The 52500-nt window shown below is 33.7% G+C and overlaps 6 protein-coding genes across 6 annotated transcripts in view; 2 read left to right on the forward strand and 4 right to left on the reverse strand.

Annotated features, from left to right (window-relative positions):
• HELRODRAFT_194042 (hypothetical protein) overlaps positions 1-8032 on the reverse strand; it is a gene marked incomplete at its 5' end in the record, with an annotated part of 9129 nt that extends 1097 nt beyond the window's left edge. Inside the window, 10 exons of the mRNA XM_009030127.1 lie at positions 135-1454; positions 1652-2690; positions 2857-3737; positions 4050-4168; positions 4280-4910; positions 5409-5492; positions 6261-6440; positions 6668-7126; positions 7278-7444; positions 7822-8032. Coding sequence (XP_009028375.1) covers positions 462-1454; positions 1652-2690; positions 2857-3737; positions 4050-4168; positions 4280-4910; positions 5409-5492; positions 6261-6440; positions 6668-7126; positions 7278-7444; positions 7822-8032 — 4764 coding nt within the window. The 3' untranslated portion in view covers positions 135-461. The remainder of the gene's footprint in view (positions 1-134; positions 1455-1651; positions 2691-2856; positions 3738-4049; positions 4169-4279; positions 4911-5408; positions 5493-6260; positions 6441-6667; positions 7127-7277; positions 7445-7821) is intronic.
• Positions 8033-11951: 3919 nt separating this feature from the next.
• Positions 11952-13441, forward strand: HELRODRAFT_194043 (hypothetical protein). Its single transcript, XM_009030128.1, has 4 exons — positions 11952-11986; positions 12113-12269; positions 12364-12523; positions 12664-13441. The coding sequence occupies exons 2-4, from the start codon at positions 12113-12115 to the stop codon at positions 13148-13150; spliced, it is 804 nt and encodes a 267-aa protein (XP_009028376.1). The 5' UTR covers positions 11952-11986; the 3' UTR covers positions 13151-13441.
• Positions 13433-23188, reverse strand: HELRODRAFT_115562 (hypothetical protein; the record flags this gene model as incomplete). Its single annotated transcript, XM_009030129.1, has 30 exons — positions 13433-13901; positions 14060-14152; positions 14617-14728; positions 14816-14998; positions 15095-15209; positions 15359-15506; positions 15782-15889; positions 15973-16071; positions 16144-16221; positions 16440-16562; positions 16988-17087; positions 17291-17405; positions 17653-17771; positions 18092-18201; positions 18299-18375; positions 18703-18795; positions 19307-19527; positions 19680-19759; positions 20154-20257; positions 20417-20537; positions 20800-20905; positions 21017-21099; positions 21333-21418; positions 21559-21661; positions 21870-21974; positions 22211-22270; positions 22472-22536; positions 22607-22677; positions 22774-22823; positions 23102-23188. The coding sequence occupies 30 exons, from the start codon at positions 23183-23185 to the stop codon at positions 13710-13712; spliced, it is 3204 nt and encodes a 1067-aa protein (XP_009028377.1). The 3' UTR covers positions 13433-13709.
• Positions 23189-32481: 9293 nt separating this feature from the next.
• On the reverse strand, positions 32482-37036 carry HELRODRAFT_88642 (hypothetical protein; the record flags this gene model as incomplete). Its single annotated transcript, XM_009030090.1, has 11 exons — positions 32482-32673; positions 32970-33080; positions 33388-33491; positions 33821-33936; positions 34783-34931; positions 35058-35093; positions 35226-35605; positions 35870-36103; positions 36341-36510; positions 36733-36848; positions 36959-37036. Coding segments are annotated over 11 exons (1686 nt in total), but the record flags the coding sequence as incomplete, so codon positions are not given.
• A 1373-nt stretch (positions 37037-38409) lies between these two features.
• On the reverse strand, positions 38410-42208 carry HELRODRAFT_88556 (hypothetical protein; the record flags this gene model as incomplete). Its single annotated transcript, XM_009030081.1, has 11 exons — positions 38410-38534; positions 38807-38866; positions 39037-39226; positions 39617-39717; positions 40291-40351; positions 40568-40659; positions 40793-41007; positions 41127-41343; positions 41497-41737; positions 41809-41987; positions 42094-42208. Coding segments are annotated over 11 exons (1596 nt in total), but the record flags the coding sequence as incomplete, so codon positions are not given.
• A 2266-nt stretch (positions 42209-44474) lies between these two features.
• Positions 44475-49835, forward strand: HELRODRAFT_194044 (hypothetical protein; the record flags this gene model as incomplete). Its single annotated transcript, XM_009030130.1, has 16 exons — positions 44475-44555; positions 45063-45107; positions 45240-45285; positions 45559-45627; positions 45735-45839; positions 45937-46057; positions 46151-46388; positions 46505-46592; positions 46758-46818; positions 47072-47154; positions 47496-47742; positions 47928-47981; positions 48089-48163; positions 49282-49376; positions 49591-49670; positions 49763-49835. The coding sequence occupies exons 1-16, from the start codon at positions 44503-44505 to the stop codon at positions 49833-49835; spliced, it is 1533 nt and encodes a 510-aa protein (XP_009028378.1). The 5' UTR covers positions 44475-44502.
• Between the last annotated feature and the right edge of the window lie 2665 nt (positions 49836-52500).

Below are 52500 nucleotides of genomic sequence, written 5' to 3' on the forward strand. Positions count from 1 at the left end.
CTTTCGGTAGAATTTATAGAATATTGTATATATATATATATATATATATATATATATATATATATATATATATATATATATATATATATATATACATGTACTAGTTAACGAAGGTTCTACAATTTGTGCAGCACAACTTTCACAAAAACTCAAGTATGTACAATTATTTATATACAGAGAAAAATAAATAATCGATCGAACCATCATCATTGCTATTACCACCATCGTCGCAATCATCATTATTGTTATTATTATTATTATTATTACCATCAGTATCACCATCATCATCATTATCGTCATCATCGCTATCTTGAACGTCACAAACGAATATAAAAGTGAGCCGCTAACAAAATATTTAGACTTAATTGAAAAAGAAACAAACAGTTGAAAAGAAAAATCCATCTCGAAGGAAGAACATTCAAAGAAATAAAAATTCAACTCTTTCTCTAAAAAAAAAACCATTAACAAAATGGCGATGTAGTGGGATCTATGGTCTTAAACATATCCTTAACGTTAACTTCAACAGAGGAATCCATTAGGTCGTCGTCATTTTCAGCAGCCGGAAAAAACGGTATTGAGTTAGGAACAGAGATGTGCGTCGCACCACCACCACCACTACTACTACTACCACTACCGCCGATGCCACTGCTAGCTTCATTAAGAGACGACGACGACGAGGCGGTTGACAATACCGACGGTTCTCGATCGATGTATCGGGAGTAGAAGCATTCGTCGATTTTCGATAGCGATGGTCCGGCAGATGGTGTCGACGGAGCGTTAGAATCGGTATCGTCGTATTCATCAATCATCATCGGATCTAGGTAGAACGTCTCGGGCTGGTATCTGGCGATGGGCGGGAAAAAATCCAGCGGTGGAGATGGGCTGTGAAGAAGCGATGACGACGATGACGTTGGTTGTTGTGAGGACGACGACGATGATGATGATGATGTCTGCGGCGGTGGTGGTGATGATGATGATGATGTTATCTGGGTTGTTGTTGTTGCTGCTGTTGATGGCGCCGTTGAGTTTGGTGGGGCTGCTGTTGTAGTTGGTTTCAGTTTGTGAAAATGGTTTATGTCTTCTCGGCCTTCGTAATAAGCTCCATTGTTCATCGCAACTTCCTTACCTTTAAAGGCTAAACACTCCTCAGTCTTAACCACACTACTATCATCATTATTACTATCAACAATACTACTACTGCTATTAGTAGCAGTAGTAGTAGTGGTGGTGGTAGCAGTATCACTTTTATCATTATCTTCTTCACTTTTACTCCTCAACTTTTTCTTCTTGTATCTGGGATCATTTCGATAGTCAATAACCTTCTTAGTGGTCTTGTCTGATGTTGGCGAACTTTTCGTTGTATCGCTGGCTTCGCATTCGAATCCGATGGCTGTTGGTCCGATGGACTTGGTCGTCAGCGGTGGAGCGTTCCATTCTATCAGTGCCTTGGGAATCTTTATGGATAGGATGATTTAATCAGTTATTTATTAGCTCAATTATCATACGAATGAATGAATGACTGACAGGATTTTTTAATAATAACCAGAATCTTACGTGGAAGAAAGAAAACACTTAATGAATCACAAAATAGACATTACAAAAAAGAAATAATTTAAGATTCTTTCGCTAATTCCTAACAATAAACAAACACCTGAAATGGTTTCTGCTGACTGATATTCAAAGAAGCAGACGGACTTTTGATGCCAGCAGCTGGTGGCGACTGAATGGATGAACTTCTCCTAACTTTCATTACGTCTTTACCTAATTTGCTTTCTTCCAAATCCGCCGGGAGAGTTGTCTGCGGTAGAACGATATCAGGCAGACTGTAAATTTTTTTGCTGGGTTCTGGTGGGAAGATGGATGGAGGAGACGAAATAAATGAATGAGAGGATGACGGCTTGTACGTATCTAATTTCACTCTTGAAGAATGCCTCTGGTTGTTAGATTTACCCTCCCCGGATGTCAAATTTGACGTAGGAGATGAGTGCATGATGTCAAAGTTCAACGGAAGTTCAGCTAGAGACGGTTTCAAATAATTTTTCATTCTTGGGTCCAAGTCAAACATTTCTTTGGTCTCCGGGGTGCAGCTTGCCAAAATGTCGATCGGAATGGTAGGTCGGTTTAATGTTTCCAAACTTATGGAGCGCAGAATGTAGGGAATCTTTGTAACTTTCATTTCTATGTCTTTATTTTCTTTGCTTGCTGTTGCCGCTACTGCTGCAGCTGCTGATGACGTTAAAGTCTTTGATGTTGTTTCATTGTTAACAACTTTACTGACTGCTGTTGCAGCTGTGGTGGAAGTGGTCGTGGCAAGAATAGTAGTAGCAGCGTCAGTTTTATTAGCCCTGTCAATAGCTGTGGCCATCTGGTTGCTGTTTCTAATGCGTGGATCAACGAATGCTGGTTTGCTAACATTCATATCTTCGTTATAGTTATCTGCTCTGTTAATGTCGCCAGCATTAATAATACTATTGTTGTTGTCGTCATTATTTGGTACATTGTCTTTGTCGTTTGATGGTTTAATGTCAAATTTTCTGAAGAGGTGGTTGTTGTTGTTGTCATCATCATAACCTTTGATGATGTTCAAATTGTTTCGTTGATAGTTGGATTTACTGCTGCTGCTGCTAGAAGCGCTGTTGTTATTATTGACCACCTCACTTTGAATGCCTTGCTTCGAGTTCAGAATTGACCTGAAGTGAAAATTTTTAAAGCTAATTTAAGCTACAGTAAATAATATCAATCAATGCAATTGTAATAATTACAGTAGTGAAACAATAAATGACATCAAAACATGAACCAAAAGTGAGCCCAGGCACAAAATCAACAAACCAACGCCAAAAAATTACTTTAACTTACTCTGCATCAACTACAGGATTGCTAGCAGCGGCTATTTTTGCAGCAGCGGCAGCTGCTTTTGCAGCAGCCACAGCAGCAGCAACGCTGCTATTACTACTGCTACTGTTGTTATTAACTAAAAAGCCAGCAGGCGTTTGGTTGGTTAGAGCAGCGACTGCTGTATTTCTAACAATGTTGCTAAGAATTTGGCCAAGATCGAACGGTGGTGGATTAGAAAATGGAGCTATCTGGCCGACTGGCTGCTGATTAGGCAGCTGGGGTAAGTTGGAGAAAAATCCTGGAGCTCTACCGAGCAATCCAGAAAAATTTTGTTGTTGCTGCTGCTGTTGTTGCTGCTGATGATGAAGCTGCTGTTGAAGTTGTTGTTGCTGATGTAGTTGGGGTGGTTGCAGAGGAGGTGGTGCGTGGATTAGTTGTGATAACTGAGGCCGCGGTGGGTTGAACGGGATTGGGAGGGGGTTGACGAGACACGGGGTGTTATTTAGTAGAGGCGGTCCCGGAGGTGCTCCCAACAATCCCGGCTGGTTGTTTGTTGACATGTTGTTGTTGTTGTTGATGATGATGCTACTGTTGTTGTTGTTTGGAAATCTGTTGATTAGCATGTTGGTGTTGTTGTTGTTGTCATTAAAGTTCACAGCGTTGTTGTTGCTAGTGTTGTTAATGTTGGAATTCATTCTCAAAATATTCTGAGCCAGAGTGGAGAACTGCTGCTGAGGTGGATATTGTTGCTGTTGTTGTTGTTGTTGCGGATGTTGTTGTAGCAGTAGCTGCTGTTGTTGTAGATGCTGCTGTAGAAGCAATGGTGGTGGCTGCTGTGGATATAGTTGATGCGGTTGTTGATTTAATGGCTGTTGCTGCTGATGATGTTGTTGTTGTTGATGCTGTTGTTGTTGATGTGGTTGTTGTTGATGTGGTTGTTGTTGATGTTGTTGTTGTGTAGAAATGAAGGGAGAATTATTTGCCAGGGTCGCACCTTGCTGTGATGCATTCTAGCAAAAATACATGGAGGAAATAAATCAGTGAGTTAAAGTAATAAATAATTATAAAACTATTAACATAAATACAAACAAAACATTACACGCGCGCGCACACACACGCAAACACGCACACAAACACCGAAACAAACACAGACAAACAAAAAACACACTTACACATATTTGTTGGTTTCTGATACTTTTCAGCATGCTAGAAACTTCTAATTGGTCAAAATCATCATTCAGATTTTTATCATTATCATCATCGTTATTATTATTATTGTTGTTGTTGACGTCATCAGCTGAATCGAATCTTGATTTTTTTCTTCTTTTCTTTTCTGTTTTAAAATGTGCATGTTATGAATGAATGTATGTATGTATGTATGTATGTATGAATGTATGTATGCAAGCATGTATGTACATAAGTATATGTGTGTGTGTGTATTAACCTTTGTTTGTAGCATCATTATCATTGTTCGCAATATCACCATCGCAATCGTTACCATCATCACATCTTGGGCGATTGTTTGTATTATCGGCCCCTGCCACATCTTTTTCATAATCTTTGGTGACGTCATCTGTATTATCTTTGTTACCATCGTCCATATCATTAGTAATGTTATTATTATTGTTGTTGTTGTTGTTGCTGCTGTTGTTTTCAATCGAAAATTCTCTATCATATTGTTGATAATCCCAAAAAGTCTCGCTATTATTATTATTATTATCATTATTATTATTACGATCATCATCATAACCGGGGCGGCCGCGATTGTTTTCATCACCACCGCCGTACTCGTTTCGATCATAGTAATAGTTGTTGTTGTTGTTGTAATAGCCTCTGGGCGAATTTTTCAACAACGGCTGTTTGTTGTTGTTACTGTTGAAATAATTGTCGTTGTTGTTGATGTTGTCAACGTTGTTGTTGTTGATAATGACGTCATCGTTATTGATGCTGTGGATGAATGTGGGCGGTGGTATTTCTAATTCTAAAAGAGACGGGATCTTTTTCCTGTCTGCTAACAATGGAGACTGTTGTTGTTGTTGTTGCTGATGCAGATGTTGTTGTTGTGGATGCTGTTGCTGTGGATATTGTTGTTGTGGATGTTGTTGTTGTGGATGTTGTTGTTGTGGATGTTGTTGTGGATGTTGTTGTTGTTGATCATTTTGTTGTTGTTGATATTGTTGTTGACGATATTGTTGCTGTTGTTGTTCATAGTTTTGCTGTTCATTCTGAGAGTGTTGTGGGTGATAATGTTGTTGTGTCTCTTGATGTTCGTAAAGTTGTTGTTGTTGTTGTTCATAGCGTTCATAATGTTTTGGTTGTTGATGATGATGACGTTGTTGATATTGTTGCTGATGATGATGCTGTTGTTGATACTTTTGAATTTTTTTCGTAATTTCCTTAGGTTTTTTATTGCTTAAGTCTGGTATGTTGAGCTGTAACGCAATGAAATTTTAAATAAATAAACTTATGCCGGCTCATTCATTCACTCATGAATTCACTAATTCAATCATTCATTCATTCATTTATTTTTTCACCTTTCGTTCGATCATTCGTTTATTCATTCACTCGCTCACCAGTTCACTGGTTTCAAAATCAAGAGCCTCATGACTGAACCGACACTTTTCGCCGTACTGGCAATTGCCGCGGACGTGGTAGTCCTTACACGGCCAGTCACGTGATTACGAGGTCAAATGTCAAGGTCAATTAGCGAATTGGGGTCAATTAGTGAATTAGGATCATTCAGTTTAACGTATAAACAAACGCGCGCACACACACACACATACACAAAGGAGCGTGCAAATAAAGGCATGAATGAATTCATTTATACATGATTTTTTCCGGTTTATTGAAAACTCATTCAGTCGGTCGTTCATCCACACATTCATTCGATCAATCAATCAATCAATCAATCAATCAATCAATCAATCAATCAATCAATCAATCAATCAATCAATCAATCAATCAATCAATCAATCAATCAATCAATCAATCAATCAATCAATCAATCAATCAATCAATCAATCAATCAATCAATCAATCAATCAATCAATCATTCATTCATTCAATCAATCGATCAACCAATCAAAAAAAACAAAGGATATCATGATAGTAGAAGCAGTAATCTTTATTGCAGCCGACACTTGAAAGATAGAACCGACAGAGCTCAGGTCTTTTCGGTGGATTCAAATCATGAACGTACGAACAATCATCACCCTGTATGTTTGTTTTCACGTTGGTTTGCTTGTTTGTCTGTTTGTTTGTCTGTTTGAACATATGTATGCATGCATGCATGTGATTGTGTGTCTGTGTGTGTGTTTGTGTGTGTGAGTTTGATTTTATAAGGATAAATCAAATAATAAATGATTAATCTTCATCATCATCACCATAATCATCACCATCACCATCATCGCTATCACCATCATCACCTTAATGCACTTGTTATCCAGAAAATACTTGCAGACCAAAGGCCTATCATCAAAATCTGACTTGTTCGCCATCGGGGTCGTCTTCCTTGGGCCCCCTCTCCGTCGGACCCCTCCCGCCGCACCCCCTCTCGCGGCACTTCCTCCCCTACCCCTGGACATATTCCTGTAGGTAGGGTGAGGCTGATGATGATGATGATGATACTTGTTTTGGAAGTTTTCGGATCTCCGGTTGTTGTTGTAGTTGTTGTTATTTCTACTATCATCACTTTCATTGCTGGTGTTCTGAAAAATTAACAATCATCATCGCCGTCGTCATCGTCACTATAATCATCATCATCATCACTATCATCATCATCGTCACCATCATCATCATCGTCATCATCATCATCATCATCATCATTACTCACGGGTCCAAGATATCCTTCTCCGTAACCATCGTCGTCGTTATAATCGTCATCATCATCATCATTATTTCCCGCATATTTCCTCTCTCTATCAAAACCGGCATTATTATTTTCATTATTATTATTGTTGTTGTTATTATTATTATTATTATTATTTAGACCATCCCTGCCGCTATTGTAGGGCGAACCGTAGGGGCCAGATGATATGGAGTGGCTCCCTTTTGGTTTTTTCAGAGGCGGTTCAACGTCGTCGTTCTTGTGGTATTGTTGATGTTGTTGTTGGAAGGTTTGTTCGTACTGATGTTGTTGTTGTTGTTGTTGTTGCTGCTGATGTTCATGTAGTTGCTGTTGTTGTTGGCCGTCGTTTTCACAGCGATGATGACGCCGATGTAGTTGCTGTTGATGGTGGCGATGTCGCCGAGCGGACTCGCGACTTCTGTGGCGTACGCGCGTCTTCAAATCCTGCTAATGTTGATCGTGCAACGGTCGTTTGTTGATTTTAAATTTTGAATTCTAAAAAAATGTATGTCATTCTCATCATATTCTTATCACTATTTTCCATCATCGTCAACGTCTTCATCGTCATTATCATAACAACTATCACTATCATTACCTCAGTATCAACGCCAATGTCTTCATCGCCATTTTTCCTCTTCCTCTTCTTTGATCTCCTCTTCTTTCCATCCTCTTCATTGTTGTTGCTGTCGTTGAGTGCCTGACTTGAACACCCCTCTAAAGATCGCTTCCGAGAATGGGATCGCCCGGCTGTCGTCGTTACTGCTGAAGACGATGTTGTCGTCGACGAAATGGTGTGGCTACTACTGCTGCTGTTGCTACCAGCTGTTTGGCCTTGTTGTTGTATTACGTTGGGTCGTTGCAAAAAATATTATTATTTTCAGTATAATTGCTATTTTTATTTTCACCACTACTAACTACTACTACCACTACTACTACTATTACTACTGCTACTACTACTTACTACTACTACAACTACTTTTATTATTGCTAAAAAGGTATACAAAGTAGAACTTAAACCACAAACAACACAGACATTCAATGTGACACATGCAAAACAATTAAATATCAATCAAACAAACATACAAACAAACATACATACAAACAAACATACATACAAACAAAAATACAAAAACAAGCACCTTTTTGTAGCATCAATGTTTGTGCCTGTAGCGACGACATTGTGGTTGTGGACGACGACGACGACGTCAGCAGCGACGACGACGACGACAATATGATTGGGTAATTAACTGAAGCCCCCTCTCCTTCATCCATCTCTAGCTCACCCTCTTCCAACTCGCCCTCCTCAAAATCTTCACGATCTCTCGCTCTTGCAGTGGCCTCGCTAGCCATTTATTTTCAAATTTGTGGCTGCAGTAGTAGTAGCAGAAGCTGTAGTAAGTATTTATAGTAATAGTAGTTGTAGCAGTAGCTGCGGTGGCTTTTGAAGTTTTAGATGTGGTGATATGGTTTAAGTTTCACTAATCGTGGTTCATATTACTCTGTGGGTGAAAATAAAAGAAAATAATAATAAAAAGAATTAAAATAATAATAATAATAAATCTTTATTAATGTAATAAATCAGCGTCAAATTGGATCGCTATACAGACGAAAAAAAAATCAGTCAGATCCGAACGTACATACCATGGATTTCTAGAACAAGGTATTCAAGGTATTCTTGGTTCATACCATATCACACACACGCACACACAGACACAAACTCATCATTCGTACAGATACACACACACACACGTACAAATACTATCAAAGTTAACCACCAGTTATTTATTTGCTTCAATCAATAGAAAAGTGATATAAAGAAAGCAATCACACACACACATCATGTATGTATGTATATATATATATATATATATATATATATATATATTCACATACACACACGCACATATATTATACACCCATTCATTGCAAACGCGCAAAGAGAAAGTTAAAGTAGTGAAGAGGTAGAGAAAGAAATAATATTGAATAGTGAAAGAGAACAAGGATGGAGAGAGAGAGTTAAAGAAATAAAAGGAAATGGGCGTGGTTATGTGGATGTTGCAACCAATTAGCAACGAGCGTCTTCAAGAATGACAAAAAATGGCAATAATTTATTACAATTTGGCCTCTAATATATTACAGGTTTACATCCAGATGTTAATGTTTATGTCGTTTAAATGCTATTAGAAGATGATCTGACTTAAGATGCGTTGCAAAACAATACCATACAATAAAATACCAAACAATAGAGCACGAAATTCTTCTAACAAAACGAAAAAACACAGACACAACGATAAAATTAAATGACATATATATGTGTATATACGGTATACATAAAATAATAAATCTATATATGTATAGAATATATATATATATATATATATATATATATACATACAACTACAATATGTGTTTGTGTAATATGTATTGTAATATGTGCTTAGGATATATGCTCCAGATCATCATTATCGCATACAATATGTACGTACATAAGTATACAATATGTACATAAATGTACATATACATTTGCAAATATACTGCATATATGTATATAAATATATATACATATAAACTATTTGCATACGCGCTAATACATACATACATTTTTTACTGACAATAATAAATTTTTCTATTTATTTATTTAATGTTTTATAACGGTACATTAGAAAATAGCAGTTTATACATAGTACACAAATGGAACCATTTAAATTTTCACACACACGCAACACACACACACAGACAAACACACTCACACACGCAACACACACACACACATGCAGGCTAGCATGATACAGCACTAAATTACAGGCATATAAAATTCACGTGTCGAAATTTTATCTAGAAAAAAAAATGTCATCAACTAGCGCTTGACATTTTGGCAGTGTGGTTTTGTAAATAAATTTATAATTTGTAAACAGTAAACCAAAGATAACAAAACATAAACAAAGTCATTTGCGCGCACAACAATAATAACAGCAAGAATGATAATTAACAAATAAAAAATCGCTTGTAAAATCAGGCGAAGCAAAAAACAGAAAAAAAAGCCCACCAAAGCATAATACGAACACAAGAAAACCATTTATCATGCCTGTAATGTAATCTTAACAAACAAACAAATAAATAATAATGATGATACAATAATATGAAATATAAGCAAGATATTTATTTATATCAAGCAGAAAGAAATTATAAGAGTAATCCAAAAATTCATGTCTGAACAGCAGAACTTTAATGTTTAATCATTCAATTTAGTAATAACATCCAGATTTATAAATGTATTACTACAAATAACAACTTTTTTCAAACTTCACTTTCTAACCTCAATTATTTATATATATATATATATATATATATATATATATATATATATATATATATATATATATATATATAGACAAGACTTACTGCATTTTAAATAAAATTTTTCTGAAACCAAGATGCAAAAATCAGAGTGTGTATCTATCACAAGAAGAAAACATACATTAAAAGATGTATATCCTAAATACATGCATACCTACATACACAAACTCATACACACACATACATACACAAACTCATACACACACATACACGCAAAATACATTCACTCATACATCCGCGTACGTACAAAACACACGTCAAATACGCACGTATAACGCATATATACCACTTAATTACAACACATTAACCTAGCAGCAATGAAATTACATCTAATAATAATAATTATTATTAATAATATAATAATTAATATAATATATTTACGTAATATACACAATAGGCAACATGTAACCCCACATGTGATGTATGCTTATATACAATTAAATATGTATTTATAGGTAAATATGTATGTATATAGGTATGTATGTAGGTATGTATGTATATACGTGCGTATTATAGACAGATAGCAGGCTTGCATTGCAGCGTTACAGCTAAAACCAACCAAATACAATGTAGGGCTATACCAGTCAATGAATGCAGCAACAACATACGTGGCAAGCGGAAGAGTCCATTCTGATCAACGAAGGGATGTCAAGTTGTGGTAAAACGTTTTCAAAAAACGCCTAACATTGAGCTTTTGAAAAGATAGCCAGTAAAACTAATCAATAGATGATGCAAAAAATACTTTTGCAGGTTTAATTTCAAGTCTTTAACTGACCAATTAATTAAAATGTACCCTTTTAGCTCTTTATGTAACGGATGATTACCAAGCCGTGCAATTGTAATGAACAATGAACTAATCACATGACATGATGCACCGTCTACGTATCGTAAATATGCATTCAGTCCAAACTCCGTTCTTTTTTTTGATACCACCTCCACAATTACATTTAATTTAATCCCTAACACAATTTGTTCATCTCTATACTATTCCACCGGAGCTGAAAAAGAATTATTACTTGAGAAATATGGTAAAAAAAAAGTTCAATTGCAGGATTTCATTCAACTGAGAAAAAAACAGAGCAGATGGAATGATTAAGTAACCATTTAATAATGGAACGCACCGTAACGCGTAACCGTAAATAACGCAGTAATAAACCTATATTATACATACATGCTTTGTAATATATATATAGCTACATACAATAGTTTATACAAGTATTGGTACTTATTACTGTGACAAGTACTAAGTACTGACAAATCAGCTACTCAGTTGCGTAAATTAAATAAAATCCTCTTAATTACGTACATTATCTAACAACTTACAAACATTTTGCAGCACAACTAAAGCAGAGAACTGAATGAATCATGTGTTGTGCGGATGATCAATGTTGTTTTTGTTGTTAATTGAATCAAATGAATATAAAAGAAGTCTGCACGAATATTTCACGCAAACTAACAATTTTTGGCGGTGTCTGCCACTTCAATTAATTTCAACCAGACTTACTTCATCAAATTTACTGATAACATTTAGGAATATTCACTTCAACACATTTGAAAACCACAAAAAATGCATTAAGGCGTCGAAGTCAGTCAGGAACATTTGTTAGCACAGTGAACTATATCAGTTATTTTAATTTCACAAGTTTTAATGTTTAATACAGTTCTAAATATCAAAAAAGGTGAACAAAATTTTAATTTGAAGGAAAAAACGACCGATTCGAGATAAAGAAAATGTCCGTTTTGAGCCGCAATGCAATAATTCTAATGATAAGCACTACGCAGCTATGTATTTACATAGAACGTCATAAGCCGATACCATTGTTCAAATACGAAGGGGTGTTCAAGTCACTGCGTTGTATCCGCATACGCATAAGGACACGCAAGCAACGCATTAGTGAAAGCGCGCAATAAAATGCGCTCTAACTTCATTTACAAAACGGAGTGACGGTACGGCGATTATTTTACGTTTAAATTTGTCCGTAATTTCACAAATTCAGATAACTTACCGGTGATTTTTAGTTGGAACGTTTTTTTTACGTTAATAACAGTTTTTTTTAATTTTATTAATTAAAGATGAACCTGGGTAAATGTTTGAAAGAGTTTGACGAGCTGTTGATAGTTAAAATTAAAGAAAATCCGTGTCTGTACAATCACAAATCGAAGGATTTAAGAAGTCAAACGACCAAACAAAACGCATGGCGTTCCGTGGCTAGAGATTTGGGAGTCGACGGCAAGTTGCCATATATATTTTTAATAACAATTTATTTTATATTAATAAAGCTTTTGTTTTGGTAGGGAAATAATTTTTTAAAATAATTTCTTAGAAAATAAGTGCCGGAGAAGATGGCGATTGATCCGTGACACCTACGTTCGTTACAAAAAAGCTCAAAGTCAAGAGAGTCCCAGCCAAAAACACTTAAAAAAAGAGGATAATCCTGTTATGGATTGTTTGAACTTTCTGGATGCTTTTGTAAAACATAGAAGGTAGCTCACATCACATTTTTAAACTCCAATTTACAAAGATTGATTCAATCAATCAATAATAGCCTAACTGTTTTCAGAAATTATTTTTAAATCACAAAGACTCAAAAATTAGTAACTGATTAATTTACTTCACTTAACAGGATGATTAAAAATGAGCAGTTAGATGAAACAAACAGTCCAGTTGATTATGACGAAGGGTTTGGCCAGGAGAACCCAGCCACAGCTCTGACTGGGGACAGTGACAATGACAACGATAATGTATCTTCCGATTCTCTCAACACGCCTTATGATGCCTTTACAGAAAACAGCTTTCAAGTGCCTTCCAGTGGAGACTATTTTTCATTTTCAAAAATAAAGCGAGAAGACAACTTGCTAACTGAAAGAAATATGTTTCCAGATCGAGTATTATACAACAGCTTAATGAATGGAGACCACAATCATCAAAAAAATATCGATGAGTTGGACTGCTTCGTTAAATCAGTATCTGGGACTCTGCATCGCTTCACACCAAAACAGCAAGCCATAGCTAAGGTGAAGATTCAACAGCTGCTGTTAGATATTGAATTTGGTGATGAGAACTCGACATCAGTATTGGAGCCTAACTTGCAGACTGCAAAAAACACTTGAATCATCTGATCACTTTTTCATTTTATATTGGCTCAATTACTAAATTATAATACTTGAACTTTCACGTTGATTCGTTTGTTCAAAGTTGGGTGGCTTATTGAAATTCTACTCTTCAGTTCTACATCGTTGTTTCAGAAAGTTATTTTCAATTTTCAAACATAGCAGTACATTAAATCATATGCTGCATGTCTGTCCACTATGTTATGTAGTTTATATTTTCTGTTAAATATTTATTGAGATTTTGTTTTCAAATGATGCTGAAAATACAAATAAAAAAAAATTGCGTTTAAATAGTGTTTTGATGGATCATTAATTTTTTTTATACAAATTAAGATACAAACATCAAATAGTAACAGTGATGGCTGTCAAGAAAAACGTATGAAATTTATGAGGATTTACTAAATTGATGTACAGAATATAAAATATTTACAAGAAGTAAAAAATTTCACAAATCATAATCATCATACAATTCGATACACAATTTTACAATTCAAAATAGCTCAAGTCCAGTATTTTTGCAATAATTAACCATAATTTTTAAACATTCTGATTCTACAATTTAAGATAGCTCAAATCCTGTATTGCTGGCTATAGAATATCTCAATTTTTCTCGAAGCGTACTCTTTTTTTGATAGTTGGGCAGCTTCAGGAGATTGAAACACGTCGATGAAGTTGGTAACCGACCGACTGGATCTTTTTTTCTTATATTGAAGAAACCCTTCAGGACACTGCCCACCGTGTCTCCAACGTCCTAATTTGTTAGAGGAATATCGTTAGTTATTGTAATAAAAAATTAAAGTTAAGAGCCATAATGATAAGAAATATTAATTTAACAATCTTTTTAATGCTAAAATATGGTTTAATAACAGAAACGATAAAATAATTAGACGAAAAATCATCTCTGCTCACCTGATCTTCACTGACTTCGACACACCTGATGGAGAACGGTGGCTCCAGATAAGCGAAACCAAGCAGTGGTCCTTTCGAACAACTTGTTACAAACTGTTATTATTATTAATATTATTATTTTGTAAAAAAGTTGATTTTAACAGCAATAACCCAGTCGTACAATATCTACTGTGAACGTAATAATCTATAACATTCTTTGATGCTTTTAAGCTTTTTCGTGCTTGCGTTAGGCAATGTGTAAAAAGTTTGATTATCGATAACTCCATTTTATCATTGTATAAATTTTAGTGATTATATTTTACTCACTTCATTATTAACTCAAACTAAATTTAATAAACATTACCTTTTAATGATTCCTCTTTTTCATGTACGTTTTCATTATCATTAATATTCTTAATATTATTACTGACTTGTTGCCATCTCGTTATAGATGTACAACGCGTATGGTCGTAACTTTTTTTGAGATTTTGACAACTGATCAATTACGTTTGAAATAATTGAAAGTGAATTCAAGAAAAAAAAAGGAACATGAAAGATCAAATAAGAAGGAGATTCACCTTCAGAAATGACCTTCTCTCCTCTGCATTGAAATCCCTCTTCAAGATGTCCCAGAGCCAATCGATGACTTTGTGATTGTTGTGGAAGCCACCATAGTAATGGGTGTTTTTTCTAAGAAATTATTATTATCTCAATAACCACCATTATCATCATCAAATCATCTTAAAAATCACCACAAATCGCCACCATCATATTTACCTCAGATCATCTAAATCAATATCATCGGTGTCCCCGGATATGAGTTTTTGTAGTTCCGGCCCTGAAAACATGCTCAACCAGTCAGAGTTGACTATGGATTTGAAGCCGCGAATGAAGGCGTTTGATTGGTCCTTGATGATGACTCTCATTTTGAAATGAGCCATTAGATGTAGGTAGCTGATCCTTAAATTTAACAGATTTATTTTGAAAAAAATAGCAAAAAAGAAATAAAATAAAAATGGACTTTGAGAAAATGAGAAAAAATGAACTTTCACTAACTTGTTTTCATTCGTCACAGACACCATTTTACCGCCGGGAATAAGTTCATGGGTCACGACCTTGCCCAGGATATCTTCGTTGTATGAAAAGGTCAAGTCAAGGTCACTCAGGTCACCTGATGTTAATAGTGGTATTATTATTAGTAATAGCAATAGCAGCAGCAGCAGTAGCAGTCATAGCAGACAACTCCACACAAACACATATACACAAACAGCGCACGCACACACACAAACAACACACACACACACACAAACAGAAACCAACCTTGATAATGTTTAATGTATGTGAGATTTTTATAGAGTTCGGGGTCGAGAGATGGTAGTTCGTCGATTGAGCTATAGGTGGCCGAGTGCGTGTGTCCCAAGAGCTGAGAGAGGAAGAATGAGGCGAACGGCACGTCAACTACAATTCCCTGGTTGTTGTTCATTTGCATATGTCAATCAATCAACCCATCTAACCAACCGATCAATCAATCAATCAACCGATCAATCAATCAATCAATCAATCAAGCAATCAATCAATCAAGCAATCAATCAACCAACTGGTTAACCGGCCTATCAAATATCAATCAACCTCTAACTCACTTAACAAACCAATCAACAGACGAATAAATCAACCAACCAACCATCCAATCAACCAACCAATCAATTAACCAATCAACCAACCAACCAATCAATCGTTGCTAACTTCATAGACTGCTTTACCAAGCACTCGACCAACAAATTCAAACAGTAGGAGATGACTTTCTTGCAGGTAGGACGTTGGCGAGGGGTACAACTTCTGCTCCCCAGTGGCCTACAATAATAAAAATAATATATAGTTATAATTATTATAATTATAATAATATATAATTATAATTATTATTGTAACAAACTGACTTTGAAAAGATTTAGAGATGGATCAAAAACCCTTCGTATAGTTTCTTCAAGGAATTCTTTAAATACGCCATCCTGATCTATGCCCGCTTCGTCTAGGCCCTTCATTATTATTATTATTTCTATTATTATTATTATTATTACTACTACTACTATTATTATCATTATCGTAACCTGTTCGTTGATGAACTTGACCCTGATGACCCCTTTGAGGGCAGTTGAGGTCAAGTTTCCTAACTGCCTGTACCCGTCCTAGAGCGAAGTATTTTTCGTATTTGTGAGCGTATAACACACACACACACAAACAAACAAACATACAAACAAACACACACAAACAAACAAACAAACATACAAACAAACAAACACAAACAAACAAACAAACATACAAACAAACACACACACACAAACATACAAACAAACACACACAAACAAACATACAAACAAACATACACACGTACGTACATACATACCTCCACAAGTCTATTCCTATGTACAGTTATAACAGTAGATGCTGGTGCTAATGAGTGCGGCGTATTGCACACGCCTAAGCTTTCCTTATCTTTTGTTACAAATTTTCTAAACAGGGCTACTCTCTGGTCAGATATATGTGTATGTCAATCAATTAATCAATCAGTCAATCAATTAATCAATCAGTCAATCAATTAATCAATCAGTTAATTAGTCAATCAATCAGTTAATCAGTCAATCAATATATCAAACAACCAGTCAGTTAGTCAGTCATTGAACCAGCGTTTAGCCAACCAGCAAACCAACCAACCAATTAAATATTCAATAAACTAACCAACCAATCAACAAGCCAATCAACAAGGCAATCAATCAATCAATCAATCAATCAATCAACCAACCAACCGATCAATCAATCAATCAATCAATCAATCAATCAATCAATCAACCAACCAACCAACCAACCAACCAACCAACCAATCGATCAATCAATCAATCAATCAATCAATCAATCAATCAATCAATCAATCAACCAATCAACCAATCAACGAACTTCTCTATGCGGTATAATATGAGGCATGTGATGCAGTAGGAAGGTCGGTATGGGCTTGTTGTGCGAGAGATCGTTCAAAAATTCTTTGCATTTAATATCTCTGACGGGATAACCATTTTCAATATTATTATTAGCATCATCATCATTTGTAATAACCACCTCATCATCATCATCATCATCAATATCGTCATCGTCGTCATCATCATCTACTATATCATCATCATCCTCATCATCACCATCATTATTATCATCACCATCATCATTATCGTCATCATCGTCATCATCAGCATCATCATCACAAACTTAATAAGCCAGTGGCCATCGTGAGCAAATTTCCTCCTACAATCTCTGGAATGCAAAAGTTCTAGCAAAGACATCGTCGAGACGAATAACTCATCTGATACTGCTTTTTTGATGTCTGCATGCATGTGTGTGTTTGTATGTGTTTGTATGTATGTATGCATGTATGTATGTATGTATGTATATATGTATGTATGTATATATGTATGTATAATAGTAGTGATATCACAACCAGGCTTGCAAAGGCTTCGCAAAAGCTATATTTACTGAATTTATTGTATGTATGTATGTATGTATGTATGTATGTATGTATGTATGTATGTATGTATGTGTGTGTTGTATGCATGCATATCGCACTTTCTAACCGATATAACCACTAGCAATGCTTCCGTACGTGAAGTTGTTGAGGAAATAACTGATCGACATGAGCATCTGCATTGGAAAGGGATATTCTTGCTCGTACATTTCCACCTCATCTACGATACTGAGTGACGTGTTTTGTATATTTCGCATGGTTATTGGGTATTGGATATTAGGTATAATGGATATTTTAAGCGTATTTTTGATGTATCTTGATTGAAATTTTGGTGTATCTTGATTGAATTTTTGATGTATCTTGATTGAGTTTTTGATGTATCTTGATTGAATTTTTGGTGGCTAATGCTATTGATTGTATGTTGTCTATTTTGTATTTGTTATTTGTATCTGTATTTGGTATATTGAGAATTGTGTATTGCACTGTGTGGTATTACGTATTGGGTGAATTATCATCGTCATTCATGCGCCATCGCGATGATCACCAACGTCATAACGTGTCTAGCCATGTCGCAAGCCAACTGCAGTAGGTTGAATAACGGATGCTGAGGACCCACCGTCGTCGAACTGGTATGGCCCGACAACACTTCAATAAACACCTGATTATTATCATTATCATTATTCGCTATCATCATCATCATTATTTATTATTATTATTTGTTTATTTATTATTATTATTGTTGTTGTTAGGATCACCTTGAGCCCACATTGTGGTCCTAAATGAGTAATCAAAGTCCACAAACGAGGAAGAAGTATGTCTTGAAAACAAAGTCCTGGCGATGGTGACGATGGTTTTGGTGATGATGATGTCGCTGTTGTTGTTGTTGATGGTGATGTTGACGTTGTTGATGATGATGTTGTTGTTGTTGTTGATGATGTTGACGTTGTTGATGATGATGATGATGTTGTTGTTGATGATGTTGTTGTTGTTGATGATGATGTTGTTGTTGTTGACGATGATGCGATGTTGTGGTTGTTGATTAGAACATTAATAATAATTAATGACATCAATAACCATGGTTACTACAAATAATAACAACAACATCAGCAACAACAACAACAACAACATCATCAACATCAACAACAACAGCAATAATAACCAGCCATTATTTCCATTTTGAGTTGAGTTAGACACGACAGACTAGTCATATACACCTTGCAGGCAGAGCACGTATCGGAAATCAAATTCGCATCTATCTTTAATCTTCGATAAATTTGAATCATAGTTCACTTTTAAATTTACATTATTTTCTGGCGCTTAATTAATTGTATGCAACATAGAAATATATATATATATACCGAAGTATATCTTAAACGTGATCATACACAGATGAGACCAACATGTTCACATGATACAAAACACATAGGCAACAACAATACAAAAATACCTCAAAACGCTATCACTTCCGAGATTATTGCAGTTACAAACGCTACTGCTGCTACCAGAGCCACCACCTATGTAGCCAGCGTTTGATAATTTCTCCATGACTTTTTTCAAGAAAGTGGCTAGGGTGAGTTTGTCATTGTTACTATTGTTATGATTGTTGTTGGTAGTAGTATATCATTAGCATTAGTAGTACAACAACAACTGCAACAACAGCAGCAGCAACAACAACAACAACTGCAACAACCACAACAACATCAAAATTGCAAATTACATACAAAAATACATACATCTTGATTTCAGATTCTGGTCATTACCACTGCAGCCAGTAAACCCGCTGCCAGCAACAACTACATCATTATTATTGCTTATCTTAAAGCTTGTTGCAGCTGTAGCAGCAGCTGCAGTGGCAGCAGGTGTAGTAGCAGCTGGTTCGATTGATAAGGCAAATGTGAATAGCGGTTCGAAGAGAAGGTGAATCATTCTAATGTTCCACAGCTCTGAGATCTGCTTAATCACTGCTGGCATTGCTTCGTTTAAGCTGTGAATAGATGGATAGATAAATGAATGATGGTTTGAATAAATGAATGAATGAATGAATAAATGAATGAATGAATGAATGAATGAACGAATGAATGAATGAATGAACGAATGAATGAATGAACCAATCAATCAATCAATTAATCAATTAACTTTGGGTCAGTTTTCTGGGCAAACCAGCCCAAGATAGGATGCCAATGTGTGAGGAAGGATTTTTTATTTTCAACGTATAGCTTACAGCAGTTTAGAAGTTTTACGGAGACATTCTGCGATTGTAAAATTTAGTTATTTTATTAATTATATTAAATATTAATAAATAATTAAATAAATAATGAATAATATTATCATCATCGGCATCATAATTAATTGAGAGAATGAAAAGATTATGACGACTGACCATAAATTTTCTAGTAGATTCGACCAATCCCTTATAAATAATTATTTTCAAATTAGTAATAATAATAATTATAATTATTATTATTACTATAAGTAGTAGTAGTATCATCATCATCATCATCAGCAGCAGCAGCAGTAGTAGTAGCAGCCTTATCATAATCAGGACTGACAACAAATCAACTACAACAACAACCACACCAGCAACAAAATCGTCATAAGCGCCACCACCACCATCATCATCATCGCCATCGTCATCATCATCAAGATCGTCGTCATCATCATCAAGATCGTCATCATTACCTCTTTTTCAGCATTGCCCAGCTGTATCAGATTAGCTGCCAGAAAATATTTTTAGAAATGTAAATGATATATTATATTATTATATTATTATAATATTAATATATAAAATAATATTAATAAAATTCATCAACATCATCATCATCACCACTCTCATCATCATCATCACCAACAACAATATCATCATCAACACTGACCCAGCAGACACAGAGCATAGTTCCCTTCAAGAGCGTGAAAAATAATTTTGGCATTCTGTCTCTCGTCTAAGACGGTCAAGGTCATTGAAAAGATTCTCTGTGACATCATCAAGGTCAAACTCTAAAAATAGATTTGTGTGTGTGTGTGCGCGTGATTATTTATGTGTATGCGTGTACGTATGTGTGTGTGTGTGTGTGTGTGTGTGTGTGTGTGTGTGTGTGTGTGTGTGTGTGTGTAAGATACAGATAAGTTACAGCCATGAAAACAACGCCACTGTCAACATTGAAATTAATTAAACAATGACAAAAACATAACCAGCAACAACAACTACTGCTACTGCTACTACTACTACTACTACTATTCCTACTACTACTACCACAACCTCAGCAGACATAGTAATTATGTGGTGAACGAGAGAGGGAACGGATAAAATTTCAAGGATGAATGAAACGAACAAACTCTCTGAATATTCAGAAGCCATTAAGGGCCTTAAAAGTAAAAAGAAAAATTATTCTTTTATTTATTCATCATCATCATCGCTTTCATCATTAACATAATAGTAATAGTAATAATAATAATAATAAAAATAATTCCCAAACTTGATGGCGATAGTAATGATGGCAGTGAGCATTGACGGCTTTAGCAATGGTTTTGATTTGCACAGACCAGATATCAATAGAGTCTAACAATGTATGTATGTATGTGTGTGTATGTATGTAAGTATGTGTGTGTGTGTATGTATGTGTGTGTGTGTATGTATGTGTGTGTGTGTGTGTGTGTGTGTGTATGTGTGTGTGTATGTATGTGTGTGTGTGTGTATGGATGTATGTATGTGTGTGTATGTGCGTGTTTGGTTGGTTGTTTGTTTGTATGTATGTGTGTGTGCGCGCGTGTATGTGTGTGTGTACAACATACCCTTAGAAATGAATATAAGCCATTAGATGTAATGTGTCCCATGCAATTTTTGCATAGCTGTTCCATCCCAGGTTTTAACTGATCTCCTGTTATACAAAAGAGTTATTTGTTACATACAACATACATATGTACTTGCATACACACACATACAAACAAACAAACATACATACATACGTATATACAAATGAACAAACATACATACATACAAATGAACAAACATACAAACCATTTTTCGAATTGTTCAAGAATTTCCAAGTTGAGCAGCTTGTGAATGTTATTTGGAAGTGTAACATTGCCGTTATCATTTTCATATCCTTCACTCTATCACACTATAATTTTGTTTCATTCATTCATTTAGTTATTCGATCATTCACTCATTCATCTAAAAATTCATCCATCTATTCATCAATATCCAAACTCACTTTCATTACATTGAAATACCACAAATTTTTAATTAACTCAATTATTCATTCATTCATTCATTCGTTCATTCAGTCATTTGTTCATTCATTCATTCATTCATTCATTCAAACTTACTTTCAGTACATTGAAATACTGCAAACTTATTAACAGTAGTCTCTTCAATTGGTTTATCCACTGGATCAAGCTCTCTTTTGACAGTGCTACGGACGCATACACGTTCTAAAATTATGATCATAATTATTATTTTATTACATCAATAATAATAATTATTATTATAGTTAGTGATAATGACGATACTGATAACGATGATGAAGATGGTAAAGATGACAATACTGATAACCATAATGATGATGAAGATGACGATACTGATAACCATAATGATGATGAAGATGACGATGACGACAATGATGACGATACTGATAATGATGACGAGGACGGCGATGACGACGACATACCTTATTCAGAACCTCAGCACTCATGGAGTTCAGTATGTATCTACATATGTGTTCGAACCTCTGGTTATTTGAAAACATCGATGAGGATGATAATAAAAAGGAGATAAAGAATCATTGACAAACTATTTATAACAATTCATCAACATATCATCTAGAGAGAGAGAGAGAGAGAGAGAGAGAAAGAAAAGAGAGAAAGAGAGAGAAAGAAAAGAGAGAAAGAGAGAGAAGAGAGAGATATATAAAGAGAAAGACAGGAATGACCTGCATATCTTTCTGTTCTTTGAAGACCATTAGGAACCTTTCAACAGCATGAAAGAACTCTAAAGCTAAAATGAAATAACAAACAAATAAATAAATAAATAATATTAATAATCTAAAAAATATTATTAAAAAAACCTGGTCTCAATGCTGGCTTGTATTCATCATTGGTGTTTACTGGAATCTGAAGTATAGAATCAAGGTCTAATCTATAGAAGAAAAAAAATTATTATTATAATAAATAATTTTAATATTATTTTATTATACTATATATTAATGTTATAGTATATTAAATAAAAATATACCTTATAACCTTGTTGAATGTACATCTGGCTAAAAAGCCCCTTGCAACTGACTGAAAAAAAATGACTATCCGTCATTTAATATTTGTTTATTTAAAATAACAAATAAACCATTTTTATTGATTTCTTCACTAATTGACTAATTGAAATATGGCATGCTGACTCTGAGATATGTAGATTAAACATTTATTATTAATTTAATTAATTTTACTTAATTTACAATGATGAGAAGTTAATATTAATTAATTAAACAGTTGACTTTCAACACATACACATACCTGTCATATATATTTATAATTAATTTAAAATTTAATTAAATAAAATATTGAACCTGTATTTTAGTGGCGGCCAGTACTTTGTTTCGTTCGATGGCTCGATCCTCGCGAGCACTTTTTGCACTGTTGAGTAATTTCATCTTGCTTGTTGGTAGCGACTGTGGTTTTAGGACATTAACGAAATTTTAAAATATTCATTTTTATTTTATTAGCAAGAAAAAATGAAATGGTCAGCTAATTATAACTAATTAACTAATTTATAGTATAAATTTTAAAGCTTAAAATTTAAATTTAAACTAACTTAACTAAAAAATTGAACTTAATTCATTGGAATTTTGATTTTTTAATTGAATAAAAAAAATAGAAACATTTTTGCGATTACCGAAAACTTAAAAGTCTTTGTTACGCTCCTTAATTTAATTAATTAGCGTCATTAAAGTTTCATTTGCTAATTTAACTCACCATTTTAGTTTATTATTCTTTACTTTTTCAGGACATTTAAACGAATGTAAACATTGCGGTTGATAATAGGTGTATAAAAAGAAATAAAATCAATAAATGGATAAAAAAATCTTCATTATTGTATCTATGATAAATTATATAAACTTTTTATGTATATAATAATTGCATATTCTATATATATATATATATATATATATATATATATATATATATATATATATATGATGTGTGTGTGTCTTTTAAGTATACACTGTACTTTTTGAATATACACTAAATTGTGAAAAACTGTTAGATAAAACCTTTATTCATTTCAAATAAAAATTTTCAAATATTGTGAGCCATGTGCTACAATCGAATAAAATTTAGCAATCAATAATCAATCAATCAATCAATCAATCAATCAATCAATCAATCAATCAATCAATCAATCAATCAATCAATCAATCAATCAATCAATCAATCAATCAATCAATCAATCAATCAATCAGTCAGTCAGTCAGTCAGTCAGTCAATCAATCAATCAATCAATCAATCAATCAATCAATCGATCGATCGATCGATCGATCAACCAACCAACCAACCAGCCAACCAGCCAACCAACCAGCCAACCAATCAATCAACCAACCCAACCAATTAATCAATCAACCAGCCAATCAATCAATCAACCAGTCATCTATTCGTCCATTCTTTCGTCAATTCATTCGTTCGTTCATTCATTCATTCAATACAATTGAAAATTATAAATGAATGTTTACAAATAAAGCATTTTTATAATATAAGTTATTAGAATTAAATTTCTACAGCAGATAATAAACTACGGATCATTGAAAATAATGCGTTCAATCACATAAAACACGTCAATTTTGTTTTATATATAATAAATATATATATTATTTATATTATTATTCATTTTCTCTCTCTTTCTCTCTCACACACACTTTTCTCTTTATATCTGTAAACTACTAAAATTCCTAAAGAAACCAACATTTAGAAAATGTAACATGTTCGTATACCCTTATTGGAAAAAATTATTATATTGACAAAACTGCAATTAAAAAGCATATATAATTAACTAATTAATTTACCGTTTGTAGTGTAAAATGATGTTACACTTCATAAATAAATTAATTATAATTATTAATCATGGTTATTATAGTTTAATTAAAGTTAAAATATCCAGGGTCTCCTTTGACTTTGCACAAAACATTTCTTGCCCTCTTCCTAGTGTCCGAAACAACGGGCGTGAATGAATTCTTTGAGGGGAAAGATATCAAAGAATGAATAAAAACCACAATTAAAAATATTTCTTTACAATGTTTGCTAATTTTATTGATCAGATAGATTGTTTCAGGTGATTTATATGCTTCTATATGTGTGTTTGCGTGCGTGTATGTGCGTGTATGTACGAATGTGACTGCGGTTCAACTACTAGCATTAGTATCATAAATAATGGCATTGCTGATTAAAATAGTCTAAATCTGAAAAGAATAAATTAAAATTGGCTGGAAAAACTTACAGGTATATGAACATTAACGAGGCAACTTCCATAGGATTTAACATTTGAGGCGGGCTTGTAAGGCTTCACCTTGCTTCTAGCTTTATTTTCGTCATCATTTCCCTCTCTTCTAGAATGTTCACCTTCTACGACACCAATAACAATGAAAATAATAATCATAATTAATAATAATATAATAATAATCATAATTAGTAATAGAAATCATAATAATAATAATGGCCTTGACCTTGTTGGATATCATCGTCTTCAGCGTCAGAATATTGGGCTCTGTACTTTCCACCTCTCTCTATGTGAGGCATTCTACCATGGTTATTATAATCATTATGATTATTATTATTACTATTATCATCATCGTTATCACCACCACCATCATCATCGTAACCAGTAGCCGCAGCAGTAGTAGCAGTAGTTGGGGTGGTATTGAGTTTAATTTTCGAGTAACAAAATTGTCATAAATAAAAATAACTATTCAGAGAACAGAAGAAAAAATTGTAACTTTAAATTTAAGGGGAAATTAATTATCTTACCTCTCGACTAACTCTCCATATTTATTTTGTATCTCAAAAGCCACTTCCGGTTCCGGTCCCATTTTGATTGGCAGGTACCTATCAATAAGCATCCTATGTTTTCCCATCACGTTCCTAACTTCAGATGTCCTCTTCTTCAAGTCGGCCAGCGAGCCTAGCTGCTGCACCAGTGAAAATCTGTCCTCTCCGTTTGGCGTTTGTTTCGCAGTCTGTTTCTTGTTTGTTTGTTTGTTTGTTCGTTTGTCTGTTTGTTTGTTGGGTTTGTTTCATAAATTTGTATGTTTACCGTTACAATTTAAATTCACAATTTCACTGATGAGATGAAGATTAAAATAATATGATTACATATGATTTCAATTTTGTACCAACCATCTCGAAAGCATTGTTCTCCAGTAAAACAGTAGGCCCATTTGCAACCGACTTGACAACCATCGGTTCCCTTCGACCTCGATAATCGTAAAAAGTTTTACCGACATTAGCGCTGCTATCTCTAACAAACTCCAGGCCATCATTTGCTAAAATAGAGGACCGATTAATAACGGATCCGACTGTCGAGTCGCGATTGTTGACGACGAAAGAGCCTGGCCGACTACCACTGCCACCACTGACACTGGTTCTGACGGCCACAACTGAGGGACATCTTCCATCCGAACCAGCAGGCTGAACGACATTTTGATAATACGAAGTCCTCTGTCGCTGCTGAACTTGCTGCAGCTGCTGCTGAGTCGTTTGTTGTTGCGAGGCTGGTGTGAGCGATCGTCGCAATGAAGCTCGGCGAGAGGCCAGCGAAGCCTCCACACTCGGTTCCCTGCCGATAGATGTACGTCTCGAGACGACGTTGCTGGCTGCTACCACTCTGCCATCAGGAGCCGCTGATGATTCGCGAAGTTGTTGGACACGATGTGGTTCCTGTTGCTGATGCTGGTACACCGAGCCACGTCTCAAGTAGGTCAAAGGAAGGTTGCAAGAGGTCAAAGGTTGATATACGGAGGTCCTTTTTACGACCAGGTCACCTGATTTATGTTCGTCATCAACTGTGTAGTAAGGCTTGCTGAATGAATCTCTTCTTGCAAACCTTTGCTGTGGCTGATATGATAGGCCATCATTGTATGAGGATGGCTGTGGTGATGTGGTAGCCGATGGTGAAGCCGTGTAGTAAGCGATGCTACCGACGCGTGATAGTGGGCGGGATTGGTGCTGGTAATAAGAGGAAGATGATGGTGAGAAGTGGTGAGAGGTTGTTGGAGACGATGTGATGATGCTACTTCTGTTTCTCACTGATGGTTCCATCTGACGGTGTAGGAGGTGGTTGTGGAAAGTAATTAGTTATTAAGATTAGTAACACTATATTGTACGTTTTTAGGGTCTTCATGTTCATCAGTTGTTTGTCGTATCTATAAAATTATTCAGAACTCTTAACATTCTTATCGGGAAGAAAGTAAGGTTGTCGATTCAAATACTATTGTAAAATTATACTTTTTAAATGCAATCGTAAAATTATATTTTTTTAAATTGCAAATATTATATTCACTTTGTGTTTTAATCATTTCAAACATTCATAATCATTGAATACGGTTCCTTACCAAGTGAACAATCGAACCTCTGTACCCGCCAAATGCTGATGTCGGCTCTATGGACATCGATCGTCCTCTCGAACTGAATCCAGGATATCCCGTGTGGGATGATTGAAATCCGGAACTTGAAGATTGGGATAATCTTGACCGGTTGGTTGATTGTTAGTGAAATAGTTGATTGATGGATTGATGGATTGATTGAATGATTGATGGATTATTGGTTTAATTTTGATTAATTCATGCACACAGTTAATTCACACACACACACACACACACATACCACACACACACACACACTTACACACCTTCTAGTAACCAAACCGCCATCTTTGCTGACGTCTGCAATCTTATAGTTGATACTCGTACGAGATTTAGGGATGTGCGTGCTAATATTCGACGATGACGTCAGACCGACATATGGCGACGAATATTGAGCTAACGAAGGCGAACCCGAATACAAATACGTAGAGGCTGACGCCGGCAAAGATGGCGATAATGATGATGATAGCGAGTATCTGGGTGATGGTATCAAAGATGATGATGGTGATGGTTTTACGTACGAATAAGGCTGTTGTTGTTTCTGGTAGTGATGAGGACGATGATGATGATGATGATGTTGTTGTTGTAGAGAAGATGATGAGTAGCTGAAAGGGGGAGCTAGACTGGATGAACGTCTTTCAGTTATCTATCGTGTTGTTGTAATTATTCTTATTATTATATATATTCTTATTATTATATAATTCTTATACGGTTATTATTATATTTGTTATTGCTGTTGTTAATGTTGTCGATGTTGTTGTTGTTGTGGTTGTTGTTGATGTTGTTGTTGATGTTGTTGTTGTTGTTGTAATAAATCATTCATTCATTAATTCTGTCAATCAATCAACCAACCAATCACACATCAATCAACTACCCAACCAATCGATCATTCATCCAATCAACCAAATCAATCAATTAATCAACTATCCAACCAATCAACCAACCAATCACACACCAATCAATCAATCAATCAACTACCCAACCAATCGATCATTCATCCAATCAACCAAATCAATCAATCAATCAACTATCCAACTAATCAACCAACCAATCACACATCAATCAATCAACTATCCAACCAATCAATCGAACCAACCATATTTTCTTCTCTGATGATTCTTGGCGCGCTGATGACAGGCGGACTATAACGCTGTTGGCGATCCTCATTGTGGTAATAATAATCAGACATCATTGGCGCCATTTTCATCATTCACCAACAAACCTACCTGAATGAATGGGTGGGTGAATGAATGTGTGAAAGAATGAATGAATGAATGAATAAAAAAATGAATGAAGGAATGATGGAATGAATGAATGAGAGACATTGAGGTTATTTTTTACTAGCAATCAACAAGTCGGAGTTATGTAAAATAAATCTGTTGGATGAATGAATGAATGAATGAATGAATGAATGAATGAATGAATGAATGAATGAATGAGAGAGTGAGTGAATAAAAGAATGAATGAATGAATGAATGAACGAACAAAAAAAATCACTCAGTACTTTTTTTTAGATAAAAATTTGTAATGATTTGAAATGTAAATACGAAAAAAACAACGTATTTACAACATACTTCGAAAAGTATTTTTAATTATTGCAATAAGTTTATTATTATTATTATAGATTATAATAATATTATAAGTTATTATTATTATTAATTATTAATTATTATTACTATTAAAATTATTATTACTAATTGAAAGTTATATATATCGAAAAAAGTGGCCCAACAAGAAGGTGATGTGAATATTATCACCGTTTGAAAGGGTATTGTTTTAAAACCACTGCCTAAAAACGAGTTGTATACATACAATCACACACACATACGTACATACATACACATACGTACACACATATACATACATTCATGCATACACAAAAAAATTAACCTATTAATCAGATAAGAGATTAAAAAAACCTACCTTTTTATCGTTAATAATAATAATAATAATAATAATAATAATCTTTTTTAAATAATTTAATAAAAAAATAATATAATAAAAATAATTACAATATTAAAATAAAAGAATTACCAATCTTCCAGCAGCCTTCTTAACTCCGAGTTATGCATCATGAACTTTTGCATGCAACTGCTTTGCTCCTTTGCAAGGGAAGTTTTGTATGTATGTATGTATGTATGTATGTATGTATGTATGTGTGTATGTATGTATGTATGTATGTATGTATGTATGTATGTATGTATGTATGTATGTATGTATGTATGTATGTATGTATGTATGTATGTATGTATGTATGTATGTATGTATGTATGTATGTATGTATGTATGTATGTATGTATGTATGTATGTATGTATGTATGTATGTATGTATGTATGTATGTATTCATGTATGTATACATGTATGTATGTGTGTATGTATGTAGAATGTAGAAATATGTTATATATGCATTTATACACACGAATACATTATTTATACAAACAAACAACCATACACACAAATTAACGAACAAACAAACAAGCATATATCTACACATACATACGTATCATAGTATATTTTGAATGAAATTTAGCTTTTCATATACGAAAATAAATTTTTCTAATCATAAATATATGTGTATATGCATAATACTACTACTACTTTTGCTACTAATATTAATATTACTTCTACTGCTATATATATATATATATATATATATATATATATATATATGTGTGTGTGTGTGTATGTGTGTGTGTGTGTGTGTGTGTGTGTGCGTGAAAGGAGATATTAAGAATAACTTTATTTATGATATAGTAGTAACTCTTATGTCTCCGAAAAAGTTATTTCTGGAATATTCACCACCACCATCTTCATCATCGTTTGGTTAGTCATCATCATCGTCGTCATAATCACTGTTTATGACACGGCATCTCCATCATCATCATTTTCATCATCTTTGAAGCAAATTTGTCTGTTCAATATTAATCATATAAGGCCATTGTAACATTCCAGAAATTCGGTTGTTTAAAATCTTTATCGCTACCACAACAACAACAACAACAACAACTACTACTACTACTACTACTGCTACTACTACTTCTACTACTACTGCTACTACTGCTGCTGCTGCTACCACTTCTATATGTATAGTTTGTATACGTTTATGTATATGTGCAAAACACAATTAACAATGTGTGAATTTTTATTGGAAAAAGTTTTGACAGATAATTTCAAATAAATAATAATAATATTATTATTTGTTATTATTATTAATATTATAATATCAATAATAGTAATGATTATTATTATATTTTTTATTATTGTTATTTATTTTTTAAAAATTTTCTATTGAGATTCACGCTGAATAATTACAATTATGTAATGTCAATACGGTATTGTTATATCGTTGTTATAATGAATGAATGATTGAATGAATGAGTGAATGATTGATTGAATAATTGAATGAATGAATGATTGACGGACTGAATGAATATTTAAATGATGGATCAATAAATGACTGAAAGAATGAACATAGAAAACAAGACACGTAGAGATATATTAAATATTTGTATCTAAAAAGTTATCTATCACAGATAGTGTATCATCAAGTTGTAATTTATATAGCGCTAAACAAATGTATAAAATAACATATTATCTCATTTGTATAGCGCTAAATAAGTGTGCGTACAATAATAGAATTATTTATTTGTCAAAATTTTTTAACTCGTGAATGATTAGCTATTTTAATTACCATAAAAAAAGCTCCCTTATATACGCACCAGTTTGTTCATTCGTTTGTCAATCAATCGACTCACATATCAATCAGCCAATCAATTAATTAACCTACCAATCAGTCAATCAATAAATTAATTAACCAACCAATCAGTCAATCAATCAATCAAAAAATTTCAACTTCAATTCCAAACTTTTACTTTTAAAACATTTACACCGGGATATTATGACATACGTACGTACGTAAAATCCCGAATACGTGTCCGGATTTCCGAAACAATAGACCCCGTCCCATTATTATTATTATTTGAGAATTAATAATCTCCACCATAATTATTATTATAATTATTATTCTTTATATTTTTCTTCCCCTTCCTAAGTTTATTACTATCCTGCTGGTTCATTGGGAGTGCCTCAAGACGGATTGGCTTTCTCATGGTTAGACTTCCGTCATCATTACCACCACCGTTATCATAACCGGGCCTAGGCGATGACGTCATCATCTTCTTCATCGCCATCCTTCCGTTTCCTGTTTGGGTCATTATGGTCGGTAGCGGTGATGTGACGATGACGATGGTGAACAAATATCACTAAACAAATAAACAATAAAAACAATAATAACAATAAAAATTCCTTACCGCTATTGTTATTACCAGAGCTGCTGCCGCTATTGTAGCTGGTGTTAAGGCTGTCGTCGTCGTAATTACTGCTAGAATCTTATATGGTTGAAAAATATTATCCTTATTATTATTAAAATTATCATTATTATTATTAAAATTATTATTATTATTATTGAAAATTATTGTTATTATTATTATTAAAATTATTATTATTAAAATTATTATTATTATTAAAATTATTATTATTAAAATTATTATTATTATTAAATAGGATTTTATAATTATTTCATTATTAATATTTGGTATTTGGAGTTAGAAAATAAAAGGATGTTCCCCATATTATTATTTACACTAATTAAAAATTCATGACCGATTTCATTTATTAACAAATTAATTGACTATTATAATTAATAGAAAATTAATAAACTAATTAGGTCGATCTATGGCATTCATTGCGATATGAACACTTTAAAACCAATTTGAATATGTCACCGCTTTGCACTGGGTATGAGCATTGTGGTTTTTATTGAACATTACTACATTTTTAATTACATTTTTCTTTCATTTTAACGACTTTGGTTGAAATAAAACAGTTTCCATTATTGTTATTATTATTATTGTTATTATTATTATTGTTATTATCGTTATTATATTTAATATTTTTATTATTGTCATTACTATTATTGAAATAACTTACTCAGTATCTCTTCGGCCCTGGTCGATTTGAAGTAGTTCTTAGCCATCTCTTGTTCGTCACTGTTCTGAAGTTTCTAGTAAGAATGGTGATGATAATGATGATGACGCTGTCTTTGCTGCTGCTGCTGCTGATGATGATACTTAAATAATAATAATAATACCTGTTTGATTCTCTGGTCGTCATAGTAATCGGAGTTATTGGAGTGGTTGTAGTACGAGTCGTTTGATTGGCCGGCATTTCGCGTGCCTAATAATAATAATAATTAAATAATAATAATTAAATGATTATTATTATTATAAAATAATAATAAAATAATAATAATAATAATTCAATTGACATTCTCGTCATCACCATTGTTGGTAGGGGGTGTGGCAGAGGGCAGATGCCCCTTCTCCACGACCACCTTAGGCAGAATCCAGTTCTTATTTATTTCATCCCATTCCGCTTGGGATTTGATCTTATCCAGGTTCGCGAAGTTACAATCCTTACGGATTAGAGGATGGATTCTAGATAGAATTGCCTGATTGGTTGGTTGATTGAGGATGAGTTGGTTGATTGTTGGTTGGTTGATTGTGGGGAGTTGGTTGATTGGTTGGTTGGAATCGAGTTGATTGGTTGCTTGATTGGGAACGAAATGATTGGTTGATTTGTTGGCCAGTAAATTGTTATGATCTTTCGTTTAAAAATAATCAATTTTTTATCGTCAATTTTACGGTAATTTTCATTATCATCATCATCACCCTCGCCATCACCATCATCATCACCATCACAATCATCACCAGTAGCAGTATAATCATCATCATCACCACCACCAACTTGAAAATACTTAAGCTGTTGTTCTTGTTTCCTTATTGTATCTAGGTAGTCGATCCGATCGAATTCGAACTCTTGCTGGATGTCCATGATCTCACATCTCAAAGACTCAGACTGTCGTGTGGGGTGTTTGTGGTGTGTTGTTTGCCGTTTGTGGTGTGTTTGTTTGTTGTTTGTTTGTTGTTTGTTTCTTTATTTGTTTGTTTGTTTGCGTGTGCCGTCAGGGACGTTTATGTTATTTTATGTTCACGATTTCAAATCATAACCACTCAGATTGTCTTAAGGTGGGCTTATGAAGTGTAGGGCAAAATGAATAAACAAACAAACAAACAAACAAACAGACAGACAGACAGACAGACAAACAAACAAACAAACAAACAAACAAATTTTTCGATAAATTGGAAACAATAGCGAAAAATACCTTCTGCTTCTCCTTTTCAAGCAGTTTATTTTTGTATTTGAGCTCATCTTGAACGTTTTTAAACATGCCAACGACAATATCGTCGCCGTCCCGAGATAATGCTTCTATAAATAGACATAATCCAAAGAAGAATCCAAAAAAATATTTTAGTTTAAAAAGTTAAGCTTTCAACATATATTTCTTGAACTCTCGCGATATATCGCAACACCAATTACAATTAATTAATTACAATTAATTAATTATTATAATTAATTAAACCAACGTTTGAGTCATTTAATGAGTAAAATATTAAAACAACAATAATATAAAATCTACTTGCTTGGTTGTTTTGTCTAGCTAAACAATTAGACTTGAGCGTACACGCATACAAACAAAGACACACACACACACATACACACGAACACATACACACACACACACAAACACCACACACCTTGTAATTTATTCCTGGCTTCCTCTGCGTATTTCTTCTTCTTCTTCCTCTTCTCCTTAATCTCCTCATTATTCGAGAGCTCTCCACCTACGAAATTCTGCTGTAGTTCTTGCAATCTAAAAGTTATGATACACACACACTCACACACACATACACGCACACACTCACACACACATACCCACGTACCTCTTAACAACGTCATCTTTGGAGCTGATACCCTTCTTTCCACCCTTGTGAGTGCCTACGTGAACCGCGTGAACCGGGGTTGAACCCTGCGTGTATTTGCGGTCATCTTCATCTACGTCATCGCCATCTTCATTGTCGTCGTTCTGCAAGAAATTAGAAATTAGTAAAATATGATTGTATTTTTCAGTTAACGAATTGAAGTAAACAGAAACACGCGAGCGTGAATGTACGTACATGCAGTTGAGTTTGCAATGAACTGCGTTACATTCAAATTTACACATAACATTTTGATATAATTTTATTAATAATTTAATTATTATTTAATAATATTATATATAAAGAGAGAGAGAGAAAGAGAGAAAGAGAGAGAGAGAAAGAGAGAAAGAGAGAGAGAGCAATGATAGTATAACTTATATTTTACTATGATAGAAAGTTACGGTAAAACATTTACACTAACATCATCCTCATTGTTTCTTAACTTCTCTGGGAAGAAACATGTACGTAATTCACAATTCATCATAATTTTAATTCACTATAATTCACATAATTACGATTCATATTAATTCATATAATAGCATTAATAATAGTTGGTATAATTCATAATAATTCATAGAAATGTGACTTAATTCATGCAAAAAAAGTGTAATTCATAAAATTTGTAAGTCCATGTTTCGTTTAAGTTCTTAACTTTTAAATGTATGTTCATCTATTGGTAAAACTAACAGCTGAATAGAATAATCATTAAATATATTGTTAGTTATATTTAGAAACGAAACTGACTCGAGGTTTTTTCAGAACTTTCGATTTTAGCCACCTGTCTTTCGTAGTTGTTTTTCAATTTTCCAATTTCCTCTTCCATCTCATCCTTTGAAAGTTTCGCGGCTTTCAATTCTTCTTTCAACGTCTTCATTTCTAGCTCGAATTCCTATTTAAGTTAAAAACTCTCACTGAAATATAAAAAATAGTCAATATGCGAAATAAACTAAGTTAATCTCTACATTTTCTTACCAAAATTAATTAAAAGGTGAAATAATTTTGAAAGCCTAGGAACCTGGCGTAAGCGATTTTTTTCGTCTTCAACATCTTTCTGACTCATACCTCCAGTTTTACTGACGCCTTTCAAATTACAATAGCTTCCTTTTAGAGTTATGCTATGCTATGAATCATTTTATGGGAATAATTTCAAAAAATTCTAAATTTTTTGACACCAAGAAATGACCATCGGCTGACCATCAATCTGAACAGGCACCTCTCCACGAAGCATGGCCTTCAGACGTTCGATCTCACTCTGGTACTCCCTTAACATGGCGTCCTTCGGATCCTCGTTCACCTTCGGTTTGTTCTTTATGTTCTTCGCCCTGTTTGCGTACCTCAGCGTGCTCAACGTCTCGTCGTAGTTGTTGTCGGCAGGCGACAGGCAGGCGATCATCAGCGTTTTCGTGTTGCCGCCCAGTGAGTCCTGCAAGAGCCTCGTTAGCTTGGAGTCTCGATACGGAATGTGAGTGGATTTACCGTCGACCAGGGCCGAAATTACGTTACCCAGGGCCGAGAGGGAGAGGTTGATTTTCGTGGCTTCTTTCAATCGATCGCCAGTGGCTCCTGGTACGAGATTATATGTAATGCATGTTGACGGCTAGCTAGAAAAAACAGAACCCTTCATTCAACACAGGACTAAATTTTATATAGTCGCAAAAAGTACCAAAGAAATAACGTTACAAAAAGCTGTATAAATTTTTACGTAAATTTCACCTAAAACTTGTATCCATACATTAAAAATACGTACATACGCATACACCAACATACATGTAAGATAAAAACACACGTACACAAGTGCACACGCACACACATAAACAAACAACGTACCGGTTTTCGCCTGTCTCTCGCTGCCCGCCAGATCAACAAGATTCAACTTAGCCACTTTGATGTGCTCTTCACCGCGCTCATCTTGATCGCATCTTTCCAGATGTATGGTGAAGATGGAGTGACTGCGGGAGGAGTCAGAGTTCATGAGGGTCGCCCCGGTCGACCTGTTCTTCCACCCCCTCTCCATCACTGCCTGGCAGTCCTGTCCATTTTTGCAGGGGTTTTTTGAGAGGCCTGGAATGTTGGATGACGTTTGGAGTGGTGGATTCGTTTACGTGGATGCTTTTGTGCTGTGTCAAACTGTTGATGATGTTGTGTTGGTAATGTTTAAAACTGCTAATGATGCTGTTGTAGTTGTTGTTGTTTTGTTTTGTTTCAAGCTGTGCTATTAGTGTTGTTTTATTTTGTAGTTGCTATTGTTATTTTTGTAGTTTTCAAAAAACTCCTATGAAAAACGAAAGTGAAACAAACTCTGCACGTAGATTCCCTTGTCTGGATTTTCCTTCAGATCCAGTTTTTGTTTGATATCCTTGCCCAACAGATCCCGAATCTCCTCGTTGTATATCTCGAGGTAGGAGGCATGTACCAAGTACTTGCTGTGCTCCGATACTTGGATCGTCTCGAATATGTGGTCGAACGCTCTGCAAAATTATTTTAAAAATTAAAATTATCTTATTAGTAATAACAACAATAAAACAATTACAGCAGTATTACTACTGGTGCTGCTATGCTACTATAACTACTACTACTACTACTATCTTACTGCTGCTACTTCTACAGCCGCTGCTACTACTACTACAACAACTACTATACCTAGTAGTAGTAGTAGTAGCAGTAATAATAATAATAATAACAATAAGTACCTCGGTATAATACCTCTCTGGTTAGCCGGATCACTGATTCCCTGCATAGTGAACGACTTTCCACATCCCGTTTGTCCGTATGCAAAAATAGTCCCATTGTATCCTTCCGTCACTCCCTTAATTATTATTAACATTATTATTATTATTGTTGTTGTTATTATTATTGTTATACGCCATGGATAAGATAGTATAGTAAACTTATTATAACGAGCAAACTTCGACAGACTTCGACCAGAGGAAATCCAATATCGGCATATATTTGTTCTGTGGTCGAGTTGACGTCATAAGCCCCGTCAAAAGTGAATCTAAATACACAACAACAACAATAATAATAATAACAATAGCATAAATAGCTATAGAAAAAAATGCCGCAATAAGATCACGTTGAACTGTGTAACAAAGTTGAAATAAATAAATAAATTAATTAATCAATGGTTATAAAGAAACGACAATGTTCTTGAATTACCAGTCTAATTATTCATAATTATAATAATTTATGCAAGTCTAGCCTTTTGGGCGGAGCCTTTTGGTCAGCTGGGTTATTTATAGAGCAGGAGGCGGTCCTATTTTCAATGGTGATAACATTTTGACAGTTCAACCCCTTTTCTCGACCGTTCATTGGTCGACATCGTACGATGACCTTGACTGCTTCCGCCATTTTGAAAAATGATGATGATGATGACGTAGATGACGACGTAGACTAAGATTATGATGATGATAATGTGATATATTGCTTTTGTTTTGATTAAAAGTTTAATCTAAAAAAATAATTTATTCCAAATTTATTGATTGATTGATTGTTGTTGATGTTTTTGTAAGAACGCGATGATGATGTCAAATTCCATTATTATTATTATTATTATTGTTATACTAATTATTATTGTTGTTATTATTATTGTTGTTTTTGTTATTATTATTATTATTATTATTATTATTGATATTATTATTGTTTTTCCGGGCCACTATTGCTTTCAAAGTGTCAAGTTATCGGCATAGAATAAACAATACCGCTATTATCATTAATATTATTATTATTTTATTAAACTTTTAAACCACAGCAAATTATCAAATTAAATTAATAATAATAACAACAACAATAATAATAATAATAACACAATAAGAGTAATAATAATCACAATAATCCTGACAAATTATATTTACATATTAATCAACGGCTAATCTTGAAAGCTGCAGTTAAGAACATGCGTAAGGTGGCTGCATACATACATACATACATACATACATACATACATACATACATACATACATACATACATACATACATACATACACATACATACATACAAGCGGTTGGCATAACAACATACCAACAATCAATTATGAGGCGCTCGGTATACTGCAACATAGCACACACCCATACATACAAACATACGTACACATAATTAGATAAATACTAGTTCCGCAATATAAATTATCTATTTTAGTATGACCAAACAACAAAAATACCTAAATACAATCTAAATACCATAATTAAGTTGAAAAATCTCTATCGAGATAGATAATAAATGTCTAATGTTCAAGAAAGCAAAAGCGAGCTAATGTAGCAAAGTAGTTACAATATTTTTGTGACTTCTTTCATATTCATCACCCTCCTTTTCATCATCATCGTCATCATCATCGTCATCATCATCATCATCATCATCATCGTCATCATCATCACATGAGTACGTAGGTGGCGGAAGTAGTAACCCCGCAGTTATTATCTTTCTGAGAGATCAGTACATATCCATCATTGCCCCAGTAAGTGGACCAAGAATTTTTTATCAGCCAATAATCTTCGCCTGTTTAAAAAAAGGGGGCGGGGTTTAATTTTTAATTTATTCATATTTGTTGTATGTAGATATGCATAGTTATCTATTTGTAATATATCATGTGGATATAATTGTTAATGTTTTATTAAATTTTTTTATTTTTTAACAAAACATACAGTTCTGTATGTGTGTATGGTGTATGTATTTATATATGTTTTAATGTATGTACGTATGTATGTACGTATGTATATATGTATGTATGTTGGTATATGTTTGTGTGCACAAATGAACGTATAAATAACCGTTTAGCGTTCCATAACCAACAGCTAGAACCGCATGATCTATGCTTTCGAGTGTGTTTCCTGGTGAAGAAATGATGATGATGATCATTATCAACATCATCATCATCATTATCATCATCATCATTAGCAACATCATCATCATCATCATCATCATCATCAACATCGTCATCATCATCATCAACACCATCATCAGCATCATCATCATCAACATCGTCATTGTCACAACCAACCGCAGGCCGGTTCATAATAGACCCCGCTACTATAGAAGACGAAACTTTTGTGGGCGGCATCTATCCCCACGGAGATGGGCCCGTACCTCACCATGGCCTGTTTTAGGGCCGTGGCATTCCCAGGGGTCACGGTGACGTAATTCAACATAGCGGCCGTCGGTGGGACTGTTTTCATTTTGCAGTAGCCGTCCTAACGATCGTTACAAAAGAAAGGGGGTCTATCATTTTTCATCTCTGTCCTCGTCATTTCTTTCGTCCTCCTCCTCCTCATCATCATCATTATCATTACTACCTCTATTATCATCATCATCATCATCGTTATCATCATCATCTAACCACCCTCATATTCATCATCATCATCATCACCCTCATATTCATCATCATCATCACCACCCTCATATTCATCATTATCATCATCATCACCACCCTCATATTCATCATTATCATCATCATCACCACCCTCATATTCATTCTCCTCATCATCATTACCACCCTCATATTCATCATCATCATCACCCTCATCATCTTCATATTCATCATCATCATCATCATCACCATCATCATCATCATCATGACAGACCTGTCCCATATAGGTCCCGTAATCCTCCTCTGAGGCCAGCCCGTGCTTCATGACCCACTGGTAGGCCCTGAAATCCTCTCCACCATCACACCCGTTGTTGCCTTCATGATGATGATGATGATGATGATGATTATGATGGGAAAGAAGAAGATGATGATGATGGGAAAGAAGATTATTATTATTATTATTATCAACAATAAACAAAACTGTAGTGTAGAAAAATATTTAAAAATAACAATAAATACATTTGAAATATCTACCCTAGGTCTCTTTAAAACATTCGATCTTTTGCTAATAAATATTATTTGGACTGATTATTTTTGCAATAACCTTATAAAATCTGCCATATCATCATCATCATACGCTGTCTATTGCGACAGAAATGTGAAATAAATCAATTTTAAAACTAATTAACTCTGGTCTTACTCTCCTCTCTCGATTCGAACGATGATCTTCTCAGATTAATACTCTATTATATTTGACACTTTATTTTATTTCATTATTTTATTTTACTTGTACTGTAATTTTCAATTTTTTCATTGCTGAATAAAAGATCGTTCTCATTATCATCATCATCATCATCATCATCATTATTATTATTATTATTATTATTATTATTATTATTATTATTATTATTATGACGTAGATGACGATGATTGCAATGTTACAATTACTACCTTCGCCCCAGCTGCAGTCAATCAACTCTTGTTGGGAAAGCCTCACCAGTTCCTTTGTCTATAGCAATTAGTTATAATAATTTTTTATTATAAATATTATTTTGGCGACAAAAAGTTGTATTAAGTTGCAACAACAACAACAACGACTACAACAACAACGACGACAACATCAACAGCAGCAGCAACAACTATTACCACTACAACAACAACATCAACAGCAGCAGCCACAACTATTACTACTACAACAACAACAACATCAACAGCAACAACAAACTTTCAAAAAATGGGCCCCTTCTAGACAGCCAGTCGTACCGAACGACCAACACGAACCACAAACCGCCTGGTCTTTCACTGGTGTTACTGCTCCTGATGATGATTACAACGATGATGATGATGATGGAATGATGATGGTTGTAGCGGTAATGACGGTGATGATTAAAACACTTGAAAGATTTGCCGATAACAAACTAATACACTAAACCCAGAAACTCTCATCAACCTAGAAATCTCCAATCCCAATGGTCAGGTGGTGGGGAGACGTCGGAGAAGTTGGATTCATTAAAACTTAATCCACCATTACGTTTAAAAGTTAATTTATCGTTATTGTTCACTTTTTTGCCCATCAGCAATCTCAACTCATCGTCCGAATAGTCAGCTAGGTGATTAAGTTTCATAGTGTAACCGAGATTTTTCCTGTTTTGTGATTGCACGAACCTAAATTATGGATTAGGAATGATGATAATGATGATTATTATTATTACAAATATTATTATTACTACTATTATAATAATAACTATAATTATTATTATTGTAAATTTTATAATCCAAAAAACCTGAAATTTTGATGAAAATTTTTCTTCCTCTCCAAGACCTTGTCCTCTTCTCCAGCCTCACCTCCGTAATTCTTCCCATGGCGTTTCCGAAAGTCCTTGAATTCCTGATCGACGTATCCGACGTCGTTGTGGATAAACTCCCGGATTGGATTCATGGTCACGTGATGATGCTGGCCGCCGGAAAAACCCGGGCCCGGAAATCCGGAACAAGTCAGATCTATTTAAAAATATATTGTGCTATTAATTAACTTTTTAATTAGCTTTTGATTAATGCTCTTTTCGCCTGTGGCTAATGTTACTAACAATGTTGTTGTTATTATATTATTGTTGTTGTTTTTGTTAAAATTTATTATTACTCTCAGATACTAACTATTTTTAATGGTAAAGATCCTATCGGGAAATGACTTCCTGGCAGTAAAGTGAACGTAATCGATATAGTATCTATCGTAATGAGATATTAGCAAGGTATCGTATCCTGTCATCTCGTATCGAACTGGGGCAGATGTTTCGGAATTTTGATAGAATGTGTACGTGTTCTTCTTCCCACTTTCTCTGGTTACGTTTCTCCAAACTGTGCATTTGATTCCGTACATAATTTCTTCCCCAACGTTCTACAAATAGTTTTCTTTGTATTATATATACGTTATGAATACATATAATAATAATAGTCATTACAAACGACCTTGAACCCTTCCAAATTAGGCAGCAGACTTTGTGGTTCTACAGGGCTTGCCTCGGTGCCATTAAGTTGGAAGCATTGTTTTACATTCAGCAATTCCTCAGTTGTCATGGGGGCGACTTTTAAATTAACACCATAATCACCTGAAGTTTCGCCACCTAGCTGATAAGTTTGGACTGAATCTAGGAAAAAAAATTATGAATTATAAGGTATTATCAATTTTCTGAGAGGAACCATTAAAAAATTATAATTTTAAAAAATAAACTTAAGTTTCATATCATAAAAAACACGCACCATAGTAATCAACCCTGCTTCGGCTTCTCTTGCTTTCGAACCAGCCATAGAATGGTTCGTTAATTTCTGCGTAAGGCAGCCGAAGAACACCTTCAACATAGTAACAATCGGGCCAGATTGTTGTTGTTGTTGCTGTTGTCGTTAGGTGGAAGTTAGTGAATACTGCAAAAACTGTTGGATTGAGATTTCATAAAAATTAATAATTTAAAAATTTTTATTTCATTTAATATTAATACTACTGTGATTAGGAGGAGAGTAATTAGATAGGTGATATAAAGATTATAAACGTAAAAAATAGCAGGCGAAGATTGACTAAACTTCACCCAGAATGTAGATTGGGTAGTGATTAATTGATTTTTTAATTTTAACAATAAATCGTAACTAAAGCTAAGTGCTGTGAGCTAAGAACACGATAATTAGCGAAAAACATTTCGAAATGCAAAAAACACTTCAATTAATTCAAACTACTTACACAGAAAAATAATAATTTTCATTATTTGATAATATAATAAAATATTTTTTTCAGAAAATTAGAATAAAACCGCAGAAATAATTCTATCCGGGTTCGAATCAAATTTGAAATCAGCTGATCACATAGTCATATGGTTTTCAAACTGAATTGCGTCAAAAGTTAATTGTTACATGAAATAATTACAACATAATTATTATACTCATAACATCAAAAGATGATTTTTTTACTTGAAGTTTTTTGAGTCGGGCTATTTGACTTGCTTGTACTGTTGGCTTATCGGCTTACTTACGAAATCGGTTGCGAGGTTTACGAGGATTACGAGGATTGAACTATAGTCACTCTTTTTTGCATATATACAGTACCATGAAATACTGTTTAATACTGTACTATTAATTAACTATCCATTCAATTAATCAATCAATCAAATCAACTAAATACACAACGAATAAATTCTAATGTTCAACCAACCACACATTCATCCAAACATTTAATGTACGCACGAAATTTGAATTTTTTGATGGCCATCAAGTAAATGTGAAACCACCATGGAAACCACGCCTTACTTAACGTCAATTGTAAAACTTGAATATAAATTTATACAATAAGTAAATATATCTATTTATTTAGTTAGTTTTGAGTGCATATAATATTTTGTAACAAAATTTTGGTAGGAATCGAATATATTGATTATACTTGCTAATTCACTTAGTACAGTTAAATAACTACAGTTAAAATGACGTCATTTTTCCAACGACAAAAAAAGAAATTCTGATCGGCTGGTTTGATCTACTATATTTGATATGTTTTTGTAAAATGATTAACAGTAGCGCGATGTTCTGGTAGAATCATAATCATCATCGATTTTGCAAGAAATTTAATTTAAATTTTTTTAAAATGTCAAGGTCGGTTTCTTTGATATGTTTTTGCTTAATCAAAAACATCATGTTTATGCATGTGAGCATGTTAGCATGTATGTATGTGCGAATGTTTGTGTGCATGAAACAAAATTAAAAAATTTTTAAATGTCAAGGTCGGTTCCTATGGTATTTTTGTCAAATCAAAAACATTATATACGTGATTGTGTATGTGATTGCGTATGTGTGAATGTTGTCAAGTATTATGAGAGAAATGAGAAAATGAAGAGTTAAACAAAAATAACAACAACAATGCTAATCAAGCTAAACTGATGTTAACGAACGATCCTTCAAAACTTTCTGACATTATATAAATCCATCAACCAACAGTAATTAATTTTACGTATGTACGCACGCAGTTTAAATTTTTCTGAAAGAATTCAAAATAGTTTGAGACAACACAATTATACAATTTGAATGTATAAATATAACAATATAAAGGTAAAATTAGCTATATATGTTTATCTATCTATTATTGATAAAATTTATTTGATAGGAATCGAATAAAACCTTTATACGGACTAATTCACTACTAGGCAGTTAAATAACTGCTGTTAACATGACGTCATTTCCTCAAACGATTTCGCTACGAACTACCCATCCCATTTTATAAGTTTTATTTGATGTTTTTTAATTAGTCACAATCATCATCATCGATATCGCAATGAAATCAAATTGAGATTTTAGAAACAAAAAACAATATTTTCATTTAAATTGGCCAAAATGATTTCAAATTACATAATTTGATTTAATTATTTGTTTTAAAAATATTTAATCAAGTAAATATTATGTATTAGCTGTTTGTTGAAATCCATGCAATTTCGTAAGTAAACCAATAAACCAAGCAACCCAAATAATCCGACTCAAATTGTTGACATCTTAAATTGGTTAACATCTTTAATAAAGGTTGAATTTACTTTTAGTATGCTTAAAAGTAAACGCAAAACTCTCAACAATTCAGTGTTATTTCTCAAAAACATAAATTAAAAAAACTATTAGATAATTCAAATTAGAGCGATGAACATTTCAAAATTAAATCGAATCGTTCAAATTAACAAAATAATTTGCAGGTATTTATCTATTTTAGTGTTTTATCCTTACATGTCATGTTGGCCGCTGATTCACAGTTTCCCTCATTTATCCTTTTTCCCCTTTTAACTCTAAAAAAAAAGAAAAAAAAACTGCATTCAATCAATTGGTCAATCACTGCGTTTGTAATTTGTGCGTAAAATGCACTTACAATGCATCTTATTTAAGAAATGAATAGAATCACATTCAATGAGGCTTTTTATCCTTTGTGTAAATTTGAACCAGGTCATCTTCACTGTTTATTGCTGGATGATTTCAGCTCAGCTTTAAAATTTTACTTTATTTTTCTGACCTTATTTATATCAATTCTATCAATATTTTTTGTAACAACAGACCGTAAACTTTTTAAGAAAGATATTTACTTTTTAATTCAATTAATAATTGGAATAAAAATTAATTTGTTAAATTAAATTATTTATTTAATTAATTATTGTGTAGATATACAATATTTTACAATGTTAATTATTAACATTTATAATTTATTTTAGATTCAAAACAATTGGAAACATCGTCATACCAAAAAAAGTTAAAAGGTTGCCTGTTGCATATGTATAAAATATAAATAAACTATATTTTCATTATTATTTATCTATTATTTATTTTTTTTTTTATATATTTTTTAATAAACTCTTTTCAAATTTTTTATTTCTTCATTTTCATTTCAGAGATAACTTGTCAATAATCAAAGCATTGGCTTCTGTGACTAGAAAAGTATAATAATAATAATAAATAATAAATAAATAATAATGTTACAATTGTTACACACACACATACATACATACACATTCATACATTTTTACATATAATAATATTAATAAAGCATAATATGAAAATAAGTATATTTATGTAAGTGTGGTTGTCTGTGTGTGTGTGTGTGTGTGCCAGAATGTTTTCATTATTATTAGTTATTATTATCATTATTATTATTATTATTTTTATTTATTTTTATAAATAAATAAATTATGAATGCAAACTATGACAAAGGACTACGAAGCGCCATCGTATCAGTATATAGATGATCCTTACCTATTGCCATACACTGGGGTTGATAAGGTAAATAAAAGTTATTATCGGTTAAATATTCAAATGAAGAAAATGTCACATTAATTATAATAATATAATAATAATAATTAATAATAATAATACACACCATAAACAAGAAAATGTACAGTTTGTCTATGGCCTCCGGTCGAGAAGCGGCTAGATACGTCATGAAACGCTATCCTAATCTTTTTAAATATGCCCCAGCCGATCACCACATCAAAGTAATGAAATTATAATGAAATATTATCATCATAATTATAATATTGTTATTCTTTTTATTATTTTTCTGATTATTATTATACATGCATATACGTATAGGATTACATGCCTATCGAACCACCAGCATCGGCTCCTGAATCAGTGGATGGATTGAAGGAAAGAATTGAAAGAAGAGAGCCACTTGGGGCCTATGATTCTTATATGAAAAATCTCGACAATGGTGATGATGGTGATGTGAATATGGATGATGATGATGATGATTATTATATATATATGTATATATATATCATATATATCTTTGTGACGTCACTAGGTAACGAACTTCCCAGGCCAATCATAGATGATCTGCTTGATCTGCTATGTTTCACTAACTCCCAGCCCTTAAAAGCGCCTCTAGATCCGGAAATTAGGCATTTTAAAAGTGAATTTGTGAGCGAACAAGAAGAGGGGGCCGGCGGTGGTGATGGTAATAGTGCTGCTACTAGTGACCGCGTCGGTGATGATGATGATGGCAGCGGTTCGACTAATAGACACATTGATGAAATTTGGAAGTTAGTCTTGTTGGTGATGCTGCTGCTGATTGCTGCGTTGATGGTGGTGGTGGTGGTGGTTACAATATGGCAGGATAATTATAATAAATTATGCTAATTTATGTTAATTTATGCAGAGATGAAGGCCCAGCTGAGAATGTTTACAGAGAGATTAGTGAGAAATCGCCTAGAAACGTATGCAGTATTATCAAAGGCAGGATTAAGGTAACATTTTTTTATCGTAATAATAATAATAATTATTATTATTATATAATAATAATAATTGTTACGATTATATAATAATAATAATTTTTATTATTATATAACAATAATATTAATCATTATTATTATTTTATTTTTAATTAATATTTATTTTCCATAATTAAACAGTACTTCTCAGTGGAGTCTGGCTTGGAAGAGTACATGAATTACAAAGATAAAGGTGTCGAATGTACGTATCAGCTTTCATTAGTACTATCATTATCAATATCACCCATCATCATCATCATCGTCGTCGTTATCATTATCATCATCGTCATCATCATCATTATCATTATTTAATACAGTTGATTTTACCATAAATAAAAATTTTTTATTATTTTTTTTTCATCATCGTTTTTGTCTTTCGTCATCACCCTCATCATCATCAACAACAACATCATCATCATCATCATCTGCATCATCATCATCATTATCACTACCAGTTGATGTCGGAACGTACAATGCTATATTAACGGCTATTCCATTTGTTAGGCATAATTTAAATGAAGCTTGGAATTATACGCTGGTATGTCTGTGTGTTTGTGTGTGTGTGTTTGTATGTGTTTGTTTGTTTGTATGTGTGTGTTTGTGTATGTTTGTTTGTTTGTATGTGCATGTATGTTTGTGTTTGTATGTGTTTATATGTGTGTGTTTGTATGTGTATATATGTGTTTGTGTGTCTGCATGCATGGTGCTACGTGCAATTGTTTCCTTTCTGTTGTAATTGAATGATTCGGGTTACTTGATTGCATGAGTGAGTGAGTGCATTCATTTGTTTACTCAATCATCTATCCATCCATTCATTCATTCATCCATCTACCCATTTATTCATTCATCCATCCATCCATCCATCCTCGATCAATGAAGGAGATATTGAGAGAGATGAACGCCTCGAAGACGGCACCCAACTTGAAAACATTCAACACAATTCTCGCCACGATTGCAACATTTGTTGACAACAACAAAAACAAAATGGCCGACAACAAAAACAAAATGGCCGACAGCAGAAACCAAGACAGTAAAGATGTTCTTGCTGATGTCGTTGGTGTTAGCGATAGGTCAGCTAATTCTTACGCCTTTGCTACCATCAACGAGATGAAGAAGTGCGGCATAGGTTTGTTTGTTCGTTCGTTCATTCGTTCGTTCGTTCGTTCATTCATTCATTCATTCACTCATTAATTCATTACTTCATTCATTCATTCATTCTTTCATTCATTCATTCATTAATTCATTCATTCCTTCATTCATTCATTCAATCCATTCATTCATTCTTTTATTTGTTCATTCATTCATTCATAGAACCATCATTAACGACTTGGTATTACGTCATCCAAATCGTCTACAGCCTACCAAGTGAGTATTGCTGTCATCATCATCGTCATCATCATCGTCATCATCATCGTAATCGTAATCATCATCGTAATCATCATCATCGTCGTCATCACCATCATCGTCATCAGCACGCCACAGACTTCTGCATGATATAGTTGACGAGTTATCACAATCCAATGTTGAAGTAACGGAAGCAACAGACTGTACGTTTTTGTTGCTGCTGCGGTTGTTGGTGACGCTGGCGATTATGATGATGATGATGATGATGTTGGCGGTGATGTGATGATGATGGTGATGATTGTGATCCTGTTGTTGTTGTTGATGATGAAATGTTATCACTCATTATCATCTTTTTTAAAATCCAGATCAATTCTTCAGCACTGCCATGGCAAAAGTTTGTTTAAAATGATGATGATGATGATGATGATGATGACAATGACGATAATGATGATAACGATGATTAATCAGTGTCTCAGATGCCTTAGGAGTTGCAATCTGGCCTTGAGGATTAACGATCTGGTTGTCGAGAGGGGCTGGGAACATATGCTGGGCGATAATAAGCAGACTTCACATTACTAGTTAGTAGAGCTGATTGGCTGGCTGTCTGGCTGGTTGGTTGGTTGACTCGCTGTCAGCTGATTGGCTAATTCGTTTTTTGCTTCGTTGATTGGTTTGTTGATTCAAACATTCACAAATTGACTTATCTATACACTCATTCATTCATTCAAGTATAGACATATAAACAAACATAAACGTACAACCATTAACAAACACACACACATACAAGCACACATACAAACATACATGTACAAACACATACAGTACGAACATGCTGATATCACTCTGTTACTATGGAACCCTGGATTCAATAATGGAGAACTATAATAAACTCATTCCACACGTAAGATGTCTTTTATTGAAAATTAATATACACATACCTACAAGCAAACAAAAAACACACACATATACATACAAACATACACACACACACACGCATAAATACATACACATACGTACACACATACAGTCGTATACACCAACATACAAAGTCTTGGATTGTATCTTGACTGCCATAGAAAGACAGGCCGGTTATCAACATTTGCCTAAGATATGGAACGGTGAGGATGATGATAATGGTGTTACTGGTGATGATAATGATGTTATTGATGATGATGATGATGATGGTGGTGGTGATGATGATATTCATGAATTTTAGTGATTTCGGAGTTGTGTGTGTAATGCGACAATGATGATATCTTCATCATCATCGTCACCGTCATCATCATCATCATCACCGCCATCATCATCATCATAACCCCAGATATTCTCATGTTCAAGTACACGAAACGTTCTGAGCTTGTAGAGAAACTTCTAGAAGTTGCAGCCAACGTACCACGTGACGATTCAGATGACAAGGTGATGATGATGATGATGATGATGAAGAAGAAGTGATGATGATGATGACGGTGATGGTGGTGGCAGTGATTGTGATGGTAGTTTTGTTGTTGTTGTTGTGATTATGATGTTAATGATGATCTACTGACGGCGATGATGATGAAGAAGTTATGATGATGACGATGAAGTGATGATAATGATGATTTTATATCACGTGCTCTGCCGACTGAGCCAGATGGCGTTCGTCGGGATCGTCAGAAGCATCATTGAACATTACAAAGAAGAGAAGGAGTCCAGTTCTAAGAAACCCTTTCAGTTGGTTAACTTTTATTCGTTCATTCATTCATTCGTTCGTTCGTTCATTCCTTCATTCATTCATTCATCCAATCTCCAATTAACATTCACAGACTGAGCAATGTCATGATCAACAACATGATATGTATCACGCTGAATGCTGGCCAACATGTTGAAGCTTGGTGAGGAACGAACGAACGAACGAACGAATGAATGAATGAAGGAAGGAAGGAAGGAAGGAAGGAAGGAATGAATGAATGAATGAATGAATGAATGAGTGGATGGTAAATTACCGAAATATTGTGTTCGTATTTTATGAAAAAAATATCGGTGCATGATTTATTCATTCAATTAAAGTTATACATTTTCTTCATTTATTCATTCATTTGTTTATTAATTTACTCACCTATTCATTCTTTTATTCATTCATTATTCATTCATTCATTCATTCATGCACTCTTTTCAAGGAATGTATTTGAGCTTCACAGAGATAGCAAACACAGTTTATCAACTTTTATAAGGTTGTCTAATTAATTATTGATTTATTTATAAAGATTTACAGCTTTAACTTATATTTAAATTATTCATTCATTCTTCTAATTATTAGTTCCTTCTTTCAATCACGTATCCATTCATTCATTTGCTAATATTTTTGATAATTCTTCCATCCAGTCTTCATCTCACTAATACAGTACCTCGTTCACTGGCTTTTTTTCTCTCTAATTCATTTTTTCAACCATTTTGTCCTTTAATTCACTCATTCATTCATTTGCTTATTTGTTTATCTATACATTCACTCACTCTTTCATTCATTCATTCATTCATTCATTCATTCATTCATTCATTCATACATTCTTTTATTCATTCATTCATTTATTTTTAAAAGTGAGAAATCTCTAACGAGTCTCTGCAGTGTTTTCATAAAAGAAAATGACTATGAGAAAGTTTACGTAAGTAACACAAAAAAAAATTCATTCAACCATTCATTCAATCATTCATTCAATCATTCATTCAACCATTCATTCAGCCATTCATTCAATCATTCATTCAACTATTAATTCGGTCATTCAAGCACTTAATAAATCAATTATTCACTCTTATGTAAATCGATCAACTAGTCATCATTCAATCAATTAATCAATCAATCAATCAATCAGTTATTAACCAATCAATTAGCTATTAACAAATCAACCAATCAATCAACCAACAAATCAACCAACCAATCAACCAACAAATCAACCAACCAATCAGGAAATACTATCCTACATGTCAGAGTTTGGTTTTACTGAGGTCAACAATTTGATCAGCGAAGCTATCAAGAAAATGATTAATATTGACGACGATAAAAAGTACTTATTATTATTAATTATTTATTATTATTAATTATTTATTATTATTATTAATTATTATTATTATTATTTTCATTTTAGAGCCAGATTAAAAGGTTTAATGGAAGTTTGATTTGAAAGAAAGGACTCGTTACAACATAAATTTAATATCTTTATTACTATTTTTTATTCAAATTTTTTATTGTAATTTTTCTTATTGTTAGCGTTACAAAAATAAATATTATTATAATAATAATTATTATTATTATTATAGTTATTATTATTATTATTGTTGCTGTTGTTGTTGTTTTCGATGTTCTTGTTTATAGCTATAACCGGAATGTCGGGATTTTTTTGGAGAGTCGGAACCGGATATTTTTCATCCTACTCCGAGTGGGATATTTTTATTGTAGGTACTCCGGAGAGTGTTAAGGATTTGAAAAATATTTTTCGAAGTTCGTTTTCTGCGAATCTGGAGACGGAATCGAAATCGGTAACCTTTGGCTTTAACGATACGAGATTTTTTCTGTGTAGGTAATAATAGTAATAGTAAGTTGTTGTTTTGTTTGAAGGATATATCCGTAGCGATAATGATAATACAGAGATGACAGGTAGCGATAAAGAGCAAGAATGTCGCGATGATGTTGGTAATGTTAGTAGAACTGATGATCATGGCGATGATGACGACGACGATGATGCTGGTGATGGTAATGACGCAGACGTGACGTCACTGATGATAAAGCACCGGGAGATGCAGGCAGTAAGCCGCAATGAAGATTTATGACGTGATTATGACGATGATGAGGACGCGATTATGACGACGATGGTGTGGTCGCGATTATGACGACGATGGTGTGGTCGCGATTATGACGATGATGAGGACGCGATTATGACGACGATGGTGTGGTCGCGATTATGACGACGATGGTGTGGTCGCGATTATGACGACGACGATGAGAAGAAGGCAGAGAAAGGTTGCCAAAAACGTTCTTGGTGTAGCTCCGAGAAATAAAAAATTTAATGAAGATGATGGTGGCGGTGATGATAATGGTGATCATTATTAATGTTATTTTAATTATTATTATTATTTATATTATTATTATTATTATGATGACGATGATGTGAAGATGATAAACTACAATTATGACTTGATGATTACGGAAGAATGATGACGATAATGATGATTATAACGTAATAGTGATGATGTTAGCAAGGTGATGATAATGAAGAAACGGTGATGATGACGACGACGATGATGATGCTGATAACGATCGCACATAATTATCTTGGCAGCCAATCAGATGGACATAACGAAAGACATCTTGCTTTGGTTGAAGATAGTGATGAAAAAGAGAGAGAGAGTAAGAAATAAATGACAACCTAGAGAGAGAGAGGGGGGCGAAAAAGAGAGAATGATGAAGTGAAAAATAGAATTAGATGTAAATAATAAAATGACGTCACAGTTTAAAAACGGAATGAGTTCGATTTTAAATCAAGCTATAAAGCTAAAAAATGAAGAAAGA

Source organism: Helobdella robusta (assembly GCF_000326865.2).
Source record: "Helobdella robusta unplaced genomic scaffold HELROscaffold_65, whole genome shotgun sequence".
Lineage (NCBI taxonomy): Eukaryota > Metazoa > Annelida > Clitellata > Rhynchobdellida > Glossiphoniidae > Helobdella > Helobdella robusta.

Coding starts and splice junctions, on each gene's coding strand:
- HELRODRAFT_194043 (XM_009030128.1), top strand. CDS start 12,113: ATGAACCTGGGTAAATGTTTGAAAGAGTTTGACGAGCTGTTGATAGTT. Junction 12,270..12,363: donor TAGAGATTTGGGAGTCGACG/GCAAGTTGCCAT, acceptor ATAATTTCTTAG/AAAATAAGTGCCGGAGAAGA. Junction 12,524..12,663: donor GCTTTTGTAAAACATAGAAG/GTAGCTCACATC, acceptor TTCACTTAACAG/GATGATTAAAAATGAGCAGT.